The sequence below is a fragment of the Cynocephalus volans genome, chromosome 2, assembly GCF_027409185.1.
Source record: "Cynocephalus volans isolate mCynVol1 chromosome 2, mCynVol1.pri, whole genome shotgun sequence".
In the NCBI taxonomy this organism is placed as follows: Eukaryota; Metazoa; Chordata; class Mammalia; order Dermoptera; family Cynocephalidae; genus Cynocephalus; species Cynocephalus volans.
The window spans coordinates 175,105,191-175,176,107 of record NC_084461.1 but is presented as its reverse complement, the minus strand read 5'-3'; the positions used below and the strand labels follow the sequence as shown (position 1 = coordinate 175,176,107).

The 70,917-nt window shown below is 39.7% G+C and overlaps 1 protein-coding gene across 8 annotated transcripts; it reads left to right on the top strand.

The window, feature by feature from the left end:
* The first annotated feature begins 10,951 nt into the window (after window positions 1-10,951).
* On the top strand, window positions 10,952-42,481 carry INTS10 (integrator complex subunit 10). Of its 8 annotated transcripts, none has more exons than XM_063086372.1 (19): window positions 10,952-11,138; window positions 11,696-11,763; window positions 12,996-13,099; window positions 13,827-13,966; window positions 15,725-15,806; window positions 16,428-16,568; window positions 17,007-17,178; window positions 17,647-17,816; window positions 18,638-18,771; window positions 23,803-23,956; window positions 25,116-25,198; window positions 25,933-26,085; window positions 29,349-29,457; window positions 33,892-33,971; window positions 35,319-35,481; window positions 36,663-36,756; window positions 38,826-38,902; window positions 39,791-39,868; window positions 42,070-42,167. In XM_063086372.1, the coding sequence occupies exons 1-19, from the start codon at window positions 11,010-11,012 to the stop codon at window positions 42,081-42,083; spliced, it is 2,145 nt and encodes a 714-aa protein (XP_062942442.1). In that variant the 5' UTR covers window positions 10,952-11,009; the 3' UTR covers window positions 42,084-42,167. The 8 variants fall into 8 exon arrangements, with proteins under 8 accessions (XP_062942442.1, XP_062942440.1, XP_062942439.1 ...); XM_063086370.1 differs by having other exon boundaries at window positions 12,996-13,117; XM_063086369.1 differs by lacking the exon at window positions 38,826-38,902 and having other exon boundaries at window positions 42,070-42,481.
* The last annotated feature ends 28,436 nt before the right edge of the window (window positions 42,482-70,917 follow it).

Genomic DNA, 70,917 nt, shown 5'->3' with positions numbered 1-70,917 from the left:
TTGGCCACCAAACAAGTCTTCATACAATTCAAAGGACTTAGATCATAGAAAATAATAGAAAATATGTTCTCTGACCACAATAACAGAAGGAAATTTAGAAAATTCACAAATATGCGTAAATTAAACAACACTCTCCTAAATAAACAATGAGTAAAAAGAAAAATCACTGAGAAATTAAAGAATACCTTGAGATAAAAATCAAAGTGCAACATATCAAAATTTATAGGATGCAGGGCTCATTCAGTGCTTAGAGGAAAAATTTTACTTGTAAACACCTATATCAGAAATAAGAAAAATCTCAAATCAGTAATGTGAATTTCTACCTTAAGAAAATAGAAAAAGTAGAGCAAACTAAACCAAAAGTATATGTAAGTAGGAAATAACAAAGATTACAACAAAAATATATGAAATAGGTAATTAGAAAATAATAGAGAAAAACAACAAAACCAAAAGTTGATTCTTTACAAAGATCAACAAAATTTGCAAACCCTTATCTAGACTGACCAAGAAAAAAAGAGGGAAGACTGAAATTGCCAAAATCAGAAATAAAGCAGGGGCATTGGTTACATTGTTACTATGGTTTTCTGTGGTGGTAAGATTTAGTTTCTTTCTCTTTCTCATTCTCATTTTTGTTCTACCAGTGGGTTTTGTTCTTTCTTGTGTATTCATGGTGGTGATTATCATTTTTCAGATTCCAGATGCAGGACTCCCTTGAGGATTTCTTGCAGGGATGGTCATGTGGTGGTGAACTCCCACAGCTTTTGCTTGTCTATTTCTCCCTCATTTCTGAAGGATAGCCTTACTGGGTGTAGTATTCTTGGCTGCCAGTTTTTTTCTTTTTGTATTTTGAATATATCATCCCATTTTTTTTGGCCTGTAGAGTTTTTGTTGAGAAATCTGCATTAGTCTGATAGGGGCTCCCTTATTCATGACTTGACTCTTTTCTTTTGCTTCTTTTAAGATTCTCTCTTTGTCTTTGAGCTTTTTCTGTTTGATTTTAATGTGCCTTGGAGAGGAACTTTTTGTGTTGAACCTGTATGGGAATCTTTGAGCCTCCTGGATCTGGAGGTCCATGCGTCTCCCTATACCTGGGAAATTTTCCATTATTATTTTGTTGAATAGGTTTTCCATACCTTTTCATCTCTCCTCCGTTTCTGGAACACCCATGATTTGAATGTTTGTGCTCTTAAGGTTGTCTGCTAGCCGTCTTAGATTTTCTTCATTTTTTTCCTTTTTTGTTTGCTTGGATTATTTTGAAAAGACTATCTTCAACATCAGAAATGCTTTCATCTGTTTATTCTAGCCTGCTGTTTAAGCTATTGTTTGTGTTTTTTATTTTGTTGGGTAAATCTTTCAGTTCCATGAGTTCTGCTACGTTCTTTTTTAGTGTATTAATCTCTTTGTAAATTTCCTTCTTCATCTCCTAGATATTTTTTCTCATTTCATTATGTTGTCTAACTGAATCTTTCTGTATCTCAGTGAGTTTCCTTAAGATTGTTTCTCAGAATTCCTTCTCAGTTATTTCAAGGGTTTCCTGCTCTATAGGGTCTGGTACTTGAGAATTACTATTCTTATGGTGGTGTCATATTTTCTTGGGTTTTTGTATTTCTAGTATTTCTATGTTGATGTCTAGTCATGTGGTAGAGCAGTTGCTTCTGCTGTTACTTTGGAGTGGGCTTTGAGGAGAGAGATGTCCTTTTCTTTTTCCAGTCTCTGCTGGTGACTCTTTTTCTGTCAGTGCAGTCAAATGTCTGGCAGGCCATCTGCACAGTGGCTGTAGCTACTGCTGTGGCGTCAAGCCACTTTTTTGGCAGCCATGACTGTGGCAATGGCTGTGGTTGGCCACCTGTGAGAAAGTGTTGTTTTGGGTGTGATCTCTTATCTGCTTCCTGGCAGAGCGGGTAGCTGCCCTTGGCTCCTGCCTAGGACCCTGGGCATTGCTCTCTTGCCTGCTTCTGGGCAGAGAGGCAATGTAAGTTTTTTAATCTAAATTTATGCTACCTTCTGATTTTTACTATAGTGGCAAGTCAATCATTTTAGGATGATCTCAAAGCTTTGATTCCCCAGGTTCCCAATCCTTTCTGTACTGGTATGCTATGACCTACATCTTATCTACATACACAGACATGCCTTCTTTTATCCTTACATAACTTGAAGAAGCCCTTAGATTTTATTAAAAATTAATTTCCAGTTATGACTCTCAAAAATTGTTAATTCCACACAGCAACATGCATTCAGTTTTCAGAAATATTAAATTAGAATTTTAACACTGAGAATTTAAAATGAACCATACCAGAATGCAAGACTCAGCTTGGAATGTCAGGGAAGATGGCAGTGTAGGAAGTAACAGAAATCTGTCTCTCCACCAGGACAACAATTATACAGGCAGAATCTGTCTGATGTTACTATTTTGGAACTCTGTAATCTATTCAAAGGCTTTCAGCTTCCAGAGGTAGGTGTGGCCAGTAAATTGTGGTTAATTTTGATCAATTTCAGCCTAGTGAAGTAGCAACTACACATTCTCCCACCCCTAGCCCTGTAGCAGGCAGCCATACCAGTGTTCACAGAGTGGATGGCAGGAGCCAGAGAGGGCAATAAGGATATTGTCCTCCAAATGTCAGGGATCTGTGTTCTTAGCACTGATTGGTGCTTCTGATCACAGAGCAGCAGACACAGAGGCCGGTGGCCACTGTCACAACACCCACCACCGTTGTTTAATATCCCTCCAGCTGAAGTGGCTACCAAGGGATTTAAAGAGATACTAAAAGATAAAATTACAACAAATTTAGTATAAAGATCTAATTGGCTTTTATTGCTATTCTAGAATTGAGTTGCATTTCATTCTATAAAATAGAATAAATGCTCTGATGAGCAGAGCAGAGGGTTTGGCTTTATAGACAGCAAAGATGCTGAAGAAAGAAGAAATGGGGTTAAAATAGAAGGGAAATTCTTATCATGCTGGATCAGGTCAACTGGGCATTTTCTTATTGGTTGCTAGGATCTCATGGGGTGTTTTTGTTGTTGTTGTTGTTGTTTGTTTGTTTAAATGGCCCTATTCAAAGGTCAGTTTGATTATGTGGAACTTAGCACAAGTGACTTCATTCCGGTTTGGTCAGGTCTGCTAGGGCCTGGGGTAGGAACCTAGTCCAAAATAATAGTCTCCCATAAATTTTGTTTATTTTCCTTAGTCTCTCATCTAGGTGAAAATATGATCAAAATTTAGGGCTTTAGAGACACTCTGTTACCATCATTCTGGGGTTTCATCCTCAATACGTCATTCATAAGTTATAGTGCTCTTGTTATCATTTTTTTCTTTGAATTTTCATCATTCCAGCCAGAGAGAGATCATTGGAGGTTGGGCAGATGGTTGCATGAAGGCATGTAAAATTTTTTGAGAGAATACAATGCACCAGGGAGACTATTATTATGACTATCAGGAGCATAATACCAAGAGTTTGAAGTGTGCTCCTTAGCCAACAGCCCCATGAGCCAAACCCATTAAAATTGAATATATCAAAGAAAGAGCCAGATCAGGAGTCTATCCACTTTAACCAAGTAGCCTGTTGATTAATTTTTTGCAACCGAGTCTCTCCAGCACCTGATGTAGTTATCCATATGCAACAAGATGTGTTCATAATTCACAGATTCCTCGCTGTTCAGCTCGTAGGTGATCCATCATCCTTTGATGGGTTAAATTAAAACACAGAGAGAGAACAAGTGGGTCTAGAAGTCTGACTCTAAAAAAGGGACCATTAGTACAATTTGAATAACAGTTGTGTTAGGGTTGTTACTGAAGTTACCCACTGAGAGGACTAAAGGACCTCTTAGATTATATAAAGATTTGGATTTGGCATGGTAGATCCAATGCTGTGTCAAGTTATCCACGTAAGCTACTGATTGTAAAGTTCTAACTGCAACATTATCTTGCCAAGTGAAAGATGTAGGCACAAGCAAGGAAAAAGTTAAAGAGAGGTAAGAATCTCATTATGATGGGAGTCCTGTTCTGACTCTTGGGAAAGCTGTCCACAGTTTGAAGTCATCAACTTTTCATCCTGGTCTGCAGTTGGCATGTCTCTGGTTTTGGTATCTGGAGTTTTGGTGAACCCTCTGAGTGGCCCACACATCAGGCATGAGGTTTGTCTCTTGAAATTTACATTGAGTTGTCTAGTTTCAACTTACAAGGATTCAGGAACAGGAAAGTTCCTGTTCGTAGTTGGAGATCTATAGCCAGATATTGGAGGAAACTAAAAGAATTTAGATCCAGTCCAGTCTGCAGGTAGATAATAAAAACTCAAAAACAATGAATAGGGTAATAACCAGTAATAGGTGTTCTATAGATTTTTTCTGAAACATAATATTTTTTCTCTACAGTAACTCCTATTTCTGCCAAAGATAATCAAAGTAAAACTAATTTGTTCACAAGATAAGTTTAATCTCACCAAACTGTCTGATTATTTACATAGGTGCAACAAGAATAGTGATTGTCCCTATAGCTCTCTTTAAGTTTGCTTCACTGGAACTTTTTATAATGGAATTTCAGATTGGATTTTTAAAAGCCTGTTGAGGCTAGAAAGCCAAACCAAGCAGATCTCAGACTTCACCTGTGGTACATACAGATTTGGATGAATGCCTCTCTTCTCAAGTTCCCCCAAATATCCTGGGGTTCCTGGACCTGCCAGGAAATGACATTTTTTAATCTCTGTAAGGTTGGGAACCTTGAAGCCAAGTATTCTATGCATATTCTCAAATATGACATCCTAGTCAAAGCCTTGCTAATATAACCAGTATTTCCGATTGTATCCTGTTATAAAGAGAATAAATTTTTATTGTACTTATGCAAATAACTATATTGCCATAAAATAAAAGTATCCACAAGTAGCATTCTGAAATCTGGAATAAAGTAGAGAGGAAAGTACATATTTCATTCTGTTTACAAAACTGAACGTTACCAATTGCTGAAAGATATAGATAGATAGTGTTAAAAAAAAAAAAAGGAAAAGTCTGCTTATATCTGGAAATTAAGCACTAAAATAACCACAAAAATCTCAAAGAAAAAGTTATAAAAAACATTATTTTCATTAGTTCATTTAGTCCCATGTAATTAATTTTTATTCTTCTTGATTTGGGATAGCAGTATCATAAAGCCATTAGTTTTTTCATTAGAGTTCTGTAAATCCTTACTGAGTCTAATAGTACAATCTTAAAGTTATCAGAAACATATATTTTCCAGAGTTTTTTCCATGGCTCTACTTAAAGAGGAAACATTTTAGAATTACAGTAGTCCCCCCCCCTTTTCAATGGGGGATATGTTCCAAGACCCCCAGAGGATGAATGAAAGCATGAATAGTACCTATCCTATAAATACTACGTGTTTTTCTGTACATACATACCTAATTTATACATTAGTCACAGTAGATTAACAACAATAAAGAATAGTAAAATAGAGCTATTATGACATACTATAATAAAAGTTAAGTGCATGTGATTCTCTCTCTCAAAATATCTTAGTGTACTGTACTCACCCTTCTTACGCTGGTCATGGAAATGATAAAATGCCTGCAAAATGAGACAAAGGAGGTGAACGATATAGGCCTTGTGATGTGACATTAGGTTACTAATGACCCTCTGATGATAACGTCAGAAAGAAGAACATTTGCTTCAGGTGATCCTGGATCATTGAGCCGTGACCATGTGGGTGGTTGGATGTCTGCAGCAGACAGTGTATGTAAATCGTTAAGGAGCATCGATAGTTGTAGGGTTTTTTGCTGAAAACTTTTGGAAGAACATTATAATTGAAAATTGTTGCCTCTTTCTTTTAAACTCACTTTAGTGTTGCTGCAGAGGTTGTAATTCTTTGGTGATCATATGGGTGACTTTAATGCTGTATTCCATTCAAGGTGGTTGACTGCAGGTAACTGAAGCTGGGGGAATGAAACCACGAATAAGGGAGGACTACCACAGAGTTGCTTGCAAAAGCTTCCCAAAAAGCATGAGAGTTAAAACAATTAATTGTCTGTGGGTGACAAAACCAAAAATGGTCGTGCTTAAAAATCGGATGAGAGTTCAATGTAATGTAATTGACAGAGAAATTTTATTTCTGTGACATACAACATTTTGCATAATAACCACATTGTGACTGATAATATTGTATTAGGATATATGAGATTTTTAGGAATTCCATACAATTTTTGGAACATTAACATTATACCATAACATACCCATAAATATGACTTAAAGTGGTATTAGCATCACATTACTTGACAATGCTTCCCATATTCTTTAACATATCAAATAAGCCTTATTAGTTTAATATCTCTCTTTTACAAACCCTTTGAGATGTTTCAAGAGCCCTCTGGAAAATTCCAAAGTCAGTTTGAGGTCAAAAAGACTTCATTTAGAATTTGATTGTGGGAAGTTTGTCAAAAATATTAAGAGATTTAAAACACTTAATTAAACAGGATCACTGGTTATGATAAAACAATCAAAGAATAATACAGAAAGTTACATAGTTGTAAAATAAACCAACAACACTTTAGCTCTTCTATCATTGAGAAGACTCAATTTTCTTAGTAGTCAACAGACCTAATAAAACACAGTAAAAAGCACAAGAAATTATCTTCATAAAACACAGAATCTCTTTTTTTCCCTTAGGCAGATCACTTGAAGGGTAAAGAAAACATTTCATAGTCTCTTATCAACACTCCAAGGAAAACTTGTCATTTAAAAAAAGAACATGGAATTCTAGTCTTGCATCAGTGTACCTTTGATATTAAGACTTATTTTTAAAATTCTTGTAATAAATTCATTCATTTTTAACCCACGTGACCACACACAAAAAAATCTGCTTGACCGAGCAGGACGGGCTGGGTATGGGATTCTGAGCCCAGGTAAGGATTTTGGTCTTGAACGAAAAGGACCCTTTATCCTCTGAAACTAAAGAGAATAAAATTTGTGAAAAACTGGAGTTTTTAATGCAAATTTGTAACCAAAGCTTCAAGAAATTCCAAATTCATATAAACTTTAATGCTAGCCTTCTATTTATACATGGCTGGCATGCCTGGGGCTGGGGAAGTAACAGCCTAAAGATGGATAAGGTGCTGGTTCTAATGGAGCTTACCGTCTGGTCAACCATCAGTTATAAAACAGTAAAAGGACTGGGGGAACAGAGGAGTGGTGGGGCCAGAGAAGGTCTCCCTGATGAAGCGTTACCTGAAACTCAAAGCATTGGCCCTGTGAGGCTGGCAATGGGAGTACTCTAGGTAAAGAAGAGGTGATCGTGTGCATGAATGTGCAGCGATGACACAGAAAATTCCCCATTGAAGAACTGAGGGAAGTTCCGTGTGTGGGGCAGTGGCAGATGATGAGGCCGAGGGTTGCCTACGCACCAGACAACAGCACAACTGGAAACCATCTAAGCGTTCTAAGAATACGTACATGATCAGATGTATGGTCTTGAAAGATAAATAGGACCATGGTGTCCAAAACTGAAGGAGTTTAAGGGCTTGATGACCTCAGTCTTCTCAGTAAAATACAAAGTCATCTGCTCAAAGTGAAGACAGTAAGGGCACTTGGAAAAAATGACAAAGGCTTGATATAGTTATTGGAAGAATGGGAGGTGGAGTAGTTGAGAGCCCAAATTCATAGTAAAACCTGGAATTTGTTTCAGTATCAGTGTACACGTTTGTGTGCTATTCTCCAACAGAACCCAGCCTCCGTGATAGTCACAGAACACGTATTTATTGAAGCACCTATTTCCACCTGGTTTTGACATCCAGGAAGATGGTCCATAAGGTGGATCAAGGGTTGGTAATTTGAAGAGTGGACACACTGGTAGAATAAGAAGACGGACATCAAACATACTAAATGTCTTGGCACAGGCTTTAGCAGGAGTAGTGAAGGAGTTAGCCCAGGAGGAAGTAATACACTGGAGGGAAATGTAGGTGCCAAGGGAATAGAGATCTGTGAAGGTGAAATCAGTGAGAAGAGAACGGAATTACTGAAAAGAACGAAGGAGAGTGGAGGGCAGGAAAGTTAAGAGGATGTGTTCAAAAATTGAGTTTGAAGATTTTGAAGTGGGGAAAATAAAATATATATATATGTATATATGTATATATATATAAATTATTTTGAAGTGGAAGGGAAAAAAGCCATATGGAGTTTAATACAAATCACTGAACTGAATTCAAGGTACTTGAGTCCCGGTGCTGGATGCTGGGCATTTTACATGACTTAGAAGTTGTCATGGAAGAGAACATGGGTTCATTGCCCAGATTCTCAAGTGAAGCTTCAAGATCAGAGCAGGGAGGCCAAAAGAAATAAACTCACTTGGCAAGGTACCTCCCTTCCGTACCTTGAGATGCCAGCGTGACATTCTAGGAGAAATGTTCAGCTGGAGACCATTCAAAATTAAGAAGCTGAGTAGAAAATTGCCACAAGTTTTATGACGTATTCTGGCAAAAAGTCAGTCAATCTCAACTGGTTGGCATCTAAAATACATCCGGAGTTCCATTATTTAGCCCATAAATTTAAAATTTTAATTTACCATTGTTATTCAATAGAAACTAAAGACTCAAGAACAAGTGTGCAGGGTTTATTATTGGTGGTGTTTTCGTCATTTGTATTCAAGACCAAAACTAGAAAGTTTAATTACAAAATCACTCATTTTTGCCATTCGAAAATTCTTACATAACACTTCACACACATACACACACACACACACACACACACACACACACACACACGCAGCTGGCCAGTATAGGGACCCAAAACCCTGACCCACTTCATATATTAAAATCAATGAAATAATTAAAAAAAAAAATTAAGCTAGCAATCTGCTCTTATAACCTACACTTTATATGATAAAAATTATACTGATCTCTGTTTAAATACAATTTTCTACCTTCTATTCTACAAAGCCAAAAGAATTCCATCATTGAGTAATCCTGGCCTACAAAGTGATCACACAATTACGCTGTTCCTGTGCGTAATCAGGGAATATTTAACAGTGCCTTTGGAAATACGGAGTCCTATTACCACAACTGTTAAATAACAGAATAACCGAAATGAATGCAGTGAACCTTAGCCAAAAATATCATTGAGGATACCAATGAAACAATAACAAATTTTTAAAAACTGGAGTAAAGTAGGGGTTTTAAAAAATTATCATAACCTTTAAAGAAAAGCAAAATAAAAGAGCTTGGACATTAAAGGATTTGATTGGTGCTTTATGTGATATTCCTTTGTGCCTGCCCTTTTTGGTACTTATCTCTAAAACTAGTTCACTAATTCACCACAAACTTTAAGATTACTTATTGATGAATTATTTAATTAGTAAGCATATATTGTACTTTTTACTTGTATATAACCATAAATTGTAATGAAACCATCTAAAAGTAGCTGAAACTGGTTTTATTTCCCTATCTCTTTTTTTTTTTTGCTCCAAGTACTTTTTATTTTACATATTTATTTATTTATTTATTTTTGGTTATACATATTTAAGGGATACAGAGTTAACTATCAGTATCTCTCAAGTTGTTTCACAAGTTATCTGGCAAGGTGTAAGCTGAGCATGTGCAGAGAAGGACCTTGGCCTCCACATGACCTCGAGAACCAAAGGAACCTGAAAACCTTCCATCAGAACACTGGATACCGGCTCAAACCCACGAGCCCCTGTCTGCATCTGTATGGCTTGCCTTAGGCCAGCCAATCAGCTCTTGACTTATCAACCCATCAGCCCTTGCCTGAGTCACATGTTCTAACTTAGGCCTGGCCAATCATCCTCTGCCTAGTCACATGGTTTGAAAAGGAGCCAGCCAATCCCCAGTCCCTGATCTTTAACATCCTTTAAAAACGCCTCTAGGCCCTGGTTGGGGAGGCAGATTCGAGAACATTGCAGGTCACCTGGCGGTGAAGCCTTGTCTCACAAAAACTGCTGCCGTGGTATTGGCTTCTACGCACACTGGACAACGAGCCCTTTGCTCGATAACAGTAATGTGCACATATTCATATATATATTTAAAATGTTTGTAGTTTTTATGTGCATACATAGTAAGTTTTAAATAAACACTTAAGTCAGCTTTGAATCCTTAATCTCTTGGTTTTAAACTAAGATATCGGTGGCAACAGAGGTTGATAAAATGTTGGTCCTAGAACTTGGATTGAAAACCTAACGCACCCTCCAGAGCTCACTCTTGGGGGTAATGCACGCTGCTTTCTGCTCCTGCGTGCGACTCCCTGCCCGGAGCAGGGAGATCGCTTTGCTTTTCTGCTCCCGAATCATATCTGTGGAGTTTGGTGAAAATGACATTGACTTTGGTTGGAGATGATTAAGAAAGCGAAGTTACTTTTCTGTGTAGCACCCCTGCTGGCTCAGTGATGAGTCACCCCCGAAAGGCGTTTTCCAGGTATGGATCGCTCATCCGCGTTGGCGGGAGACACTAGAGAACGACGGCTGAGCGACAGCAAAACAGCGACAGGCTCAGGAAAGATAAAAAGCGCCGGACCCGATGCTCTGCACTACGGTGTCCACTTTCCCGCGATAGTGTCAGCCGGAGAGGGTCTCCACCCCGACGCCCCGGCAGAGCCGCTTCCCGCCGTCACCCGGCCGCCCTCCGCTCTTGCTCTCAGACGTCCTCCCAGCCCGGGCCCGGCCCCGGGGGATGCGTAGTGGCCCCAAGGTCCCAGGACCGCTTGTGGCGGACAGGATAGGGAGAGCGCATGCTCCCGGCTCCACCAGTGCGACGCCGGAGCCCGCGGGCACTGAAATCCACTTCTCCACATTTTGTAGGTGACCCGCAAGAGTCGGAGCAAAACCAGAAGGAGGAATGGAGCCGGCGACGGCCGCGGCCGGGCGGGAGGAGGCTGCTCGCAAAACCCGGAAAGCCCTTCCTGCTCCGCGCGCTACGTCCGCGCTCCCGGGCATGCGCAGTGGCGTCCCCGCGGCGGCGGCGACGTCTGCGGCGCCGGAAGGCCCGGGCCGCGTTCGGCTGGGGCTCAGCGGCGCTCGGGTCATGTCGGCCCAGGGGGACTGCGAGTTCCTGGTGCAGCGGGCCCGGGAGCTGGTGTCCCAGGACCTGTGGGCGGCCAAGGCGTGGCTGATCACGGCCCGCAGCCTCTACCCGGCGGACTTTAACATCCAGGTGAAGCCGGGGCCGCGCAGCGGGGAGGTGGGGCTTCTCCAGCGCCGGGGCTGCCGGGGCTCCCCGGCCGGGGCGGGGGGCTCTGCCCGGCCGCCCTCCGCCCTCTGTTGACATTTCTCTCCCGCGGCACTTTTCACTATCCGTCTCCACCAGCACCGAGTGAGGCGGCGGACCCAGTTGAAGTCGGGTCTGGTTGGATCCTTGGGGGGTAGGGGGAGTGTCATCTGGCCTGGATAGCACTTGGTGGCCACTAGGGAAAGGCTATGCGCCCCTTCGTTCATTAGTGGCAGCCATTTGTTCAGCGTCTGCTACTCCTGAGCCATCATCCCACTTAATCCTGGGAGCCGAGCGGTCGTAAGGCAGCCCGAGGTCCCACTCCTAGGCCGTGGCAAGGCACGTAGGTGGCCTTGTGTGGCCAGGTGATGCTTTACTCTCAGGCCCTCCATTCCGACGGGGAGAGTCCTCAGTGAAGGCGCAGTAACTAGCGAGGCTGGGGGTGAGCCAGGACCAGCCCCGGGCGGAGGTTGGTGACCCGCGGGGCCTGGTGTGTGTTGCAGTATGAGATGTACACCATCGAGCGGAACGCGGAGCGGACTGCCACCGCCGGGAGACTGCTGTACGACATGTGAGTGGGGATGCTGGACAGCAACTCTGACAGCGCCGGAGCTCCAGGAGGTGTTGTTTCTGTCTGTGGAGTGGGAGTCGGGGGAAGATTTTCAAGTTCATCTACATTTCTGGTTCCTAGAGCTTGCTTAGTAGTAATGGGTCTAAGCCTTCCGTTCATTGCTGACATGTCTTCTGCAGAGAAGCCACTTTATTCTTATGTTTTATTCTTGTTAAAACTTCTATACAGTAATTTATTTTATTTTGGAAGTAATATATGCTCATCGCAAAAGTTCAAACAATACTTAAGTTATAGAGATGAAAAAGAGAAAGTTCCTCCTAAACTCAGTCAGAGTTAACTTTTGTGTGTATGTCTATGCGTATGTACATAATACGTATAAGTAGGTTTTTTTGGGGGGGAGGAGTTACAGAAATGAGACCATATTGCTCTTATTCTGAGGCTTATCTTCTTCACCCACCGTAATGGACCCCTTTCCGTGTCAGTTTTGAGGGATCTTTTTTATGCTTAGACAGCATTTCATAACCACTCCTCTGGGTGGACATTTAGATAGTTTCTAATTATTTGAAATTATGCTCCTAGTGTCAGTAAGCAATTTCATACCCATAGTTTGGTGTTTCTTTGTGGAATCGATTCTAAGACATATATTTCCATAGTCAAAGGGTATGCACATCTTAAATTCTGATACACTGTCAAATCACTCTCTAAAAAGTACTATCCCAATTTCCATTTCCACTAATGTAGTGTATAAGAGTGCCAGTTTTTCTACACCCTTGCCGACACTGGATATAATTAGTCTGTTTTTAATTTTTGCTGGTGTGATAGAAGATGATATCTTGCTGTTTTTTCCTAATTTGTGCTACTTGTAGTACTAACAAGGTTGAGTATCATCATTTCAACAGTTCTTTGGCTGTTTGTACTGTGTTCTGTGATTTGCCTTTGCCCACTTTTCTTTTAGATAGTTTGTTTTATTCTTGTTGACATTTAGGAGTTCATTATATATTATGGTTGCTTGTCTTTTCACTTATAAAAACCTCTAAAGACTTTCGTGAGTACTCTCATTTTTCTAAACTGGTTTTCATTTTTGTATCTTTATTTTGGTTTGTTTTGGCACATCTAAGCATGCACTTGGAATAAAGGAAAATGTTTTTCTCCAAATGCTAGTGTTCTTATTTTCTTCTTCAGATACTGTATAGAATCTGGCATTTTATTTAATGCATTTATTTTAAAAATAGGTTTGTGAGTTTCCCAGATCAGCCGGTGGTGTGGAGAGAAATCAGCATTATTACATCAGCATTAAGGAATGATTCACAGGATAAACAAACACAGTTTCTGAGAAGTAAGAATGGAATAACAAGTTAGTGTTGTATAAATTACTGTTTATGGTAATTTATGGTAAACTGTATATAGTAATTTCACAAAAAAGTCAAACCTGTGGTATTAGTACCCATTTGTATGTTTTAATCTCAGCAAGTAAAGTATGTAATAATGTCACTCTGTCTCCTGAGCATTTGCTTAAAACCCTTTAAACTTCCTTAATAGATATGGATGTACTAGTGAGACCAGGGAATTGAATATATTTTTAACAGGTTTTGCAGAAACCAAAAAGCATCCATAGATTAATCAGATCACCACAAAACAGGAGAGAAACTTTTAGTAATTTATGACTTTTCTCTTTAAACTTGTGTTGCTTGCAGTAGCCAACCAAAGATTTAAAAATCTGGATAAAAAAGAAAGTAGATGGTTTAGGTCATTTCAACTTAAACAAGCACATGCTCTTTATTTCAACCTGAAGCAAGCACACGGTTGTGACCATTCACGTACATCATTCTTGTCTTCAGGATTCAGTAAGGCCTCCAAATGTCTTATAATTATTCAGCAGACATCTTGTCTGCTGAATTAATACCATTGGACCCAAGAGCCTTCCAGGTTGTAGGTGAAACCTGCCCACCGTGATTCTTCATGTAGTGTTTACCATTCTGTACGTGAACATGCCTTACTTAACACTTTTGTTTCAGTATTTTCTTTCTGAAAAAACTTTTAAAAGTAAAATGTGTTGTGTGCAGGTTTATTTGAAACTCTTCCTGGTCGGGTCCAGTGCGAAATGTTACTGAAGGTCACGGAACAGTGCTTCAACACACTGGAACGGTCAGAAATGTTGCTTTTACTTTTGAGGCGCTTCCCTGAAACCGTGGTGCAACATGGGGTAAGAGCTGATTCTTTTCTTACAAGAAAATAAAATTGATCATCAACATATTCATCAGTACAGTTAGGAGCTGTAGTATGTATTATATGATACTAAAGCAGAGATTCCAAGGAGCACTGGATAAGATTGAACTTAAATCAAGGATTCTTTTTCAATAAAGCTAAAAGAACATCACTGTTACCAAATTAGAAATTTCCAGTAGAAGTTGTCTTATTAGTGTAAGGAAACCATCAGCAAGCTTTGCCAGTACTATTCACGTGTAATCTGTACAGTAAAACATTATCTTTTTTGATGTAGTCAACAATGTGTTTGAATTTAATTGAAAGCCATAGTTTATAGTCTTAACAGATATGTTTTCCACATATTTCTGCCCTGTGGAGTCTGTTTTCCTCTGTTCCTGCCACTTTTCTACGTCTGTAATAATTATCGAGTGCTACTGGCAGGCATTGGTAAGTGCTAGGTATCTCCTTCTATCTTCCTGAATCCCCTGAATTAAATATTATTCCACATTACAGATGAGGAAACTGAATCTTAAATGTTTTAGTAACATCCCATAGCCAGTAAGTAGTCAGGATTCAAATTGTTACTTCTTTTCATTTAAACCCAATTGTTTATTCTTTCCTGTGCCATTTTTCTGGCTTCTGGCCCTGGTTAACCGTTGCTATGCCTCCTTGTATTAGGTTCCTAGGGCTGCTGTAACAAAGTGCCAGAAACTGGTGGTTTAAACAACAGAAATTTTCTCAATTCTGGAAGCTAGAAGTCCAAATGCAAGGTGCCTGCAGGGCCACTTTCCCTCTACAGCCTCTGGGGAAGGATGCTTCCTACCTCTACCTCTAGCTTCTGGTGGTTGTCAGCAATCTTCGTCATTCCTTGGTGGCAGCTGCATCACTCCAGTTTCTGTCTCCATCATCACAGGGTCTTCTTCCCTGTGTGTCCGTGTCTGTGTCTTTACATGGCTTTCCTAAAAGGATACCAGTCATTGAATTTAGCACCCATCCTAATCCATATAACCTTATCTTAACTAACTACATCTACAAAGACACTATTTGTTTTTTTGGGTTTTTTTAAAGGTAAAATATACATAAGGTCACATTCTGAGGTTCTGGATGGATATGAATTGGGGAGGACACTCCCTGATCATTACTCTGATTTTTAACCTTCTGTGTTATGTGATCTTTCTCATTGTTCCCCTCCTACCGTAGAGCATCCTGGTGGTGGTAAGAAAGATAATACGAACATCTTGGTGGGTGTTGATAAGGGACTTTCTGCTATGTTTGGGTGTCAGTAATGGAAAGGCGGCCTTAAAACTGAAATATTTCTGTCCAGTCTAGCCCTGACTGTATGACTGGCTATTCCCGAGAACTTTTGGAAATGATAAGTTTTGTCTGTATAATACACCTTGATGTAGAGAATAAAGTAGTTTCCATATTTTTTAGAAAATTTCTGCATCTGTGTTGTTCTAACTCCAGTTCCAATGCTTCCCTTAAGTTTCTGTAGATGTTTTGTTAGTGCTTTAATTTTGCTAGTTTGGAGGAGAATAACCACAACAGAGTGCTCAGGGGGTAGGTGAATGGGGCCTTCTGGGCTGTTGCTGATGTGTTCTTTTGTTTTCCGGTCTTTAAAATGGGATCGTTTGTTTCTCAGGGAAGTTTGAATATATAAACTGTTTGATAAATAAAAAAATTACCCTGTTTCTTCATGTAATTCTGACGTCTTAAACTGTAACACATTTAAATGACTAATGTTATCTTGAAACAGGTTGGCCTTGGGGAAGCACTGTTAGAGGCTGAAACTATTGAAGAGCAAGAATCTCCTGTTAACTGCTTTAGAAAATTATTTGGTAAGAAAACTTGTATTTTATATTAGTTCCTTATGGCAAGTAGAATATGCTGGGCTAAGTATCATTTCAGGGACAAAGTCATTTGTGGAAATCAAAGGAGCTCTTCATGTTAATGGAATTTAAATCCTTGCTTATTTTTTCAATCCACAAAGCGTTTTGTTAAGCAACTTCTAAACTTTTGTTATGCACTATCTGATACCTCTTAAAGAATATGTGTAACCATATATGTAATTATGAAACATAATAATAAACAAGCATCTGAATGTACCACCCAGTGTAAGAACCAGACCCCTAGCTCTAATGTAGAATCTGCCTGTGTGTTTCCTCACTGACTCCACCCGCTGGTGTCCCACTACACGGCAAATTTTTTTTTTTTTTTTTTTTTGCTGCTGGCCAGTACAGAGTTCCGAACCCTTGACCTTGGTGCTATAACACCGCTCTAACCAGCTGACCTAACTGGCCAGCCCTGCATGGCAATTTTTAAATAAATGTGCCATAAGGGATTTACCCCCCTACATATTTTAGGTACTACATTAAACTAACTCTGAAATAAATTTCTCTTATGCCAGAATCCTAGGGTAAACAACCTAATCAGTTTTTTCTTATTTTTCTCCTCAACAGTTTGTGATGTCCTTCCTCTAATAATTAACAACCATGATGTTCGGTTACCTGCCAATTTATTGTATAAATATTTGAACAAAGCAGCTGAATTTTATATCAATTACGTCACTAGGTCTGCTCAGACAGAAAATCAGCATCAGGGTAAGTGGTAATATCCTGTCATTTTATTGAGACTGGCTTTAGCAAAATTGCAAATTCAGAAATCCCTCATCATTCTGATTATTCTTCTCTAGATGTATACCAGTTTGATAGTGTTTTTAAAAGATGGTGCTTAGAAAAAATACTGTAGTTAAGAGATGAGACTTTTCTGGAACCAGTTCCACCCCTAGATCAAAACAGTCTGCGTGCTGACTTGCGGCATTAGTGCACTGAACTTCATGCGTGCACCACAACTCAAAATCACCTCCTGCTTATACCGAAGGCCAGTTGTATGTCCTTGAGCAAAACGTATACATAAGGTGCTGGGATTCTGTACTCTTTTCTTTTGAATGGGGAGTCAGACTTTTCTCTCTCTGTCAAGTACCATGTACATAGTAACTAGTAATGTTAATCGTAGGCTAATTTTTTCTCACATCTCAGGTGCCCAAGATACATCTGATTTAATGTCGCCTAGCAAACGTAGCTCTCAGAAGTACGTAATAGAAGGACTGACTGAAAAATCATCCCAGATCGTGGACCCTTGGGAGAGGTTGTTTAAGATTTTGAATGTTGTTGGAATGAGATGTGAGTGGCAGATGGATAAAGGAAGACGGTAATAAATACTTTATTTGTAGAATTGCCTGTTAAATCTTTTGACTGCATAATCTCAGGATCCTTGTTAAAAAAACAAAAATTTTTCAAACCGTATAATGCATAGGTACACTTCTCTTTGGGCAAATTTTGTAACACAATGTTTAATGCAAAAGAGGGTGGTTTTTCACTTTATCAAAAGATTTCTAACTGAAGTATGAACTCTTAACATAATGTTGAGTTTGAAGCTCTCCTTGGTACTTCAGAGAATAGAGAAGCTACTTGGCATGTTGTGTCATTAAATCTTGGTCTGATCACTGCCCCAGTTCAGAGGTGGAAATTTGCCATTCATATGCAGACAATAGAGAATAGTTTTACATACCTAGAGCTACCTTTGGTAAATGTGATGGTTCCAGCAGAGTTTTTCTTCAGACCTTTTGCTGACAAGCCCAGAGTAGTTGAGTAAGTTTTGTCATCCTTTATCTTTCAGAAGCTATGGTGATATTTTGCACAGAATGAAGGATCTCTGCAGATACATGAACAACTTTGATAATGAATCACATGCGAAGTATAAAAACCAAGTGGTTTATTCCACTATGTTGGTCTTTTTTAAAAATGCATTCCAGTATGTCAACAGCATACAGCCATCTCTCTTCCAAGGTTTGTTTACAAATTTTAGAGTATCCCAAAATACCAGTTCAGTTGGAATGGTGAGGAGGATGAAAAGTTTACTTTGACCATTGTTTTCGATCCAAATAACTGTGGGGTGGTACTGTTGCTTTTTGTAGTTACTGATTTAATTTGGTTTAGTTTGTTGTAGTTGGTAGTTTTTGTAAGTACGTTTTCATTAAACATTTCTATATCAAAGCATGTAGTGGTACTGTGAAATAAATACAGATATCAAATGCCTCTTTTGAAAAAAGAGTAAGTACAGCAAAGTATTGAAGTGGATTTCATGAAGACATCACAATAGACAAAGATTTCTTAAGTAAAATATGTTTTTATGTATATAATATATACATATATATTCTAGAAAGCTTGAAAAATAGAAATGAGGATGAAATCACATGTAATCTTTCCAATATAGTGTACCTCTCATGTGTGTGTATTGTCTTATAGTCTTTCATATATTTAGATTTTGTTTGGAGCCTGTAACCATAATGTATGTGTAATTTTGTAGTCTTTTTATGGTAATGTTATTTGTGATCATTGTAAAAATTTGCAGATACACAACAAGTACAGAGAAGGAACTATCACTTGTATTCTAGCACTGAGAGAGAACCTTTAACGATTTGTTGTATATCTGTACAGTCTTTTTTTTCTATACATGTGTACATATTTGTTTACCTAATCGAGATCACACTGAACAGGTTTTTAATGACCTTTATTTTCAGGTGCCTGTTAAGTAAACCTCCCCCTAATGTTAAGTATTCTTTTCCTTGCTGCATTTTTAAGTGGTGGTGTTTTCCCCCCATCCGTAGGTCCTAATGCCCCAAGCCAAGTTCCACTGGTTCTTCTTGAGGATGTATCGAATGTGTATGGTGATGTAGAAATTGATCGTAATAAACACATACATAAAAAGAGGAAACTAGCTGAGGGAAGAGAAAAAACCATGGTAATCCTTTCAGATATAATTCTTAACAGATTATACATTTATGGTTTGCTAGAGATGAATCTGTAAAATATGGCTGTGGAGCTAAATTGATAAAGCTTAGGTTTTTAACTTATACAAAATAATTACTGTATAAGTCAGTGGTTCTCAATTGGAGGCGATTTTGCCCCCCCAGTGGACGTTTGGCAATGTTTGGAGACATTTTTCATTGTGACAGTTTGGTTGGGAGGGGTTGCTATTAGCATCTGGTGGTAGAGGCCCGGGGTACTGCTAAACATTCTGCAGTCCACAGGACAGCCCAAAAGGAAAATAGCACCAATATTGAGAAACCCTAGTATAAGTTATTTACACATGTTTTGAGTGGGTGGCATTGATTTCATTTAAAAAAACAAAACCGGAACTATGTTGGATATGAAGAGCAGGGTACTGTCGTGGTGCTGGCCTCAGAATGGAAAGTACCGAGGTGTTCAGGGACAACCCATGGGGAAAGGCAGGAAAGGTTTCATGAAGGTGATCAGCATTTGAAATTGGCCTTGAAGGATGCTTAGGGTTTTATCAGTTGGAATTGGAATGTAGATTTTGTTAAGGGAACAGTTTGCCCAAAGATGCAGGAGACCAGAGAATGTGAAGAACCATCAATCTTCTAACTCGGCCAGGTATCAAGCATGTGCAGGACAGTGATTTCCAAACTTTTATTTAGGCAGAGAAATCCTTTCTTTCGATAAAATCTTTATTTTTTTTATAAGCTGTAAATTGATTAAAAGGGGTCAGTTTACTAAGAGGGATAATGAACAGGGGTGCAGGGAAAAAGGTCAACACAGTTCTGTTCAGAATGTAATTGGCACAGTCATGTGACTGTGCATTCCTAGAGGTTGAGATCTTTCCCTATAGCTTAAGAGATGTGTTGGACTGGTAGTCCATACCTGGTTTATAGTTTAGCCTTTACCACTGGGCAGGTACAAGAATGGTATGTCTTTGCTATTGGAAAAAAAAAGCCCTCCCCCCTTTCTTCCTTTAGAATCTGAGCCCTTTCAAATATAAATCTCAATGGCTGAGCCTGTCCCCAGCCTCAACACATTTCCAGTGCCATCTTTGGTGCCCGATGATAGTCATTGGAATATTTATTGGAATGACATGGGGGGTTAAGAGTTACTAAGAATATGGCATTGGGAGAATTCCAGGTGACTCTTGCCCAAACCAACCCTAGTCAGCAGGGCTCCGAAATAATTCCCCCTAAGGAATTACTCCCCTTACACCCCAATTTTCTTTCCTGTTTGGGCGTAAGCAGACTAGGGCTCACTCATGCTCAGGATCCTGCCATTTTTCCTTGTCCGTCAGTTCTCACTCTAGAATTTTTTGAAGTGTAAATTAAGGAATTGGCTCACACACATTGCAGGGGCTGGCAGCCTGAAATCCAGGAAATCCAGTTGATGTTGCAGAGTCCAAAATCTACAGGGTAGCAGCAGGCTGTCTTGAGGCTGGATGGCTAGTGAATTCCTGTTTGTCAAGATTGAAACAGGTTCCTAGAATGCCTTCCTCAAAGAGTGTTGATAAGATCTTTAGTGGAAGTCCAATGTATAACAAGAAAGTGGAGATGCTCTAGTTCAGGAGTCAGCAAGTTTTCTTTGTAAATGGCCAAGTAATAAATACTTTTGGCTTTGCAGGCTCTACAGTGTCTGTTGCAGCTACTCAGTTCTGCTGTTAGAGTGGGCAAACATCTATAGACAGTATGTAAACAATGATATGGCCATGTTCTAATAAAACTTTATTTATAAAACAGGGTTTGGCCTGCAGGTCATAGTTTACTAATCCCTGCTTTAGTTGAAATGCCCAAAGAGAGCCAGGAGCCTCACCCACTTTTTGTCCTTTTTCCTATCCTACTTTCAGTCCCTTAGTCCTGCTTCTTCAGTCCTTGAGAAATATTTTGTTGGAACCTGGGCACAATAAGAGATGTGCTTTAAGATCAGATTAATTTGATGTCTCTGTATTCTCTGTAGTACAGGATGGGTTGGAGCAGGGAAGACATAAAGCTATTCTGAATGTTTGTAAGGTTATTAGCCCTTTTGATAAACTTACGTATTTCCTTCCACAGAAAAACACACACATGCACAACTTTGCAAGTTATTTCAGGGGTTGACAGATGCTTTGCATCCCAACTGTGAACCCCAGGTTGAGAGCTCTGTGCTTCCCAGGCTCTGCCAGATGCCTACCATCTACTCTTTTCTTCCTGCTTGACATTCCCAGGTGGAACAGATCTCGTTAGCTCTCCTTTCTGGTTTCTGAGTGTGCTTGGTTTATCCAGGGACTTCAAATGAAGACCACAGACACCTCTTTCTTCCATGTAAATAACAGGGTGTATGTTACTAGTTTTAAATAAAAGTAATGACACATCCCCATATAATTCAGTCTACATAACATAGCCCCAATCCACCAATTTCTCTCCATCCCACCCTGCCTCCCTGGTTCAAGCCGTCACCATCTCTTTCTAGACAGCCAAAGTAGTCAGATTGTCTCCCTGCTTTGACCTTTCTTCCCTACAGTCTCTTTTCTGTCCTGCAGCCAGAACGATCTTTTTGAAACATGCATCCGACATCACTGTGGATAACCTCTAATGGCTTGCCGTCCACTTAGACTAGAACCCGACTCTTCGGCTTACAAAGTGCTTCCTGCATAGGCCCTGCCATGCTGTAGCCTTGCTGGCCTCTCTGTGCTCCTCTAATACTCTAGCTTCTTTGGCCTCCTGGCCTCTGCCCCTGTCAGAGCCATTCTGTGGTTGGATTGCTTTTCCCTCAGATCTCTGCCAGGCTAGGTCCTTGTCCTTTAGATCCCAGCCCAAATGTTTCTCCCTTGGAGGCCTTCGCTGCACACCCATCTTAAGTAGCTGTCCAGTTTTCTCTTTGTATTACTCTGTTTTAATTCTCTGAATAACCCTTACTGCTGTCTATTTTTTCTTCTTTATTTGTTTGCTAGTTTTCTGTCTGTGTCCCTTCACTAGAGTACAAGCTCTTTGGGACTAAGAACTTTGTCTGTCTACCCCAGCCTGAGAACAGCGCCTGAGCCAAACATTTGGGGAAGGAGTGAATTCCCATATATCCCTCAAGTTCAGCATCCTGGCTGAGGGGTAGCTATTGAGACCTCCTGGGCCATCTCTTTTTCCTTTTGGTTTTTTCCCTGTCATGTGCTCATCTATAGCAGGCCCTGATCTAATACTCTGGCCTTCCAACCCATCTGGGATTTCCATCCATCTTAGTTTTTACTCTCTTAACTGATCTTATCCTGGTTTGTATTCCATCCCACAGTCTGCCCCCACATGATGTAGGTCCAGCCAAGTCTGTTTTTCCTGTCACAGCAGAGGACACTCCCGATGGCCCATGAGCTCAGCTCACAGCCGTATCTTGCTTTGCTCCTAGATTTTTTTTTTTTCTCAAATATCCTAGCATTCAAAAATTAGAAACCTAGCATTTCTCTAACAACCCAGATTTCCAATTTCCTTTTTATAATTGGAATATCTGATAACGCTGTCCCCTCATGGTGGCCAACTGGAGGTGGGTGGTGGCTGTCCATGTTAGGTAGGTGTACATTTTCCACCCAGCCCAATTCACCGGCTCTTGTGACATGCCAGATGGCTGGCGCTGTGTGGCCGTCCTTTCTGGGGCACAGTTTGTCCCCCAGCCTGGCACACACTTGTGTATGTTCCCTGCAGCTAGATCTCTTGCTTCGGATCATCCCCTCAGAGCTTCAGAGTGTACGTTTGCATCCAAAATTATTTCTCTAAATTTTACAAACTGTTTGGAACTCAACACTGTTCCCACCACACCCGGGGGCCTTCTATAAAGTCCTGATCTCATTTTGAGGCAGGAATGTTTTCCACAGCTGCAATACTAACAAACATACCATGTTAGTATGTGATATTGCCACTGCTTGTCGAGGAGCAGAATGCTGATGAAGTAGGATACCTGACAGATAGGTTTCGATTATGAAAAGACAGAATAAGGGGACTGAACGGTGGGGTAGGCAGAGTCCCCAAACACAAAGAATAGCAGGAGGACACTAAGCTCTGATAGTGGGGAGAGAGGTGCTGACTGCCTGTTTTATCTGAGGTTAGCCTGGGGAATGGAGCTTTTAGCTAAAATATTTGTACATATTTTAAAATGATCTGAGTAAAAATCTGTGGGAAGAATTTAATGTGGGTCATTGAATGAATAAAATGATGTAGGTGGAATAAAAGTCCAGAAATTCTCAGCAAACTAAATTTAAGTAGAGCTGTTCCACCTGTACTATTTTTTGGCAAAATGTCTGACCATACCCAGTGGCATTTATAATAGTTGCCTTTCTCTGCAGTCCTCTCTTTTCTTTGGTTATATTATTTGAGATGAAGAACAAGAAAAGTGGAAATCGTTATTGTAAAGTACAGAGGGCTTTACTAGATAAGTGCAGAAAAATGTATTCCTGACCTTGCATCAGGGGACAGAGCTAAAGATAGATGTAGCCAGTGGAGGGGAATCATGTGCAGTGAACAAAAGATAACCATTGTTTCTCTAACATTATTTCATAGGGGCACAGCCTTTAAATTTATTCCAGCACATGAAAAACTATTATTTGGAAGCAAATTAAATAATGCCACATATTGAGGGAAATAATAAACTATTCTAACAGGTGCTACTTAAGCTGTATCTCTAAGTATAAAGATTTAAGTTTGGGTTTTTATAAAATTGATATGTTTTTAAATTATTGGAAAATTTAACTCTGTAACTTTGTTCCAAAGCCAATATAAGCCAACGTAAGAATTCATCATCAGAAAAAAATAAACTTAATTTTAAAAGGAAAAATTGAATGCAGAAGATTGTAATGATGAAAAATTTATATTAATTTTTGAAGTTAAATTGTTCAAAAAAATTTTATTATACTCATGTAGTATCTGTTGATATAAAATCCATCTAACAGGCAGAATTAGTAGCAGTAAATATAATAGTGTTCCAGTATATGACTGTATTTATAACTGAATTACTCATGTTCTTTACATTCTTTAAGCAGAGTTCAGATGATGAAGACTATTCTGCAAAAGGAAGAAATCGTCACATTGTAGTCAATAAAGCAGAACTTTCTAACTCTATTGAGGTGTTAGAAAGCTTTAAACTGGCCAGGGAGAGCTGGGAGTTGCTCTGTTCCCTAGAATTCCTCGATAAAGGTAAAAATGTGCTGGTTGTATTGGTGCTGCTTAATTTTTAATATCCTTATGCTACTTGAAATGTCAAGTGGCTTATGGCTAATTAAAGTGATTACAGTAGTTCACACATTTTATAGGATGCTTTTCTGAGCAAGATACCTAATCAGTTATTAATATTCAAATAACTGTTCATTTCTTAGCTCCTAGTCTGAGAGTATATTATAATCAGGGTGGGGATGGAGATTCAGGGAGAATTTTTGGTCTTTTAAAGATTTGTATTGCTGGCCTTTTGTTTCTTTCTTGCCTTTTTTTGTGCTTTTAGTTGTTCTATTCTTTTGCTTTGTATCTTGAGCTGCGTGTGATTAAAAATACAAAAGGCATTGCTGTTTTTATCTGCATTAACTCTGTTGCCTGAAAAAACTCAAAATCCGAAAGATATAGAAAGCCTGTTTTCTTTTGAGTATGGGCATAAAACTAGAGGGGCTTTATCCGCATAATATTTAAACTATTAAGTATTTCAGCATTGCTTAGAAATCACTAGCTCTTTGCTAACCAACATATTTTTACTACACTTTGGAATCAAGGCCATGACTTTCCTTTTAGCCAGTGGACATTCATCCCCTGGCCTCCTGTCCCATGCCAATACAGAGCCCTCGGTCAGATGTATCATGTCATATTTTCTAAGTAAATATAGCGTCGTTCAGTTTTTCTTTGTCGCATGTAGAATTATAATCACATATGTGACTGTTTTGGAGGGGATTTTTCCTGTAGTTATAAATTGACTTTTTTTTAAAAAAGAAAAGAATAAAACCTCTTTGTATCATTGTATGTTTATTATTTTAAGTGGGTAAAAATAAAATGGGTCTTTTTCTGAGGAAGGCAAAGTTGTTTAAATGATAAATGAAGTATTACATGAATTTAAACAGTTCTTGGCACGTGGTATGTGCTTAGTCAGTGTTGGTGTCTATACTAAAAATATTGCTTGTGTAACACTGATAAGAGTTATGTTCTAACTTTACTATCTAATTGAAATTCTAGAACATTGTTTTAGAACTCAAATTCTAAAGTTATACATTTTGGGAGGGAATTTGTCTCTGTGGTTTTCTCTTGCTGGGTTTGTTCATTTTGTTTTCTGCTTCTCTGTTACCTATTTTTGGTCAATTTGCTTTTGAATTATTAGAATTTACAAGAATTTGCTTGGCATGGAAGACGGATACTTGGCTTTGGTTAAGAATCTTCCTCGCTGATATGATCATCTATCAGGTAGAGTAATATATATCTCAAGCACCTGTGTCTGTACAGGGTAATTATTGCTGCAAAGCAGCTTTAGTGGCCAGGATGTGTTAGGTTCCCTCTGTGGGCAAGTCCGTCTCTCACTCACAAATGCTGTCTTCAGTGGCTGAGGGATTATTGTCCACTTCCATCTGAAAATTACTCCAAAATGACAAGGCCATAGCTTGTGTGTTACTGGCTGTGTCCAGTCATACTCCTCTGTAAAGGTGAGGTTTTTACTCTTCAATAGAATATGAGTACTTCTCCTGCCTCCGCTGGAGTCCTGTCTTGCTGCACTGTTTTCCAGCTACTTAGGCCTAGAATGGAGAGAGTAGATCATTCACTACCGAGATGATGTTGAAATAGATGGGCTGCTGCTTCCATCCTTCATAAAGGAGAAGTGGTATTAGTAGTAAACTATTTCTAAAGAAATGGTATATACAAAATGTACTTTATCAAAGGGCTTGTTTTATTTAGTCTTAAGACTTAATACCACAAAGAAAGATCTTTGTATTTAACAAAATACCTCCATAAGGGACTTCCATCCAGCTTTCAGTCAGTAAATTTGATTCTGTTGCTAAGCCTCCTTTTTCTTCCTCAGACGATCAAGCAAAGTTATCTTATTTGTAGTTGCTTGCTAGTTGCTTATTTAACTCTGGAGGTTTTTTTTTTTTTTTCAAATGGCAGTGTTTTTTTTCCTCTCCTTGTTATTCTGTCTTTTTAAGGGTCAATATAAAAAGGCAATAGTCAGCCTGCATCATTTAGCAGCTCTCCAGGGGTCACTTTCTCAGCCACAGATCACGGGACAGGGGACCTTGGAGCATCAGAGGGCACTCATCCAGCTGGCGACTTGTCACTTTGCTCTAGGAGAGTACAGAGTAAGTACTGTGCACCTTGCATGGAGCCCTCAGATGCACTAGACCACCCTGGGCTTTCTCTTTTTCCTAGAGTGGCTTTTCAATACAGTGCATGTCTGTTTGAGTTTGATCTTCCTGCCTAAATTTATTACTTAATCTGCTGGTGAAAGTCATGATGATTTTATTTTACTTAATTTTCTCTTCATTATAGCTTCCTTGAAATTCAGCTTCTGTACTTACATTTTCTGTTCATTGTTCCGTTTTGTTGGAGGGTGATTTTTTTTTTCTTTCTGGCTTGACTGGAATTTCTTTAAAGTGTAATCAGTTCTGTTGTGCTTGGGAAGAAGAGGTCATTACTAAGTGGGAAATGAAGGAGTTACATTTAGCTTATTCAGACCTCAAGTTCCTTCTTTCAATGATGACACCGGATAGGGGTGCTGCCGGTGCAGATTTATCAGTGTGTCTGTTTCCCTAATGAGATCGTGAGCCCCTCCCACTATAGGGTGAGCATCGTGTTTTTAACTCTGAATCTCTCACAGCACCTGCCACAGTGGTTTGCATGGCGTGGATACACAATAAATGTTTGAATTCAATGAAAATGTTAAGCATGTTTTTGATATATGTAGGTACTATGTAAGTTCAAGACCACGCCTTAACACACAATGTCTGATTGATTCTCATCTCTCTGGATGTTGTTGATTACTTTGTGGTCAAAAATCCTAATTTTTTTTTTTTTGGCGGCTGACCAGTATGGGAATCCGAACCCTTGATCTTGGTATTAACAACAGCATGCTCTAACCAACTGAGCTGACAAGCTAGCCGTAAAAACTCTAAGTTTGGTTTAAAATTTGAACTCTGAAATATGATTTATAATTTGCCATGATGATTTTTAGAAAGAAACAATTGGAGAATACATAGAGTATATGAATTGAAAATTGAAAATGCTTTTCCACCTTCATTGATGTAATTATCAGGTGCCTAATTCTAAGTTTCAATTAATTCCTTCTGAGAACTTAAAAGAGCTCATGTTTACTTATACATATCATCCATGTCTCGTGAAGCATTACGTAGACAGGGAACTGCTGTTCTGCACTGTAGCAGGGAATATAAGATAAACTTGTAGCTTTAGTTACACTGAGAAACTCATTCTCTTTGAGGGCTTCACTTCCCATATCTGAGTTGGTCACTATTAGGCCTACATTGCAGTGTCTAACTTACCTATTTTCCGAATCTCTGTCTGTCTTCAGCCCAGAATCAGTATGTCCCCATGTGAGCTTCTTTAGTTCTCTGGCTGTCTTAGTCTGTTCAAACTGCTATAACAGGATACCACACTGGCTGGCTTATAAAAAACAGAAATTTATTTCTCACTGTTCTAGAGACTAGGAAGCCCAACATCAAGGCTCCAGTAGATTTGGTGTCTTATGAGGGCCCACTATGGTTTCACAGAAGGTGCCTTCTCACTGTGTTCTCACATGATGGAAGGGAAAAGGGAGCTCCCTGGGGCCCGTTTTATAAGGACACTAATCCCATTTGTGAGGGCTCCATCCTCATGACCTAATCCCCTTCCAAAGGCCCCAAGACCTAATACTCTTATGTTGGGGTTATGTTTCAACCTATTAATTTTGGAGGGGGGCACATACATTGAGACTATAGCATTGGCCCTTAGACACAACACTTGCAACTCATGGTTGACTCTTACTCAAGCTAATCCTTTTGATTCTAACAGTATGATATTAACCTCTTTGGTATATTGCCTTTTATTTTCGTTGTTACTGCCCTAATCCATGCTTTTTAACTGAGTTTTTTTGCCTATAGCCTTTCTTCCAACCCTATACAATTATGGTCGTTGCTTTCTAAACATTGCTCTCATCATCCACTTAGTTGAAGTAGTGACTTTCTAAGTGCTTAGTGCTGAACCAGGCTTTGAGGTGGGGAGTGCAAGCCAGGTGTGGGGAATATGCGATCTCTGCATTCAGGGGTGTATAATTTGAGTTGGAGAGAAAAGTACAAGTGTTTATAGAAAACAGTTAAAAATCAAGTATTAATTGGTATGCTTCAGATATCTACATGATAGGCATTTGGGGAAAGGTGGCTTCACTAGGGTCCACATAGTCAAGGAAAGATTTACAGAAAAGATTGGCTGGAGGTGGGCATTGAAGGATGGCCGCACATAGCTCTGGAGTACAAGTTCTGGCCCCAGCACTTACTAGCTCTGTGACATTGGGCAAGTTGCTTCACTAAGACTGTGCAGCACCAGAGCTAAGTTCTTAACTGCCAAGCTTCCAGTCTAACCTGGAGCTTTACAACCCTGTGACTGTGGATGGGTTCTAGATGTGCCAAGATGTGGATCCCTCCATCCTTGGGGCAGTTAGCTATGAGCCAGGGAAGCCAGAGCTGCCCAGGATCAGTTGCTGCCAGCTCCAAGCAGCCATACAAATATTATTTTCTGGGCATGAAAATGATTGGGAAGCATGAGCTTAAAGCTTTTCTTCCTCATCTGTGGAATGGAGATAATGAAAGGGTTGTGCCTGGCACGTAGGAAGTGCTCACTGTGTGGGCTCTGATTGTTGTTGTTAGAATTTGAATAGACAGAAGGTAAGCAGATGCCAGACTCTGCATCAAAAGCAGCCTGCTCAGTGTGGCATTCAGGCTTCTCTTGTCCTCCAGCACTGTGTCTGTCCAGTTTCTCATCTGTAGCTCCTTCTGCCACCTCAAGAAAAACACCTAAACCGATACCCAGCTTTTTCTCACATCTTTATCTCCTGCATTAAGAGCCCTTTTTTCCTCTTTTCTGCGTTCTTACTTCTTTTAAGACTTAGGTCCAGATAACCTTCCTGTCTGATGCTTTTCCTGCGAGTTTAGCCTGTTTTTATTTCTACTGCATTTTAAATTATGCTCTTTGTCATACCATTCAGTCCTCTGCATTATGTCTTATTTCTTAATTTTTCTATTCATTGAGTTAATAAATGCAGGGACATCCTCTTTTGGATGCTACTATGCTGCTAGAAACCTTGGTAGTTTAGTTAATACTTGATTAAATTTTAAGGGTTTTTTTTCCCCTTAATGGTCTGGCACATAGATTTAATCTTACTGTTGTGTTTTCTTTATTTACTGTTGCACAAACAGTAATGATTACGTAAATACGGTATAGTCTTAGGACAGAGCTACCGACCTCCACGTACATGTGTTACCTGATTGTATGCTGCAGATATCTTGGTGTTATGTTTGTTTGATTACAGAGCAGAAAGCTTCAGATTAGTTCCTTTTGATCTTACCTTCTCTAGATGACATGTGAGAAAGTCCTTGACTTGATGTGCTACATGGTACTACCCATTCAAGATGGAGGCAAGTCGCAGGATGAACCCTCAAAAATAAAGCCCAAATTTAGAAAAGGTACAGTGACAAGTTTTGTTATTTTATAAAAATAGCTTTAGGTCCTAAGGCTAAGAAATGTTCAATTCCAACTGCAATAATACTGTTGTGATCTGCAGAGCTTGACAAACTGTATAAAAAGTTTATCTTTTTCCAAGTTTTTCCTTGGCTCTGATTTCAAAAGTAGCTGTAAATCTTTCTTCCAAGGTTGTCTTCACTCCCTGAGTTTGTTACCTCTCTGAAGAATATCAGTGAACTCTTTTTCCTATCTATACCAATTCTAGGAAAACTTATAGATGATTAATTAGGAAGTATCTCACAGCATATCTTGAGCCATTTTGAGCTTCACCTCAAGTACTACATGACTTGAAAAACTAAATCTATCCCTGATCTAAGTTCTTACCATAGAGAAAGATAAGCACATTAAACCTGAAGAAAGTAGAAGACAGGAAATAATAATGCTGTGAATATAAATCCATGAAATCAAAAATATAGACAAAATTAATCAAGCCAAAAGTTGTGGTATTTTGGGGAAAAAAAATTATAAAATTGATAAACCGCTAACAAGATTGATCAGGAAGAAGGTGAACACAAATTACCAATATCAGGAATGAAAGAGGGAATGTCAGTATAGATCCTACTGAAATTAAAAGGTTAATAAGAGGATAAGTTATAAATAACTTTATGCCAATAAATTCAACAACTTAGATGAAATGGAAAAGTTCTTCGAAGAACACTACTTACCAAAACCAACATAAAATGAAATGGAAAATCTGAATGTTATTGTAGCTATCAGAAAAATTAGATTTATTATCAAAAACCTTTCCATAAAGAAAACTCTAGCTCCAGATGGCTTCACTGGTGAATTCTGTCAAGGATATAGGAAAAAGTAGCACCAATCCTACACAAACCCTTTCAGAAAATATAGGGAGATTTCCAGTTCATTTTTTAAAGGCCAATGTAACCCTGATAGCAAAGCCAAATAATAGCATTACAAGAAAAGAACATTAAAGGCCAGTATCCATCATGAGTGCCAAGTCTTTAAAATATTAGCATCAAATACAGCAGAATATAAGAAAGATAATACATTGTGACCAAGTATACCAGGAATACAAAGGTGGTTTAACATATGAAAGTCAATGTAGTTCACCACATTAGCAGATTAAAGGACAAAAATCATGATCATCTTAATAGATGCAGACAAAATTCAATACCAATTCATGATTAAAAAAAATTAGCAAACTAGAAATAGAAGGAAACTTCCTCAACATCGTATTTCACTATGAGATATTGAATGCTTTCCCCCACTGAGATCAGAAACAAGAATGTCTATTCTCACCACTTCTGTTCAAATACTGGAAATTCTAGCCAATACTGTAAGGCAAGAAAAAGGAATAAAGGCATAAAGACTTAAAAAGACTACTCACAGATGTAACTGCCTTTATTTACAGCCACATATTTGGTTATATAGAAAAGCCTAGAGAATCTCCAAAAAGCTGCTAAAACTAATAGGTCAATTTTCCAAGACATTTTGATTTACAAAAAGATTCATATATGCCAGCAATAAGCAATTGGAAAATGAAAATATTTAGGTACTATTTATAATAACATCAAAAAAACATAAAATACTCAGGGATAAATTTAATGAGAGATACGTAAAATCTCTGCATCAAATATTACAAAACCTTTCTTAGAGAAAGTAAAAAAGATCTTTGAAAATGGATAGATCATGATTATGAATCAGAGGATTCAATCTTGTTGAGCCAATTCTCCCTAAATGTATCTATAGATTCAATGCAATCCCAACCAAAATCTCAGCAGACTTTTTTCGGAGGGGAGGGTGTAGAAATTGACAAGCCCCAATCCCTTCAAAAATTAAGTATCTGTGTGAGATAGAAATAGATCAATTGAGTAAGACTTGACCTAGCTGACATCAAGACTTATTTTAAAGGTATAGTAATTAAGGTAGTGTAGTGTTGGCATAGGGATAGACCAATGGAACAAAATAGAAAACCAAGAAACAGGTGACCTTGCAATTCAATCAGGGGAAAATGAGTTTATCCAATAAATGGTACTGGTACAATTGATGATCTAGATGTAAAAAACAACAACAAAAAAATGAGATCCCTCCTTCATACTACACAGAAATCTTCTAAATTTTAAAATTTAAATGTGAAAACTAAAACTCTTAGAAGAAAATTTTTGTGCCTTCTACAAAGAGCACACAGCATAAAGGAAAAGATTAGTAAATTTGGTCACATTAAGACTGTAATACTAACAAAAGATATTATGATCAAAGTGAAAAGATAAGCCATAGACTGCCAGAAAATTGTCTAGCACATAAAATCAACAAAAACTTAGTATCCAGAATTTCAAAAGAGCTCCTTCAGACCAATAAAAAATAACCAACTCCCCACAGAAAGATAGGCAAAGGATGTGAACGATAGATTCACAGAAGCAGAAATCCAAATGGTCAAAAACTATTTGAAAAGATTCTCAACCTATTAGTAATACTAGAAATTCAGATTAAATCAGTAAGCTACCATTTTACATATACCATAATGCAAAAATTAAAGAGTGGCAACAGTGATTGTCAGGATGTAGAGGAACACATTGCCCATATGTTTCTGGAAGGTATATAAATTCGTATGACCAGTTTGGAAACCAACTTAGCATTACCAAGTAAATATATCATTACTTAGTTACATACCTCATCACCTAGTTATATACCTTAGATCAGTGTCTTTCAAACTGTGGGTCTTCACCCACTGGGTCATGAGTTTCAACCCGAAATTTTCTTTTTTAATGAGATAGAATGTAATACTGTTTTTTAAATGATTTCATCTCAGGTAGAAAGGGTAAATATATCATGAACCTTTTGTTTTGTATAGATAAGTATGTGTATGCAGAATCCCCATTTAAAAATTTTATTTATTTTTTGCTGCTTTTTGCCTCTGGGTAGAGAAGAATTTAGAATATGAAGAGCACAGATCATAAAGGAAAGGACTGGGATCTTGCCTTGAAAGCCATTGCTTAAAGTTTTTGCCACAAGTGCACAAGAAAATATATTTAAGAATGTATATTTCATCATTGTTTGTAATAGTGAAAAATTGATGAAGTTGATATCCACCATAAAGAGAATGGACAAGTCAATTGTGGTATAAGTAAACAACAGAATATTATATAACACTCAGAATTAATGAATGAGAGCTACATCTGTTAGTATCGATAAATCAACACATAAGGCTGAGTAAAAAAAGCAATTTGCAGGATATGTACAATATGACACCATTTATATAGTAGACTGAACCCATGCAAAACATTCGTCTGTTTACAAAAACAAACTTATATGGTGAAAGTATGTAATATGCATAGGAACGATAATCACCACATTCAGAGTTATGTCTGTCTCTGGGGAGGAAGGAGGCAATCACAGAAGGAAATACAAGAGGCTTCAACTGATTTTGTGATAATTTATATTCAAATCTTTAAAAACTAAAGCAAAATGTTAACATTTTGTAAAGCCAAGTGGAGAGCACAATGGTGTTCGTGATATTCTCTCTATATATTGCACTCTCTTTGTCACCTCTCTCCCCTGGGTGATGGGAGATGCAAAGGATTACTCAAAGCCCATTACTTCTGAGCAGTGAGAAGCCCCGAAGGGGTTAATTTCCTGGAACCCTCAAGAGAGAGGCATTCCTCCTTGGGAAATTAACCCTGAACTGGGGTTCTGTCTCAGTATTTATTCTCCAGGCCAGAAAGTTACAGAAAAGGAACATAGGTGGAGTTATGGCTAAGTATAATTTAACAATAGAAGCTGGTAACATCAGTGAAATAACAAAGTGACATTCTTTAATGAAATTTGCAAATGGTTAAGTTGATCCACCAACAAAAGCTTGTTCTTAGCAAATACTGTCTTTTCCTACAGCAGTTTCCGCAGTATTTTTACATAACAATAAAGCAACTTTCTTAACATATTATTAATCAGTAGGTTAACCTGCTCCAAGGACGTCTGTCCTTGAGCCAATAATTTTACTGTGTTACAATTCTTTATCTATAGCAGAGATGTTAGAATTAACATTTCTATATGTAATTTTAGAAAGTTAGGCTAAACCTGACACTATAGGGGTTTGGAAACTAGGCCCTGTGAAATACATTTGCTTTATAAATGTTAGTATACTCCACATCTATATAATTTTCTGTATATTTGAAATGTTTTATAATAAAAAGAATTTAAGCAAGGTTAAGAAAGATATTGATAAATGAAATGTAGAGACCTTGAAAAACCAATTTTGCCATCACAAAGTATAATTGTGTTTTAATTAGATTTGAAATCATGTGACTGTTGCTTATCTTTTTTTTTTATTTTAAGGGAAGCATCTTAAACATTTGCTTTTCAAAGCTGTTTTCTTTGACAGTAACATGCATTAACATTACATTGTGGACTTTTGTTAGGTTCAGATCTGAAGCTTCTGCCTTGTACCAGTAAGGCTATTATGCCATACTGCCTGCATTTAATGTTAGCCTGTTTTAAGGTAAGCTTAAAGTTGATTAGCCTGAAAAAAATTTATCTTGAAATATTGTTCTGATGACCCAAAATGACTTGAGAGTCTTTTTAATGATTATTAGTTTGGTACTTTTAAAGGGCAGGTTACTGTAGTGGGGATAGCCCATGGGCTAGGAATTAACAAATATTTATTAAATAATCACTGCACTAGGCAAAGATGAGCAGGAAATTATCCCTGTCCTCAAGAAGTTTACATAGAATAGTGGGACAAGGGCCGGCCCCGTGGCACACTCGGGAGAGTGCAGCGCTGGGAGTGCAGCAGTGCTCCCGCCGCGGGTTCGGATCCTATATAAGGATGGCCAGTGCGCTCACTGGCTGAGCGCGGTGCAGCTGGTCACAAAAAGACAAAAAAAAAAAAAAAAAAAGAATAGTGGGACAAGCATGCACATAACTTTGCCTATAGTAGTGTTCAATAAATATACAAATCAGAATAGATTAGCTACAGAAGAAAGGAATACAGATGCTGTTGGGTTCATAGAGTGATGATGAGTGTTTTCATAATGACGCGGTGGGCAGAAAGCATTTTAGGCATTAGGATCAACACCAGTAAAGGCCCAACAGTGTTGGGAAAGTTCAAGGACTCTTGAAAGGGCACCAAGGCCCTTGGCTGCAGGTAGAGCAGAGCTTTAGAGTAGAGAGGCTTAACTGTTTCAGGAAGGCTTATGTGCAAGAGAATAACAATACAGGGTCTCCACTTCAATGCAGAAATTCCCAAACTGAACTAATCATTGGAGTCCCTTGGGTCACCAGAAACAGTGTAAAGTGTGATTTTATACATAGCTGCATAAAATTTCAAACATTTAAAACAAAAGTCCTTGGGCCATTTCTCCAGTTCACACCCCCTTCCTTCCTTGTGACTCACTGCCTTTCCTTCTCCCCAGTCCCACATTCTCCTCAAACTCTTCTCCCCTAGGGGGCCTCTTGCCCATTCCACTCCCAACTGCTCCCTTACAAGAAATTTCTAATTTTTTTTTCTCTTTTGTACAGAATGACTCAACTTTCTCTAGCCCTGATTCCCAAATTCAAAAGCTTCAGGCCCACAGCGCATGCCCAGCTCCCATTGCCACACACTCCCAGCACAGAGGGAGCCTGAGGCTGCTTTGATTAGGATCCACTCTCCTTAGAAGGCAGTTGTGATGTTACCAGCAATTTTGTTTCTGCTCTGCCCCTTTCTTGCTCTACTAGCCTTTATCACACATTTGTGTGTGTGTCTATAGAGAGAGCACTTTTTTTTAGGAAGTGATATTGGCTGTGTTTTAGTTTAACCTGTGATTTCCTTTTCCTTCTGTGTCTTGCATAAATCCTTGTCTTGCAGCTTAGGGCTTTCACAGACAACAGAGATGACATGGCACTGGGGCATGTGATCGTACTGCTTCAGCAAGAGTGGCCACGAGGAGAGAATCTTTTCCTGAAAGCTGTCAATAAGATTTGCCAACAAGGAAACTTCCAATATGAGAATTTTTTCAATTATGTTACAAGTATCCTTTTTCTTGTTTAAGGAACAAATTGTGATTTTTTAGAATGAATGCCTGATATAAAAATGAATGAACCATTCTAGATAGAAATAATGGTTTTTACTATTTTGAGGAGAACGATAAGGGGATGGTAGTTAAAAAAAAATGGGGCTGTGGCAATGGGTCTTGTGAATATCATAAAAGTCTTCAAAGACATAATTGAAAAATCAGGAGTATCAAGAACTCTGTTCCATTTTCCACTTCTAGCTGACATCTAAGGAGGTACCCAAGATGCCTGAAGTAATAGCCTACAGGTTCCTATTAGACACCGGAGTGGCTTGTTTAGCCATGGAATATAATAATTCCTCAGCCTTCATCTATCAAAAGAGTCCCTCCTCTGGCTTCTGGAACATTGGCTGTCCCTTGGGATCAGATGTTAGAGCACCATGCCATAGCTGTCATGGCTACCAGTGAGCCACCCACCAAAGATGCTCCCCAACACCATAGCTGCTTATCAGGAAAAGACCTTCTTTGAATTGAAGACTATGTATCAGTTTGGATGTTTCTACTTGATTGCTTATCTGAATCCATTATTTCTGAGTTGTAAGGAATAGGATATCTTTGTCCAAGGGCCCAGAGCAATAGCTTTCATCCTTTTTGGGGACAGACGCCTTCAGAATCTGAAGAAAGTTATATCACCTTTCACCAGAAAAATGTATATATGAATGTCATCAACATTTGCATTAAATTTGGGGGACTCACAGAAGCCTCCTTTCCTGAAGCGTCTACAAATCCTTGTACCTTAGGTATGAAGAAATAATCACTTTATTTTTATGAATGTCATCTTCTATAACTCAAAATAATCTTCCCCACTTCAACTGCTTCTTTTCATTTCTTATTAAGAAAACAAAAAAAATTGATCTTACAACCATGCAGAGTCTGTTTAATTATCCTCTATATGAAAAACATGCTGTCCTTATGTCCATTAACCTGGCACATTTTATGCCAAGATTTATCTTTGTGGGCAGTTTGGTTGGTATAAGAATGATAAGTTTTGGAATCAGGCAGACCTGGGTTCCAATACTGACTCTGCAGGTGTCAGTGGAGTGGTGATGGGCAGGTTACTAAAACGCCGAGAGCCTGTTTTTCCAGCAAGGACAGGGCACCTTGCTTTCATGTGAGATTAACCTGAATGTGGCCTGCAGATATTGATATGCTGGAGGAATTTGCCTACTTAAGAACTCAGGAAGGTGGAAAAATTCATCTGGAATTACTGCCCAATCAAGGAATGCTGATCAAGTAAGCATGCTGTCTTTTGTTCTCCTGTGCTGAGTGCTCACCTTTTGTGTGCTTGTATGAAATGTTTGTAAATTTCTATACCTTTCGAAAATTTAATAGAAAAGAATTCAAACCTGGTCTCTGTTTTTGAAAGTCAGTTTGATTCTGGTACCTTTTGAAAGACTTGGATTTCCTTCACTGCACTTCTGAAAAACATTGTTTAAATTGGACTATTTCTGTCACTTTTAAATCTTTTTCACTAGATAAAAGTCTCATTCATATCTTTTTTTTTTTTTTTCAAAAATTTACAGACTGATTCTATAAATTTCTGATTAGACATAGAGTGATTTTAGTTAAGAGGAGCCATGTTTAACTAAAGTCGTACTGGATTAGGAAAATTTGTTAGGAAAAACTACAGATTTTATTCATAAGCTGTATTTGAAGCCCTCCTAAGAAATCCTCATTGCCTATATAACACAAAGTAAAATAGCTGGGTCTAGTGCCTCTAGGAAATCATGGTGGGACTGCTCAGTCTCAGGCATGTCCCCGGTACCCAAAGATGTTACATTTCAGGTTGGCTCAGATGAAAATACCAAGTTAGTGACGATTTATGATTTTTAAATAGCTCATGAAACTTGCTTCTATCTTTCAATCCTTGTGGTAGTTTGGATAATACACCCTCTCTGCTGTAACTGCCACATATAGTTTTATTTCCATACCTCCTTTGCGGCTGCATATTTAGTGTGTCTATAAGTCAGTGTTGGAGTTACTGCAAGGGACTGAACCCTTAGTGAGAAGACAGTACTGCTAAAACTGAAAACATTTTTCTTTTTCCCTCAACTGTGGAATCAACAAGTTTTCAGTTGTTAAAAGCAAATATTCCCATCTTGTTCTGTCACTGTAGTGTCTTAGAAATGTTGAGGGAGGGAAGTAAGAAATGTTCATTCTGGATTTCCATAACCTCAGTGATTTGGTGCATAGCAAACATTTCTTTTTATGTCCTAGCAAGAATGGGGTCTTGTGGAATCCATTCTACAGAATGGAAAGTTTAAGTGTTTTTTTTTTTTCTTCTTCATCTTGTAAATGTTATTGAATATTCTGAACATTTAAAATGAAAGAACAGATGCTGTTTTTTAAAAACACGAGAGCCTTTATACATTAGGCATGCTCATCTTCCCATCCGCATTTACTTTCCTAAAATCATGAATCAGAACTATGGGAGAAATAACTACATGGTTCCAAATATTCTTAACAGTGTTTGAGAATAAAGATTACTTTTTGCTGTCAGAGCCCAGGGAACCCCTTTTGTTTTGGAATTTCTTTTCTAGATTTTGAAACTGGATGTATAAACATGCCTTAAGTGAAGCTTTTTAATTAATTTCTATCAACAATCACCATACTAATTATATAATACAGAGACAGCCTTAGAACCAAACTCTGTCTACATAGGATTAAACCTACAGATGATTGTCACCTTACTTACATAATGCTTAATTGTCTGTGGAAGTGCGAGAGAACAGATTGTCAAGGAATTAACAGTTGGCCCTCAAATTTTATTGTTTGAACCTTTCTTCTTTTACCAGTTTTTATTAAGCTGAACGGTGACATGGATACATGCAGACAATCCCTAGGACAAGGAATTAAAGTGAGGTAGTGTTGGATTCCCAAATAGTATTACTGGAAAGGGTTGTTTGAGGTTGTTTGTGTAAGGGATACCCATCATGCATTTTTAGGTTTTTGAGGGATAATTCCAGGCTGTCCCTTCTTGATCAATATAACCCTTAATTTCTTCTAACTTCCTCTAGAAGACAAGCCTCCTAGCTTCGTAGGAAACCTGCAGTTTCATCAGTTTGGAAGCAGGAATATGTATTGTTACCTAGTGATCTGACCTTGTAGGAATTTACCCAGTTCACTGTGTGAGTCTCAAAGTTAATTTGAAGCCTGTATTTCAAATCACTTATGCCTAAATTACAGTAGTAGCAGCAAACTGCATAAGACAGAGAGCTCTTACTAATTGAGGCATGATTAGAATCTTAAATAAAACTATCTATATTCCTTTTCCCTTTGGGTTCCAAACAAATTCTCTGAAGCCATTGCAGACCTTTTGGGTGGCCTCCCCAGATGAGTGGCAGAGATGTTGTGAGCAGTGTACAGCTCCTCCCCTTGGGTAAGGTGACCTGTCCTAGTTGTGGCATGTCGGATGCAAGCAGGTACAGTACAAACACCAAGGGCACCTGGAACCTGACCAAAAGGAGGGAAGACGCTCTTAACTTGTTAGGTAGACATTTTGCTTTTAACTATTTTAAAATAGAGAAATGTTTCTATGCTGGTATTTTTAGTATCTTAGTTGCATTAGACTGGATTAAAATGGGAAATGATGTCTTCCGTCTCCTCTGAATAGGGTGGATGACGATGTTCTATGGGGTGATCACCAGCTAATGTACTGAATCTTTGTTGTTACAGAATTCTGCAAAGCCATGGATCCCAGACTCTTTTCTCTCCCATCTGTTCCTTTTCTCAATACTTTTTTGAAATCCATACTTACCCTTTCTTTATCAAAGTCATTGCCAGCCACTCTCATCCTCTTGGAAGGGCCTCTCCAGATTGAGGCTTCAGTCCTGTCGTAGGTGGTTGCAAAGAGTCCAGGGTTATTTCTGGGATTGGCATGGGCATGAGAAGAGTGGAGAGTAAAGGATGCTGGGTCTGAAAAGGTGTCTTCTCAAATGTTAACCCCACTCCCTGGTGCCATTCAATTGCATCTCATCGTCCTCTTCCTCACTGGTTGCTTTTTATACTGAATCTCAAGTGGGCTGAGCTCTGGCACCAGGAACCAAGATGCCTGTGGACATGCACCAGCAGCAAGCAGGTGCAGTGAGGGCTCGCTAGCTTCTCCCACTCTCCTTAAAATCACAGCTGCGGCCAGTGGCTTGTGGAGGTTAAAGAGTTTCTTGTACAGTCTGCTCCCAGTCTTGTGTATTTTCTCTGGAGTGTTGTTTTGCAGTGCAGGGTGAGTCGGTGTGGGTGTTTGAATGCTGCTGTTTGCTGTTTTTTAAAGGCCTTCTAGCCCTCCCATGGGGTTGCTGCAGCAGGAATTCTTACCTGTGCTTCAGCCCAGCATACAGACTGCTGACAGGTACCAAGTGGAAAAAACACCTGCTCATAGTGTGCTGTTTTGTCAACATGTTTTACTGCCCATGGTTTTCAGCTCTTTGTTCCTCAGTGCTCTTTTTCATGCTTTATTTATTTTTTGATTTGTTCTGCATTCCTTGGCAAACCATCTGGTTGTAATATTGTAACATTTCTTATTTTTTTCCATAAGTTGCTAGTGTGTTTGTGTTCGATTTAAAAATCATTACGGATCTGGAAAAAAATGAAAGTAATATAAAACTGTATCAGATTAAGTGCACATTAGATTAGGTGCTCAACTATGGTTCTCTTTTGATAAAACATCAGGCTTTCAGTCATAAATATTTAAAGAGGCTGAATTTTTATTTTAAGTAAATTTTTATTGGTGGATTTTCATATTAGTGACCAGTGGTGTTTGGATCTAAATAAGCATTAGCACAGTTTTTTTCTGTCACTGATGCTTTTTTTTCGGACCTTACCTTTCTGAATTGAAAATATTTGGTAGGCTAAAATGCCACATTTATTAGCTGGTTTATCTTGTTCTTTAACCACAAAAGCTAATTAATTTTCTTCATCCAAACTCACCAGATGAATAGAGGCTGTAATAGAAATATAAATGAGTTGTGCTGCTCTTTATATTTGGAAACAGTACGATTAGGCCATGATCAGCGGGATCACATTCAGTTATATTTTTAGCAATATTGAGAGTTTGCCCTTTAGCTTACTGTCTGCAAATACCAGTAACTTCCTCTTAGTTGAAAGGTTGACTCCAATTTGGATTTACAGCCTGGGACCCAGAAAAGCATATCTCAGAGCAGTCTAAATGGTCTACATCTATTCCCAGTGGGACTCATAGCCTCGGCCTCACTGGCACTGTGTCCTAATTACTGAGTTAACCAGACTAGACTAGAAATGTGCATAAAGAAAGGAGCATTTTCTCCATGGCCTTGCTGTCTTACTACGTAGTTCTTTAAAAGGTCCATGGACATTGTAGAGTGTTTTGTAATATCTTTACTAGTCTAACAAAGCCTGTTTGTTTTTTTTTCCTTTTGCATTGCAACTTTATCACTTCTGTTGTACTTATTTTATATAATTAACACAAGTTTAGAAAAACAGAAACATTTTAGAGTGATTTCGCCAGTTTTATTTTGCTCAATACGTAAAAATCTTAATTTTAAATCCCTGTTACTTGGAGGGAAGTTAGGCAGTAGTGGTGGGGAATGCAGGTGGTTTCTGTCTGCCTGAACCTACCAAATTACTCAACTAGTAGTTAAAACCCCTTTCCTCTTAACTGAGCTAAAGATTTTTGCTAGATTTTTCTTTTCTTTTCTTTATTTTGTTGTCTTCAGATTTCTGGGATTTCATTTGTGGTTTCCTGTTCTAAAGCATGGCTTTTGGGGCCTAGTTAGAGACCTCTTTGCTTGCACTCCCATGGACCCTTCCCCAGATGTGCAGGTGTCCTCTCAGTGCCTGGACAGATCTGGTCTCCAGTAGGGCTCTGCAGGCCACTGACTCTGTCCTTCAGTGCTCCTGCTTCTCCCAACCTGTGCCAAATTCTTGTCTCAGGGCCCCAGCTTCCCCTGCTTTTCCCTAAACACATGAGAGTCTGGGTTGCATGGCACTTAGAGGTGTTGCCCTGATCTGGTGACATGGGCGGGGGGGTGGGGGTGGAGACATGCTATAACCCCAGTGATGGCTGTGCAGAAGCCCCTGCCTTCCTGAGCCTCTTGGAGTGCCAGCCACAGGGGCCACGGCAGGATTCATTCTGGTGACTGGCTCATTCTGGTTCCCCCCTCGCTGCTGCTGCCTCCGGAGAGTCTGTTGGCCTAGCTGGACACGAGTGTTTTGTGGCCAGTGTGGCCTAGACCCATTCAGCCTAAAGTAACTGGACTGTGTCTGAGTCAGCAGTAGGGATGTATGACACCAGAGCTTCAAGACTTCAAAAGCAAAGCAGGTGGCATTTTACTGAACATTTAGATGTTTGAGGTAACCTTTTACAGAGTAGGAAAAGTGTTTCTCTAGTTTTAAGTTTTTCTGAGAAGGAATGGGCAGGAGTGGTTGTTGGTTGTGGCTTGTCTTTTTATTTTTTTTATTTTTTACCTATCTATACTTAGATACGAGGCAGACTTTATTCCTACCCAGGTAACAGTGATCAGTGATGCTGGTGCTAACGCCTGGTCTCCTCTGTTTCCCTGTTGCTGACCTCAGGCACCACACAGTAACTCGGGGCATCACCAAAGGCGTGAAGGAGGACTTCCGTCTGGCCATGGAGCGCCAGGTCTCCCGCTGTGGTGAGAACTTGACGGTGGTGCTACACAGGTTCTGCATTAATGAGAAGATCTTGCTCCTGCAGACTCTGACTTGACTGGAGACCTTTCTGCCAGAGCCAGTGTGTAGCTCTGTAATTTGGGGGAAGACATACAGCAGTGACAAATGTCCCTCTAACAGCTCTTAAAAAGAAGAAAAAAAGCCGCCACCTGAATTCTAACTCCTTGGTTGCTTAAAAGTAGTTCCCAGGAGCCTGAAAACCAATTTCTATTTTTAAAAGTTGTTTTTTGTAATCTTTCTAAGACAAAAGAATCAACCCGTTTTGTAAATAAAAATTATCCTAAAATTTGAAGTTTTTATAAATTTATTTTATTCTTATGAGTTTCTGAACACGGTTGCATTTTTCTTCTACTTTTCCAAGCATATAGCAAGGGGAAATGTCCAACACAACTGAATTGAGTAATGACTTTTGTTAATGTAGATACTTAAAAAGACTATTCCTTCCATGATCTCAAGATTTTATTTTTCATAGTTAAGATTATCATATCAACAAAATGTTAGACCTTTTCATTCAAAAAGTTTTAATAACAAAAACCTTTATGCAAAAACAAACCCGAGCCTGTCCTCTTCCCCCATAGCCACTGAAGGGGCAGTACTCAGGGTTTTGCTGAAAAGCCCAGGACAGAAATTGCAGGGCAGAGGAGGGGTGGGGCAGAGGACCCGCTGCTCTGCCCAGGGGCTTTGGTGCCAGATGGCCTGGCTTGACTTCCAACCGTGGAGCCCTGCCCTTTACTTGCTGTGTGACTGTGGACAACTTAACTTCCGTGTGCCTCATGCTCTTTGTCTGAAAAGTGGAAATATCATGGCTCTGTGCTCGCAGGTCATTGCGAGGATCAAATGTCACTTTGTGTGAAGTGCTTAGAACAGTGCCTTGCACGTGGTAAGTGCCTGGCCAGTGATCGCTGTCGGCTTTGTTTTTTTTCCTTTTGCTGTTCATGAAATATATCAGGCAAACATGAAAAAACACATTTGTTCCTAGGGGCTATTTAAGAATGAAAGAGCTAAGAAGTTTTTCAGTTACTTTGCATAAAAAGTCTTAGAAAATCTTCTAGATAAGATCCTTTTTATAGGTATGTTAAAATCAATAAGGTAGTTTAAATAATAGACATCAGGTCTCAAGAATATCTTTCAGTTAGCTCATTTAAAAGTGTTTATCAATGTGGTACGGGTTTATTACAAATATATTCACTATCTCTTGTTTTTATCATATACTGTGTTGTCCCCTAACAGCTTTCAAACCGAAAGCTCTTAGCTTTTGGCTTTATAACACCTTCCTCAGACCAGTGTTTGGGGGCAGGGTACATCAGAACAAGACTTTCTAATACCCCAAAATGTAGGCAGCAGATAAAAAAGGACCAGTCGTCTTTTAAGAAATTCAGTGTTGTCACTTCTGTGTGTAGAAGTTGCAGAGGAAAGGCCACAGAACAAAACAGAAGCTCAGACTGAGTCTGAAGGCGAGGAAAGGGCTGCGTGAGAACCACAGACCTCCTGGCCCATAACGTCCCCCACCCACCTGCACTCAGAGACTGGACTGAATGCTAGCATGGCTTCTAGCAGCTTAAGGCCGTGTCATGGACAGCCTGGGTGTCCAGGTGGAGACTTGAAGCAGCAGAATCACTGCAGAGCGTCCTCACTAGAGCAATGCCTAGTGGAGCTGTGGAGAGTGGGGCCCTCCAGAGTCCCCAGAACTGTAGAGCATCAGCCTGGGAGAACTACATGCATAAAATGCCAACTCATGATTGCTGCTGGGTGGGCTAAACCAGCAAAGCCATAGGACAGGGCTGCCTGAAGACTAAAGGCCCAGCTCCCACCCCAGTGTCCTTAGGATACAGGACATGAGTCAAAGGAGATTATTCTGGAGTTTAAGATTTTATGTTTTCCTTGTTGGGTTTTGGATTTCCTTGGGAGTAGTTACCCCTTTCTTGTCTATTCCTCTCTTTTATAATGGGAATGTCTATGCTGCGCCTGTCCCATCACTGTATTTTGGAAATAGCTAACTTGTTTTGATTTCACGGGCTCACAGCTGGAGAGAATTTGCCTCTGGATAAATTGTGCCTTGAGTCACGCTCATACCTGATTTAGATGAGAGTTTGAGCTCTGAACTTTTGACTTGATGCTGGAACAAGTTAAGACTTTTGGGGCTATTGGGATGAAATGAATGTACTTTGTATTGTGAGAAGAACATGACTTTTGGGGGACAGAGCCTGAATGCCGTGGTTTGAATGTGTTTCCCCAGGTTCATGTGTTGGAAATTTAATCTCTAATGCAACAGTGTTGAGAGGTAGGACCTTTAAGAGATGATTCCATCATGAGAGCTCTGCCCTCATGAATGGATTAATGTTGTTATTACAAGTGTCGGTTAGTTACCTTGAGAGTGGCCTTGCTATAAAAGCGAGTTCAACCCCCTCTTTCTTGCTCTCTTGTGTTCTGTCGCTCTTCCACCTTGCGCCACGAGATGGCACAGCAAGAAGACCCTGACCTGATGCCCACACCTTAATCTTGGACTTCCCCGCCTGAGAAACTGGAAAACAAACCTCTGTTCTTTATAAATGACCCCATCTGTGGTATTCTGTTACAGCAGCACAGAATGGACTAAGACAGTCTGTATTACCAATGAAATGAAGACGTTCTTTAAATGATCACAGTTAGAACCACAAAAATAATAACCCCATACCCAAAGCAAATGAATTAAATAGTCTCTGGTCTGGAAGGCATTTTAGAAGCCTTATGGCTGGTGCAAGTTCTTCATCCAATGTTTAGATCTACAACTGTGCTGTCCAACACAGTAGTTGCTAGTCAAAAGTGACTACCGAGCACTTGAAATGAAGCTAGTCCCAACTGAGATGCACTCTTAAGTGTAAAGTATATACCAGACTTCAAAGTCTTAGTATGGAGAAAAGAACACAAAGTATCTCAATTATTTTTATATTAATTATATGCAGAAATGATAGCATTTTAGATATATTGGGTTAAAGAAAATGTATTGCTAAAATTAGTTTTACCTATTTCTTTGTTTTTAATGTGGCTACTAGAAAGTTCAAAGTTACATAAATGGCTTGTATTTGTGATTCACTTTATAGTTCTAGTCGACTGTCTGTCTACCACGTTTCCCCTAGTGATTATTGGTTTATACTAGGACACCTCTGAAGACAGGGACTTTGTGCTTAGCTCAGGCAAACAGTAGCAACTTAAGGCTGGAGAGGGGAGGGGAAGATAGTGTTCACACTTTGTCAAATGCTCGTGATAATGGAGTGTTTATTTGTTTGTGGATTTACCCTCCCCCATCACCTGGACAAAACTGGTTTCATGGGCGTGCAATCTGTGTTGCAGGGTCCCAAGTTCGGAAGGGCCCAGCACTTGGTTTACTATTGTCACCATCTTGAAATTCTTAATAATTTTATCTTTGAGCTTGTATTTTGTAAGTGAGGTCCTCCAATGGGACAATGGAGTCTGTGCTAACAGACAAGATGCCCACAACACAAGTGTCCTCTGTTCCTTGTCACCCCATTTGCATATAGCATGTGCAGTGCCCTATGAGTGTAGAATTCCAGTGGACCCACAATGCAGGGGTGTTCAGCAGGACTCAAAGTGAGCACAGGAAAAGCATATCATACCTCTGACTAAGGGAGAGTGCTGACAGCGTCAGGAGACCACACATGCCATTTACACTAGAAAGAAGGCAACGGCGTTCTAAGAAAAACAAATGACCAAGGAACCCTATCATACTAGTGTCATACTAGTGTCACTTCCATTCACGGGCTAATCACTGAGGTTAGAAATGAGGACATACAACGGAAGGCGAAGACTGAGCAAACCATAGTTCCTTCTCATTCTGTTCTTCCTCACTCAGCAGGTTGAGGGTAAAGAGTGTTGGTAGAATGTGCACGTATCGATGAGAGAAATAAAAACAGTTGAGTTAGTTTTGTGCAGCATTTCCACTCTTCTGTTAAGAATAAAATACATATTTGAGTTATGAAAATACAACATGCATTATTTCAGTGATTCTGCATTTGAGTTGAATGTTCTTACATTTGCACTTAAGACTGGCATTGCACAATACGAAAAGGAATGATAAAATTCAAGTTAATAATTTAAATGTTTAATTTTTCTTTATCTAGAACAATATTAAATAACAAATAAAAGATGCGATTTCAAGTCAAGAGAGAGACCATGGAAGAAAAGAAAAGGCTTTGTATTTTAGTACCTTTAGCGGCACTTTCCCCCGCTGCTTTTCCAGTAAAGGATCCCATATTTTTATTTTGCACTGCAAATTATGTAGCCAGCTCTGTACCTGAGCCACTCCTACTACCTTCCTTTATTAAAACAAAAATAGGAACAGAAAAAGTAGTTTTCAGGTGCAGTGTAGCACAATGACATTGAAAACTTACATTGTTATATTTTAGAGGCTAAGAGTTTGGCCAACAAAGAATTTAGCTTACGTTTTAGCAAGGAGTAATCCCTGTGCCCCTGGGTGGGGTGACTCACCCAGAAGGAAAGAATATCCCTTAACTTCAAGTCAACAGACCTTTGTGTTTCTATAGTCTGGACTGTCCTAGGGCAGACAGACAGGATTTTTCTTATTTCTATTTTCCATTTCTAAAGTTAGGGATTTCTGATAGGAAAACAAGTTCTGATTGGAAAAAAAAAACTGGGTAAGCCATTTGTATTTGGGGTCTTTTATCAATCAGGATGGCTTTGGCTAAAAGTCTGATAATGCCCAACTGACAAAATCAGAACAATAAAGATGCTTCATTGCTCCTCTAACAATTAATCTGAGGTTAGATTGTTCCAGGAATGGCAGAAGCTCAAAAACCTTAAGCACCCAGACCCAGAAGCCTTCCTCTCTGCTGGCCTCAGTACATTGCCTTTTTATGCCAGGTCTTGTTGTTTTGTGAGCATGATATGGCAGGCCCAGCTCCTGGCAGCAGGTGCTCCAATGATATCACAGGCAGGCAGCAACAGGGATCCAGGGAGGAGAGCGCTCTCTTTTAATTAGGAAGAAAAGTCTCCCAGAAGTTTACCGGCAGACTTGCTCTTGTGAATCACCTATTGGAGTAGGGTCACTGGGTACCTTGCTGCAAAGGAGACTGGGAAACCCCATCCTCCATTTTCATCCTCCGGTGTGGGAGGATGGTTCTACCAACATAGAAAAAGGAAGGAAAACACTTACATGGCACCCAATGCATCTGCTACAGAGGTTGAAAAAGCAACTGCCCCAGGAACAGACGTAGGAAATGGACAATAATTACAGCCTAAGGAGAGGCAGATCTTGGAGCAGCTGTGCAGGTGATTGAAAGGACTGGGTGGCGGGTACCCATGGACCAGCTCCACAGGGAGGAAGGGAAGATGCTCCTGGCTGCCTGCCTTTGAACAGAGAAGGGGGACATAGAAGGGGAAGCAAGACCAAAACAACATGGTGTTCAGTGTGGGGCAGCAGCAGCTCACAGCCACAAGGAGCCCAAAGGACATTGTGGGCAGGGAACAGGGAGGTCACAGGCTCTCTCCTGCCTGGAGGAGGAGTCTAGCAGACCTCTGGGATTTCCAGAATTGCTGGAAGACTGAAGAGTGAGGTAGCCAGCAGAATATAATGCTGGACTCCTTGCCAAACTCATAGTAAGAGTTTGATCCTGTTCCAATTTGATTTGAGACCTAAAGAAACATAACATTACTTGGATCCTAAGCACTAAAAAACAATGAATACCTGTTTCACCAGCAAATGTAGGTAAATGCTGAGTAACAGAAGAAATGTTTCCTGTAGAGAAAGGAGCAGCAGTTTCAAGGTGAGAGGAAAATGGAGACAGTTTGGTCAGGCTCCCTCACCTCATATCTGGCAGGACATGACTCAGCATGTCCGCTGTAAACAATGTTATGTAACTGTAGTATAACTGTGCATGTGCGCCCATGTATTCCTCGGCTTGTTGCCACTGTTGTGTACTTTAGTATAAAAGACAATGGCTCTGATCTGCTGGCTGGTGGAGCTTGCGTCTAAATAAAGCATGTCAGCCTTGCCATCAGCTGCCAGAATCTTTTTCCAACTACCTAACTCGTGACCTGCACATGACGAGGTTGAGGGGTCTGTGATCCAGCCTGACACAAGGCAACATGAGTAGATCAGTTTTATTACTCTATGTGTTCCAACCTTTTGTGGACTTGAGTTTGGCAATATTATTATAATCATCACCTGCGTCTCCATAATTGCTTCTGAAATATTTCTGGGTTTTTTCCCCCACACAAACTACCCTATTCTGGAGCCTCTAAAGGAAATTCCAAAGAGTTGTTCCAAGAATGTACATTGACACGTGAAGTAAAGTCAGATTGCCAAAGTTACTTCTCTGAAATGAGCAGCTCTTGTTTGGTTTTGTAAGTTACATCATGCTATTCATTTAAAAATCCAATAACCTTAATTAGTTAATTAATTTTTTTTTTGCCAGCTGGCCAGTATGGGGATCCAAACACTTGACCTTGGTGTGAAAGCACTGTGCTCTAACCAACTGAACAAATGGCCAGCCCCACAATGACCTTAATTTATAATAAAGGAAAGGTAAAGAAATAAATATTTATTGAGAACCTGCTATGTACCTACTGTTAACCAATATCTCACCTAGTCACTTAAGGATTAAGTAATGAGTAGGATATTATCTTCCTCTTTTTACAGATGAAGAAACTGAGGCTGAGCAGTTAAATAATTTACCCAGATTTGCCACAGCTAAGAAGTAGCAGAGCTGGGATTTTGGGATTTGTCTGATTCTCAAGCCCAGGCTATTTCTGCCATAGCATACTGACTCCCAGACCATGTATAAAGAATTCTTAAAGTAGACTATAAAGTAAACCTCATGATTCACACACTATATTAAAATTTTTTAGACCCATTTTCTAGGCAAGCATTTATTATAGTAAACATAAATGATGTATTTCAGAGCTTGCTAAGATAATTGCTACCTTCTGTGCCCTGAGATAGAATAATAAATCATCTATGGAAATAAACACACAATGCTGTCAAACTGTGGAGGCACACTGTGGTTCCCCACTCACCATTGTGACATAGGGAGCTTCTAAGGCCCAAAACTCCAGGTGTCATTCTGAGTTTGGTGACTCATATCCATTAAGCTGCTTGCTGATAAACAGCATAGTTAGTGTGCCACGTGTTTTCAATGGCATTTATCTCGTGTGTAAAGTGCGTTTAACACACGAGTATGGTTGTGCTGTTCTACATGTAGACAGAAATCACTTTTCATAGGGTCCTTGTGGAAATCTAAACTTCTGCCTTCCGCTGCTGCTACTAGATTCATAACCTACCTTTCCCGCCTTCCTCCTTATGATTCCTCTGTTCTCCTGCCCCACCCCTCTGACCACAATCTCTCCAGAAAAGTTCCTCCAAATCCACACCCCTCAGCAAGCTGTTCTCTCCCTGAAAGGCCCTGCTGTAATCCGTTGACTGTTGAAATCCTGTCCATTTTCCAAGATCAAGTCTTACCTCTTCTAGGAAAGGTATCTCACCTTCCCCCAAATGATCCATCTCTGCCTATCCAAACATAAAAACAGTTTAGAGATGGCACAGCTTGAAGAAAACTCAGGATTTTTCTTAATAGGTCTTTGGGCAGTGTCCTTCAGCATGAGACACTCGTGCACAGAAATGACTTCAATCATTGTTAGTTTTCAGCTCCTTCTAGATACCACAATTTCAGAGGGTAAGATTGTGTTTCATTCATCTCTGTATATCTCAGAGAGACAGGTGTGGTCCTGACTTGTAGCATCCACTTGGTGAATACATAGTGGAGTGCAGGCCCCTTACAGTAAAATGTCCTGTGGGTTGTTTCCATAACCTAGTTAGCCTGATTCCAGTGCTTTTCTGATTTGAAAAAAGCAAACTCCCTTTCATCTCTCATTTGTAAATGGGTATTTAATAAAAATTCTTAATGAAGACTTACCTAGCCTAAAACGTGGCAGGTGCTCAGAAAATATTTGTTTAATACATGAAACAAAACCAAAAGAACTTAATAGGCAAGTGGAGGAGGGGCCAAGTTATACACATGACACCTTGATGTTTCTTTCTGCTGTGTGCAAAATGATCTCCACACTTGCTCACCCACAAGCAATATTAAACAGGATCCCATTGAACTTCTGTACCACAGAAAGCCAAAGCAACATGGAAATTACAATAAAATTTCACTGAGGTGAGAAATCACTGAAATCACCTGAAACTCATCTACTGGGGAGTTTTACCTGTGATGACTTGTAAGACTCACCCTCCTAATTTGCAGTCTTTATTCCTCTGAAGTAATTGGCATGACCTGTTCTGTTTACTCTGTGTGGAGCTCTGATACCTTCTCACCTGTACCAAACTTTACAGGGGAGCTTGTCAACTTCTCTGCCAGAGGCCAGGGCAAGACTGGAGCAGGTGAAGACTATCTTCTCTGTGCTTCTATCTATGAAGGAAGTGAGATGAAGATGAACAATTCATTTTAATGAATGGATTAGAGAGCTACTTCCAGCTCTGGGGTACTTTTACCTTAAAAAGGTTAAAACTACATTCATTTATGGGACAAGACAAATATTTGCTGAGCAACTTCTATGAGCCTGTCAGATTAAAAGGTGTTGGAAAAGAAACAGAAAGAGCCCAGAGAATTCTCAGAATACTCAATAATAAAATAAAAGAAGAGGGAGGGAGGGAAAGAGAGAGGGGTAGAGAGAGAGAGAAAGAGATATATATGGGGGGGAGACAGAGAGAGAGAGAACATATAGTTGGAAATAGGGACAACACAGCAAGAGATATTTTATAGGGAAATTTCTAAGTAACGACAGGTGGTTGCTTCAGGCTGGTGCTTTCATGGGTGTTCTTTGGAAAAAGTGTAGCTAATTCTAACCTAGCAGGGCTATGGGATGGAAGCAAGGCAGGACATAGCAGAGAGATAGATGGAATGTGAGGTTGGAATGCTCCATTGGCCCTACACTAATAGATCCAAGATGCTAAGATATTTCAAGATACACCTTATGTCTCCCCAGATGACTTAACCTTTGTCAGACCATGACCCCGTTCTTGGATAGGATGCTTCTTTTTATATTTCTAGGACTTATTTAGACCTGACTTCCCTTAGATTTGAAACTGAAATAGAAAACGGTGATGAGGCCACATCCACATGTGGAAGCCCCAGTCATGTCCACTGTCACTACCACGTTGATCCAAGTTTAGCAAAAGGAAAGGTTTTCTTTAGCATTGGTCACTGTTACCCAACAGCCTCTCCCAGTCTAATAACTTAACAGAACTTCTGAAGAATTCCTGCATCACCTCAAAAAGGATAATGTAAGCTGCTTAGATGTAACCAATCAAAATTTTGGTTCCTCATTATTTGCCAGAAAAGCAAAGAAATCGTGGTATTTGGAGTCAGAGAGACTGCAATAAATCCTGGCTCTGGTAGCGATCACAGAAGAGGTCATTTATCGCGCACTCACTGTGAGCAGTTTGCACATTATTACCGATCTTAATCCTCTTATTTCACAGATGAGGGACCTGAAGCACAAAGTACCTTGTGGTCCGACAATGGTAAGTGGTGCAATTGGGACTCGAGCCCAGGCGACCGTGCCCCAAGGACTCAGTCTTGCAACCACCTCACTATGCAGCTGGCAAGTTACTGAACCTTTGTCAACCTCAGTTTCCACACCTGTGAAATTATAGGGCTGTTACATTAAAAATTTTTTTAAAAACACATAATATAAGGCATGTATGACAGTACCTGACATATTATAGGCATCAAAAATAAGTATTCTGAAAGTTGAAGATTATAATCCATTTATTCCAGTTGTCACAAAAGTGTAATCACTGCATGTTGTCAGGACTGTCTGTATAAGTGATTAGAATTTATCTATGTGACAACTGTTATTATTTCTTATTTAGTATACATTATAAAAGATATAAGATAAATTTCTCATTGTGGAGGAATGGCGTATCCCAAAGCTTTAGCCTCTTTCTCCTTGAATAAGTGATTGAATCCTAATCATGAAATGCAGGACAATATAGTATGAAAAATATTTTTATTTTCAAGAAAAGTGTTATGCACATAAATGAAACCATACTGTGAAAATGTAAAGACTGTGGAACAGTTAAGAGACAGGCTCAGAAGAAAACTTAATGACAGGAGAAACATTTTAAAGAGAAGAGAATAGTTAGGGAAGACTGAGTGGAAGCAAGGGGGGAAAGCTACAAAAAATTAGAAGGCCGAATCTTCCTTTTGCTAATGATTTGGGAAAATCATTTGCCAAGCTTAGCTAAGACGTTAAACCACTTCCTTAATGCTCTAACCATGGGAAGCATCTAATTCTTAATTTTATATAGCTTTAACCTCCCAAAGTGTACAAATCCAGTTGTGTAGGCATATAAAGTCTGGCTTGGCAGCTCCAGGGCTCACCGTTTCTTCTGCAGAAAAGAGAGATTACATTTTTATAGATGTGCTGAGGTTTTCCATAAAAACAACTCAGGGAGTTTTAGAAGCTGCAGTACTCTTTATATTACAATACAAGTGCGTTTGGCTGTTAATTTATTTCACGTTATTTTAATAGCCTCCAAGAATTACAGAGCTTCCTGAAATATTAATTTTTTTCTTTCTCATAATAGATTTATTACCTAATACCCCAACTACAAGAAAGAAACAAATAGTATAGAGGAAAGAAAAATGCTTCTTCTGGGAAACCTATTTCTTGATATTTAATTATAGCCCTTTTATGCAACTTATTTCCTCCCATTTTCTTTTAAAAATTTATTTAAAATATTTAAATTTAGTATTAGCATATTCATTCTTGCAAATTGTGACATTTCTTTATGGCCTTTGCCCAACCTATCAGTTCCCAAACCCCCTCCCTCCCTCCCCTGCATCTCTAGAATCCTTAGGTTTGTTCTCTTCTTCTGAAAGTTCAACTTATTATTGTGGTCTTTGTTTTCTTTCCTTCATCCCTTTCTTCTTCCTTCCCTCCCTCCCTACCTCCCTCCTTCCCTTCCTAGCAGCCAGTTATGAGTGAGAACATGCAGTATTTCTGTTTCTTTGTCTGGCTTATTTCATTTAACTTAATTTTCTTCAGACTCATCCATGTTGCTGCAAATGGTAGAATTCCATTCTTTTTTATGGCTGAGTAGTATTCCATTGTGTACATATACCACATTTTCTTTATTTGATTGTCTGTCAATGGACGCTTAGTCTGGTTCCATATTCTGGCTATTGTAAATAGAGCTGCAATGAACATGTGAGTGCAGGTACACCTTCGGCATTTGGATATATAGCCAGTAGTGGGGTTGCTGGATCGTACAGCAGTTCTGTCTGTAGTTGTTTGAGAGACCTCCATACTGTTTTCCATAATGGCTGTGCTAATTTCCAGTCCCACCAACATTGTAGAAAAGTTCCCTTTTCCCTGCATCCTTGCCAGCATTTGTTATTCCTCAGAAAAGATTTTATAACTCTATTTTAACAAATGAGTTTTTAAAATAAACTTAAAACATAATACTGAAAAGTGCACAAATCATAAGTGTATGGAACAATGAATTTTCAAATTTAACCCAAGTGTGTAACCAGCATTCACATAAAAAATGGAGCAGTTATCAGGTCCTTGGAAGCCCTCTGCCTGCCCCATAAAATCACAATCTTACTCCAAAGGTATCCACTATTCCAACTGCTAACACCATAGCTTGGTTTTAGTTGTTCCTGAATTTTACATTAGTGCTCCTCTTTCATTCAACATTTTGTTTCATGAGGTTCATTCATGTTGTGCTTGTAGTGAACCTTTCTTGTAAATAGCCAGCTAGTAAATATTTTAGGTTTTGAGGGCCTTAATTTCAGTCTTTGTTACAGCTACTTAATTCTGCCATTATAGTGCAAAAGCAGCCATAGACAATGAGTAAATGAATGAGCAGGTCTGCGTTCCATTAAAACTTTATTTGCAAAAAGAGGCAGTGAGCCAGATTTGGTCCATTGACAAGACCTGTGTAATGTGCATTTGGATGAGCATACCACAGTTTATTCAATTTGGGGCTGTTATGAATAGTATTGTTCATGGATTTTCATGTACATGTAGATGCATGGGTGTAGGGTATCCATATGTCATTTTAATAGAAACAGCTGAGCAGTTTTCCAAAGCTGTGCTGTTTTATATTCTCACCAGCAGGGCATGAGAGTGCAGTTGTGCATTCTGGTGGGTGGGTTGTGGAATCATAGTGTGGTTTTAGTTTACGTATCTCAGATAACTGGAAGATTTGTATGTTTGTTAGCCACTTGGATATCCTATTTTGTGAAATTCTTGTTTGAGGTTTTTTCTCTTTTTTGGTTGGGTTGTCTGATTCTTGTTTGCTTGTCGAAATTCTTTAGGCAGTCTAGGAAAAAACACTTTGTCAGTTGTATGTATTATAAGTACCTTTCCCCAAACTATGATGATTTTTTTTTCTATTTATTCTATTCTATATATTTTATTCTATGCAGTCTATTAATGGTATTTTTTAGAAACAGGAATTAAGTTTAATGTCTCCCCCCCAAAATAACTTTTTTTTCTTTTTGATAGGGATTTTATTGTTGTTTTTTAAGGCATCTTTTTCTATGCCAAAGTCATGAAGATACTCTCCTATGTTTTCTTCTGGAAAAATTATGGTTTTACCTTTTTCCTTTAAACGTATAATCCATTTAAGAATTGATTTTTGTATATGGAAAAAGGAAAGGGATCATTTGTCCACTTCTGTAATCTCCCTCCAACCCAACCCACACACACACACTTCAGCACCAAGTCTGGCACCTCTATGACATCTCTGGATTTCTGAGGGAATGAGTTTAAAAACAACTGGACTGGCTAATCTTTAAGACCACTTTCAGCTCTAAAGTTCTAGTAGCAGATTTTAAAAAGGGAGTAGCATAAAATGAGTCCAAAGAGTTAGGCAAGGAGAGAGCTGTGGGCCAACTGAATGAAAAACCACTGAAATATTCTGATCAGGGAAGTGACATAATCTGATTTAGTTTTAGGAAATGGTTCTGGTTAAACTTGGTAGGTAGAAACATGCATTAATGCCTCATTACTAACATGCCTTTAAAATGACAAAGAATAGAAAGATAGAGGCACAGCATAGATAGAGATAGAGAGATAGAGTCAGATACAGAGATGGACAGAGAGATAGAGATAGAGATATAACCCCACAAGAGCAAAGACAAAGGGAGAAAATGCATGACAATGGACACAAGGTTATAATAGATATATTGAAGATAGATGCAGATAGAAATGTGGTGGTAATTGACTTAGCTGAGCAAAACAGTTTGCAACTTACATATATATATGAATGGAGACACAGAAATTTATATGTTTTATACACCCATGAAAATCTCAGGACTAGGAGACCCCAGGTACCAAGAAGATAGGATGAGGCTCTGGACAAACATGAAGGATTGATTGAAAGTTTGTTTATAAACAGTTGGATCCCAGGTGACTTCCAAACCCCATCTCTACCTTGCAGGAGGCAGGAAGTGATTGCAAAGATTGACCTTGAGAGGCTCCCAAATGGGGGAAACCAAATATACTAAGAGGAAAAGTGAGACAAAGCTCTCAAAACAGTAGGATTAAATGAGAGTCTTCTTATTGCATTGGTGAGATTTCTAAATGTCTCTTTCTGTCCTGACCCGGCAATGACAACTGGCTGCCACATGTCAGAAACTGATGAGTTTGTCTCTAGAGAAATTGAATGGCCAAGAGAAAAGACAGAGAAGTTAATATTTAGGAGTTCTCCAATAAAACAGCCTCTCACTGCCTAGTGACCCTAAAGTGAAATCCAAAAGTTAACAAGCCCGACTAATGCAAAACTCAAAAGAAAACATACAAAACACACCCTGATATCCTCAAAGAAATGTGAGAGACTACTGTAGCTATTAAGTATAAACAGCATGCATTAAAAGAGGAACTGGGGGAGAATAAATAGAGCTCTTGGAAATTAAAAATATCTATGGTAGGCAAAGTAAAGAAAAAACAAGGTAGAAGAATTAAAAGATAAAGACATAGAACATTCCCAGAAAAATAAACAACAGGATAAAGAAATGGAAAAATAGGACAGAGAAGAAAAGAACATTAGAAGATCTATATAGGAGGTCTAACATTCAAAAAGAAAATGCCAGGAAACCGTAGGGAGAAAATGAATAAAAGAAGAATACAAGAACATTTTTTAGAATTGAAGAGAGTGTGTCTTCAGAGCAATGAACCCACCAACTGCTCAGCATGGTCCATAACAAAAGACTCAAACCGAAGAAAACCAAGCTCATATCTTAGAACAAGAGAATGGAGATGCTAACAACATCCAGAGAAGAAAGATCACTTTTGAAGGAGAAAAAATAGAAAGCCATTGAATATACTGTCACAGATAGAAGAGAAAGGTGTAAATCCTTTAAAATCCTGGGAAGTTTTTCTTCAGCCAATAATTGTATGCCCAGCAAAATAATCAGTCAAGTATGATGGTGGAATAAATACATATTCATTCTTGCAAGGACTCAGAAAATTCCCATCTTACACCCATTTTCTTAAGAAGCTACTAGAGGATATGCTCCAGAGAGGAGAAAAATGTGGTTCAGGAAGAAACTACTGGAGGGTGGTCAAGAAGGATCCCAGGATGACAGATGTTGAGTTGGCCCCAGAGTAACAGGTCCCAATTTGAGCTTGCAGAGAGAAGGTTCCAGAAGGAGGAAGGTCTTCGGGAAAGAATGGAATTGATAGCATGTGTAATATGTGGGAGCCTTTAGAGATAAACTAACAGAAATATGATAGAGCCAGCAGGAGAAATTGAATGTGAAGTTAACCGAGAACTATACAAATGAAAACAAAGGCAATCCAGGAAAAACAAAGGGCACAAGAAAGGTAATAAAGTGATGTTCCATGAGGAGCCTCACAAGGAAAAAGTAACGCAATACTTCAGTATTGTCATGTAACAATGTATGCCCCAGCCTGATTTAAACAAAAATTACAAAGTGAGTATTATAGTATGACAGAGGTAGGGGAGAAGGAAAGCCAAATAGTCATTTATAATAAAATGACGTCAACAGATAGTGTCTCAAACTGATAGATAAAAAGCAGCAGTTTAAGACTTTCATCAAAATGATGTATGTAGATAAATACAAGAAGACATAGCTAAAGAGGTTGAAGGAGCTTACCTCTGGGGAGCTGGAGATGGGAAGGAAAATGGAAGAGTGAGGCTAGTGACTGTGATTTTTTTGTTATGTGTTAATTATAATTATACTTGATTTTAAAAACACGCGCTGAGTCATATCTTTTTAAAATTAAAATGCAAGAAGTTTTTAAAAACATTCCATATGTCTTCCCTTAAAGAAAATGAAAAAAAAAAAAAGTGTTATATAATTACCAGCAGGGGGCACTCTTTTCCCTCTGTCAGAATGAGAGTTTCCTAAATGCTGCCTCCTGTGCTTTTTCCAAACTCACTTGATTATACTGAATCATGGAGTATTTTTCTCAAAAGAAAAGAGAAGCTCAAGCTGATTGATCTTTACTGAAGAAATTGTTTGTTTCTGTAGATTTTAGAGAATCACGAACATTTCTGTAGTGTCTACACTAAACTGAAACTATCAAGCCATCTAGTACAGTAAAGTTTTCCTGGTATTTTTCTCTTGTAAAGCACAGATGCATTCATGAAGCTCCTCTCTCTTTCATAAATATTTGCCTTCAAGGAAAACCAGAAAATTTTCATGGAGCCAGCTTAGTTATTTACCTGCTTGACCTGAGATATTTCATTAAAAAGTATCGAGTTTTCTTCGTTTTGTGTTTTTACAAAAACTTTGCCAGAAAATATACATATATATTTTAATGCAACTAGTCTCACATACTATTTTGCAATTTATTTTATACTCAGCATAATGTCATGAAAACTTTTCACATTAGATAGATAGGTAGGTCTAATACTCTAATGACTTAATAAGTTTTTAAAATTTTTTTATTTTATCATTACACAATGTAAAGATATTTTTGGCCCTTTACCAATTTCTCCCTAACCCTCCCCCACTTCTTCCCTCTTTCCTACCTCTGGTGGCCTCAGTTCCATTCTCTCCTTTTGAAGGTTCGAGGAATGATTGTGATTGTTGTATCTTTCTTTCAAACTGTATCAAATTTTGAAAGCACAAATACTATTGGTTATGACAATACAAGTTGAATCTAAATAGATACTGATTCTAAAGAGTAAGGTAAGGAATTGAACAGATTTTACCTAAATCCCTCTCTACTAGTTCTGCATGGTACAGGAAACCAGATCTTGAAGCAACAGACAAGCTTGATTTATCGAGCAGTGGTTCCTGAGCTCGTTCACCTGCACTCACCAGGTCAGTGCCTGTCCTGTCTGACACCTGGAATTGCTGCCTCGCCCTGCTCCCTCCTCCCTTGCTCTCTCTGCAGTCTTGCATCCCTCTCTGCTCCTCTCACCTGTCGACCCATCTATCCACCCACTCCCTGTCATCTTTCTCTCAATGCCTCCAATGAACCCCCCAACCCCCCATTTAGCAAACAGTATTTTTCCAGCATTTTGTATTTCTGCTGGGACTCGTCCAATGCTTTTTCTTCTAGTCCATGTTTCCTCTATGTTGTTATTCATGTGCTGTGTGAAAACAAAATATTATAGCCCCCAAAGATATTTCTTTGGCATCTTTCAAGATGGCTATTTTGGAGAGACTGGAAAAACAAGATTGGCTAGAAGGCAGTTGCTTTGTAGCCGGAAATTTACCTCTGTAAATGCAAATAACCAGGCTCAAATTCTGGGAGCTTCAGAGTAACCTGGTCTCAGGCCACTGTTCTGGGACTGGTACCTCCCCCCACCTTCTCTTGCTTATGAACACTGGCACATAACCTTCTGTATTCCCACTGGAATTTGAGACATTACTCTCTTGTGATTCCCCTGTGCTTTGCCTTCTCCCAGCATGTTGCATAATAAAATTTGTTATGCCTTTTCTTCCCATCGATGTAAATTTGTCAGTGATTTTTATTAATGAAGCTTTATGGGTGAAGACACTTTCCTTTGTCCCCTACAGTGTCTTGGTCTCTTTCCATGAGTTAGGGTCAGGGTCAGGGTCTTCCATATTTCTCCTACTTGGTTATCCCTCTGAGCCAAATTGTGCATGCTTGCTTTCTTTGCTTGGGGTATTGTCATGGGTTCAGTGACAACATTTCAACTCCCACATGAAAAGAGATAACATGCACAGAGTATTGTGAAAACGGTAAAGGCTAGACAAATTAAAGTACCCGCAGTGTTCGCAACGAGCATCTGATGACTATAGAAAGCAAAGAAAAACACAATTGTTTTCCCTCCAATATTGAATAACTTGGTATTATTGGTCAATAGCAGAGGTATTTTCGCCACAGTTTAAAAATGAGATGTATATGATGAGACCCAGGCTGAAAATGGGCCAGCTGGGATTAGAATGATAAGAACAGGGAGGTGTGAGATGGGTAACTTCACTCCACTCCTCACCAGTGGGTGATCTCAAACGAGGCTCTTTTAACCTCAGTTTCTCAGGACTCAGTTCCTTCATCAATAGAAGGGACATGATACTATTCAGGCCTGAAGCCACAGCCCCTGGACCAGAAGAAATCTTGATTTCTATCTATTTTTAAGATCCATAACTTAAAACACAGTTCTCACAATTCCCTTAAATTGGCACACAGGAAGGAGCTTCTGTAAAGAAAGGGACTTGATAAAATATTTATTCAGTGATTTAAGGGTTATTATTTATAAATATAAGGACATCATTTGTATTAGTAGAGGAAATTGGGGGAATTTGGCTCCATGACATGGTGATAAGAAATAGAATTTGTACTACCCTAGACAATGGTCACTGCCTCCAATCTGTACCTGGAGCTCACCTGCTTCTATAGTGGGTCTGGTCTGTAGAATTGTTCCAAATGTGGGGAAATAGCCTAAGTGATTCTTTTCAAGAATAGCTTAACGAGGGTTGCTTGACTAACTTGTGGTGTGATAACCCCTGAAAGTACAACTTTCCCGAGGGTGACTTCTCAAGATGGTGGCTGGTCACCTTGTTCTTTTTACCTCCTGGCTCTTCTTCCTCCTCAGGACTTCAGGTGGGCCTTTTCCATGGGCTTGCCCTGAGCCCACCCCTTTCCACCAGAGAGAAGGAGACAATAAATGCCTTATAAGGAAGTAATAAAACTTAGGCAATGTTCAGGAAGATTGTACACCCCATAGTACTCAGCCAATGAGGAACTGGGGGAGGGACTTGTGCACTAGGGAATAAATTGCTTGACGTAACTGAAAGGAAGTAAGCTGAAATGCCAGGTACTGATCAAGCTTTATTAAAGGAAAAGAATCTTCTGGGCTGTGTTTGGTGCTGATGTGGAGGAGTTTCTATTCTCAGAAACCACGAGTTTTCTCATAAGGGAAAGGCTGGTGGCCATTTTGTGCTGAGTGTGTATAAAATGGTGCCAGTCACTTCCAAGATGGCACCTGCCATGTCCAAGATCCATCAGTAACCATTTCTGGTGTGCCTGTCCAACAGACACCCAATCTTGCAAGACTGCCATTAGTCTCACTTTGCCATACCATGTGTCTCCATGTCCATCCTTTGGCATTGGACAGATGAGGGCATTTGTCACACTGAATCATTGTGTTTCTCTCACAGTCATTGAGTGGGATTATTAAGTCACTCCCTTAGCATGTATACATACATTTATTCATTCAAAAAACATTAGTACTCCTACTGTGTGTAGGTACTTTGCTGACTTTTGATAATTTCTTGAGACATAAAGCTGAGAAAGAAACTGTCATTGAGTTAGAGCCCTAAAAATTGGAAATGAGGAGGGATAATGGCCTGGAATTTCTACCATTAACATCTAACACACATGCAACTGCTGCACCAGCCAGGTCTGCCCAAGTAGTATTTCCTTCTTTTTGTTTCTTTTGTTCAAGAAAATTAAATATTTAAGAAAAAACCAAAAAACTTGGCAATACCAGTATTATATATTACGTAAGTAAAATCAAATTGACATGTATTCTTTCTTTCCACATATGTTTATTGAGCATCTACATGTGTGAGGTGTTGTTCTGGTTGCAAGAGATGTGTAGTAAAGCAGGCAGGCAGGTGGATTGGGCTGGAGCCTATATTCTGGAGAGGGAGACTCCAATCAATCAATAGGCAAATGAGAGAAATTTCAGATAGTGGTGAATGAGCGCAGATACACAATAACTGCTTCTTTAGGTGTTTAAGTAGGCATTTTAGGCTGAGAATTGAATGAGAAGAGGAATGATAATCATGAGACTGGGGGAAAGTGCATTCCAGGCATACAAACTGATGGTACAAATGTTCTACTACACACCCAAACCCAGAACCCCAGACAGGCCCCCGGATATGGAGCAAGCTCAAGAAAGAGGAGAGAGGTAGGAGCAAGTGGTGGGAAGCAGGTAGAAACCAGGCCATGTAAGACTTGGGAAGCCACTCTCTAAGGTTCAGTGCTGGTCTTTTTGATGTGAGAGCATGTGCGGATGTGCTCTCTGCTTTCAAGAAGCATGCTGATTTGTTTTGTTTTTTAAGAGCTTTGTTGAGATATAATTTACTGTTGGGAAAATAGAATAGTTTGGTCAGGGCCCTCGCCTTGGGTCCCACTGGGCGTGGTTTAGCACATCTATTGTAAGCAAATTGTGTGTGTGTGTGTGTGTGTGTGTGTGTGTGTGTGTGTAGCTAGTGCACATGCACACCAATGTATCTTTTTAGTTTTGTTGCTATTCTTGTGTCCTTCAGGGAGAGAGGGGGGGGGGGGAGAGAGAGAGAGAGAGAGAGGAGAGAGGAGTTTTAGTGAAGCAGGCGGGCAGGCGTTTGCCTTGGGTGTCCACCCTGCGAGGCCATGCTTTCCAACCTACGGTTCCAAGGACATTTTGGCCAGTTACCTAGCTCATAGACCTGCGTGAACAGGTCTGGTGACCCAGCCTGGCATGTGTGGGGTCTGGTGACCCAGCCTGGCATATGAAGGGTTTGTGACCCAGTCTGTGAATGGGTTTGAGGAATCTGGGAGCTCTAGACCCAGCCCTAGCTCAGCAATTGGCCCAGTTGGTGCAGGATTACTGGCAGGTAAAAGAGCCCGACAACTAGTGTGGTTGCCTAGCTTTACAATTGGTGTCATGAACAGGATTAAGAGTGCTACAATTGGTGATGTCAACAGGATTCGAGACATTAGCCTTACCTGTACCTTCACAGAATAGTTGCTTCCCAGCTCATTATCTATCACGGGATAGGGGAGGGGGGAGTGCACCCACGCCTGAATGCCTGAACGCCTGAACGGACCTCCCTGCAATTTCACGTCTGTCTCTCAGGCTCATTTAAACTCCCATGAAAATCATTCACAAGCTGATTTTTATTTCTTTGACCCATCATTCTCCCTACTAATCACTTGTTGCCCCTCAAAAGAATTACCCACATTCCACAGGCCCCCTCCCCTCCGTCTCCCAGTCCTCTGTCACTCTCCAAAGCACAGGACAAAGCTGTTCCCTTATCTGCAGGAAGTCTGGACCAATAAGAAAAAAGGCAGTTACCTCTGGTCCTTTCCCTGAGTGTTCATGTGACTTACCTCACAGGAAGGAAGACTCGGGTCTGTCAGCAACCCTCAGCAAGATTTGTCACAGACCGTTGTCTTCTGTTTTGGTCCCATTCAGTATTTTGGAGAAAATCATTTAGCAGTCATTGTCTGCTCTGTGGGCCACCAGACTTTGTCCCAGGCCATTGCATGTCCCCCATTGAGAGCCCTCCCTAGGAATCATTTCTCCTACTTTCCCACCCCCCCTTCCCCTATGAAGATGGGTATATGAGTCTCTGTCCCCACTGGAAGTTGGGTAATCACTTGCCTGTGATTTTTTTTCATGCACATTAAATAAAACTCGTTATCCTCATTCTCTTATTAATCTGTCTTATTAAAACTTATTATCAGTTGATTTTTCAGCAAACCTTCAGAGGCCAAAAGGGAAGTTTATCCCATGGCCCCAACACATCCCAACTTCAGAGTTGTTAAAACATTTTTTTTTTTTTTTTTTTTTTTTGTCGTTTTTTCGTGACCGGCACTCAGCCAGTGAGTGCACTGGTCATTCCTATATAGGATCCGAACCCGCGGCGGGAGCATCGCCGCGCTCCCAGCGCAGCACTCTACCGAGTGCGCCACGGGCTCGGCCCTAAAACATTTTTAAAAAAGAGATGTGCCTTCATATTAATAAAATATAGTGCTTTAGATGTATTGCAGAAAGTTCTTTGTAAGTAGAATGTTTTAAGTCATTTAAACTGCCTTTCAATCTTTCAGTCTTTTGTGTTGTGAACTATCTTTTCCTTGTTTTTCTTTGTTATAAATCCAGGTGTGAAGAATGAAACTCAAATATAATGAGGATAATTGCCTGGCATGGTGAACAGGTTATTTTAAGAGTAGTTGGAGAACCTAAAAAACAAGTAAATTGTTGAAACTGAAATTAAAATCAAATAAGATGAGATGCATCTTACCAAGCTCACTTTAGGGTGCAAAGGTAAGACTTTGTCAATTACCGTATCAAGTCTTTATCAGTTCCTATGTAAATTCAGTTGCTCAAAAGAAGATTAGACTTGTTTCTTCAAAAACAGGTGTAAATTAGGATGACTGGTCTGCAACAAGGAAAAGATTTTGTCAAATGTTTTGTTCATTCCTTTCCAATTCCACTCTCTCTCCAGAAGCCAGAGAGAAAAAATATGCCACAAGTCAGGAGAAACTGAAGCATTTCTAGATGACTCAAAAGAATTGTAGAGAATTGACCAACTTGAAAATATAGGTAATAAGCTCATTACCAACTTTTTCCAGTTACCCTGGTATTTAATTCTTTGCAAGCAATACTAAGCTGGGTATAACTATTTTGTTTTTGTTAGTACACTAAAACACAAAAATATAATTGATAGTACAAAGCACTACATGTTTAAATGTGAAATGAACTTGCAGGTAGAAGTAGCCTTGTAGTCTAGTTTGGTACATAGACAAAGGAGGCCAAAAAAGTGGGTAGGAATTTGATAAGCAGCTTAGGGATTCTTGAGTTCCTGGGTTTAACACTGCTTCACCACCAGAGTGGACGGTCTAGTAGCAGCGGAGAGAGGCTGCACTGGAGGTCATGAGACTTGACTTGCTGCTCTGACCCTACTGTGCACAGACTGTGAGTGAGACCCCTCTCCTACAGGAGCCTCAGATCTGGCATTCTAGGATTTTTATTTATTATTTTATTTTAAATACTCCTCATATCAGGTTGGCCTATTTCTGTTTTCAGCTGCTGCTTTCTAGGACATTCTGTGCAAGCTCAGACTTATTTTGTACAGCCAGCCTTCCGCCTCAAAAAGCTTATGTCATTCTGCATTTTGCTGCAGGGATTCCCCTGCTCCACTGTGGACACTCTCAGACTATGTACAAACACAGCGTGGATGTGCAGGTAGTTAAGGCCCTCTTAACTGAGTGGGGGTGGGGGCTGAGCTAGACTGAACCAGTAGGCAGATGGTCTGCTGGTTTTAGATGCATAATTCTGGATGACATTCTGCACACTCCTCAGGAGCTGGCAGGAGGATCAAGCCTCATTGCACCCAGCCACACCCTCCCATGGGGAACACTTACATTGGCTTTCTCTTTCTCTCTTCGTTTGCCTCTCCTGTACTCCTACCTCCTGAGATCACCTTCTCTGTTAGAGTTCTAGTGCTGCATTGCAAATTACCACAAACAAGTCACCACACATTTATTACCTGTAATAAGTGTATTACCTATTCTGTGGGTCAGAGGTCTGGGCTGGATTGACAGTTCTCTGTGTCAAGCAGGTTGGTGTGCATCTGGAGGTTATGGGTAGGAATCTGCTTTCAAACTCGTTCAGGGTGTTGGCAGAATCCAGTTCCCTACAGGGTAGGACTGAGGTCCCTGATTCCTGACCGGCAACTGGGGGTCATTCTCAGCTCCTTGAGGCTGCTCTCATGTCCTTCCCATCTGTCTCCCTCCATTTTCAAAGCCTATGATGGCACGTCAGCTCCTTCCTGGATTTTGAATCTCTCTGACTTCCCCTTCTGCAACCAGCCAGAGAAAACTCTCTGCTTTTAAAGGGCTCTTGTGTTATTAGATTAAGCCCACCTGGATAATCTCACTTTTGATGAACTCAAAGCCAACTGGTTAGTTGCTCAATCACATCTGAAAAATCCCTTTTGCCATGTAACATTAACATAATTTCAACTATGAGAGCTCATCATATTTACAGTCCCAGGAATTAGGGTGGGAAATCTTGTGAGACCATCTTTAGAATTCTGTCTACTAAACCTCCCAATTAAACTATTTGTACCCAAATCCTTGCCTTAGGCTCTACTTTCAGGGAAACTCAAAGTAAGATATTCCATTGTGTTAGTCCATTTCTGTTGCTTATAACAAAATATACAAAACTGGGTAATTTGTAAGGAAATGCAATTTATTGCTTACAGTTTTGGAGGCTGGGAGGTCCAAAGTCCAGGGAACACATCTGTTGAGGATCTTTGTGGTGGCAAAGTGACCTAGAGGTCTCACATGGCAGAAAATGGTGGAGCAAAGAGACAGAGCTTCTCACGTGCTCTCCTTTTAAAGCCCTCAGACCCACACTCCTGATGACCATTATTAATCCATTCACTACAGCATGGGCCTAAAATCTAATCACCTCTTCAAGACCCCTTATCAGTGACCATAATAGGATTTCCCACCCTCAACAGTTAACAGTGGGGATTAAGCCTCCATGAGGTTGGGGGGCCTCTAATCTACTGCAACCATAAATAACAAATGACTCTTTTTAAAATTTTTAGTTGAGCTTTTTACCATTCCAACTAAATTCAAGATTTTAGATACATTTCCTAATTTAGCTGTGATTTTCATGGCTAAAAACTCATAAGAGAAATAAGTATAATAATAATTTCTCAAACTTTCTTAAGAATGTCTGAGCTATTTAAACTGAAGGCTGACAGCTCCTTGCCTTTTGATCACCTAATTGTATAGTACATCCCACTTCATGTTTTATATTCTTCCTTTTCTTCTCTAATCTAGGAGATGTACTGCATTTATCTCATTTACTCTTCACAAGAAGCCTGAGAGACTTTATTACTCTGACTTTATAGACAGAAACTGGGGATCAGACAGTTTCAGGAAATTTCTCAAGGTCACACATCTAGTCAAGACAGAAATTGGGTGAAAATGCAAGTCTGCCTGATGCCAGGGGCCTTCTGCTTCTGCTTCTGCTTTACCTTGCTGGCCTCCACAAGAGAGAAAATAAGCAGGTAGATGAGAGAAGGAGGTTTTGCATGCCCTAGGGAGAGATACACTTTAAGTGGTTGAATTAGAGCACATAATGACATTCAATACACATAGGTTTTATAGAAATTACAGGGCATAGTATTGATTTCAGATCATAGTCCTGATTTTCTCTGACACTCCTCCTCCTTCTAGAAAATTTGACTCACCTCAGAGAACATAATCCTAGACCCATAAGCATTTCCAGGGTTTTATTTCAGTGAAACTGCTCATTAAACAGCAATCTATTATCTTTAGAATAAAAATAACTTATCATCAGACTTATGAACAAATATTTCCCCAGAGATGTCTCTTTCTAGAAAATTGTAAATGCTTTTCCTTTTGAAGGACATTTAGAAAGTATTAATGACACAAAAGTCAAAGCAAAATCTTTGAAATCTTATTGACTTCAAATAACAGCATGGGAACCTGAGCAGGATGCTTACTTTTGAAAAAGAACATCTCTAAAAAGCAGAAAGTAGATTGGATTTGAAAATTAATAGCTGTTTTGAAAATTATTTCTGCTTAGTGAATTTTATTTTCTATGTGAGACTTATCCTATCGGGGTTCAAGGTCATTCTTGATAGGAGTGGGATTTTCTCTAAACTCCAAATAAATAAAAGAAGAAAGAAGGAAGGAAGAAAGCAAAAGAGGAGAAGGGAAAGGGAGAGAAAGAGGGAGGTAGGATAAGGAGGATGTAGATTCTAGTTTATGAATAAAACAGAATGATGAATGACTTACTTTAAAATGGGTGATGGCTTTAATTTTGTTATTATTTTTGTTTTGGAAGTACGTGCATACACAGGTAGATGATAGAAATATGCAGTGCTTTTGATACTGGAGGGCACTCAGCTCCTGGCTGAGGTGCCAAAATCTTGCTACCTATCCTAAGTCTGGCTGGCTGCCCCCTTTCAAAAGCAAAGCACTCAAAAGTCAAATGCTGGTGAAAACAGAAGTCAGCTTTTATCCAAGAATACTGGTGACCTGAGGAGAGGTGTTAGGCTAACTCATCTCTCCAGTAAACCTGAAGGAGAATGGCTGGATTACAGGCATCTCAAAGACTCAGATTTACTGAGGGGTTTTTAAAGAGGACACCCAGGGAATGGAAGGTGGGAAATGAAAAGCAGGAGGAAGGGGCTGTGAACTGCAGGGACTCCGTGCAAGGAGTCAGGTGCGAGGTCTCACCAAGGCTCCATCTGATTTCTGCTACCGTCCATGCTGTTATCTCAGGGTCCTTCTGGAGGAGTGGAATCAGCACAGCTTTACTGATGTCTCCTTGGTTTCCCAGAGTCTGCATAGTATGTGCAGGTCTGCAGCTCCAGTCTGACTGGAAAACAACTTTACATTCATGTAAATAATGTCATCTTGCCCTGTAACAAAGGCTCAAAACATCAAATAACCATGGGGAACAGAGAGAGCTCAGAGAAATGCATGCCAGGAGAAAAAAATGTGTCCTTTAAAAATCTTTTAGTGTCCAGGAGGTTTTAGGTCCCAAGATGGCTTCAGTCCTGCTCACCCAACACTTTCAGATGTAAAATATTCTTATAAAAACAGAACACCTTGATTTGTTATCCTCATTTCACAGTCGAGGAGAATGTGGGGGACATGTTATAGCATGGCACCATCTGAGATTTGACTGTAAATTTCATGGTGAACATTCCAGGGCCTTGAGGCTTGGAAGCTGGAGTGTTCACACAAAGAGCAGAACAAGAATCCACAGGGGGACACAAGTTCCTGTCTCTAATTTTTCTTTGGCTTAGACTCTTCTTGAGTGTCTTCTTTTCTTCTCTGGGGTTCCTTACACCCAGGTGAACCTATGGCAGGTGAATGGGGGTGTGGTCCATCCTTAGCGAAAGCTTCCTGCTGCCTTCAGCACCTTTCCCTGTCTCTCATCTCAGCTCTGCAGCTTCCCTCTCTGACCCCTACCCCTACCTAAGCTGCCTGTCCTTCTGAAATAAGTATGTTTTAAATGTATTTGCAGAACAATAAAGACTTACATATGAAATTTCTCGGTAGTTGCAATAGACTGAATGTTTGTGTCCCACCACCAAATTCCTTTCTTGAAGTACTAACCCCCAATGTGGTGATATTAGGAGATGAGGCCTTTGGGAGGTGATTAGGTCATAAGAATGGAGCCTCCATGAATGGGACTAGTGCTCTTATGAAGGGAACCCCAGAAAGCTCTCTTGCCCTCGTTCTGCACATGAGGACAGAGAAAATCTGGCCCTCTACAAGCCAGAGAACGGGCCCTCACTAGACATCAAATCTGCTGGCAACTTGATCTTGGACTTCCACCCTCCAGAACTGTGAGAAATAAATGTTTGTCACTGAAGCCACCCAGTCTGTGGTGTTCTGTGATAGCAGCTGGACTGACTAACACAGGAGTGTTTCACTGAGAAGGACCCGACTATAAGAGAGCTGCGCATACCGAGAAAGAGCACATTGCTAATGGAAATTAGAAATGGATGGAGGGCAAGGGGAGGTTCCAGAAGATTTGAGAGAGCCCCTCCCCCCTTTTTTTATTGTGACAGTCTTTTGACATCAGTTGGAAGAATGTTTTGGGGCAGGATCTTGCCAACATCCCTAATTCCAATCACTCAAAGAATTCCGGGTGCCTCAAGCCGTGCAACCAGACTGCTCTTCCTCCTTTCTCTTGTCACCTTTCTCTCTGGATGCTGCTTCTCCCCGTCAATTCCTTTTTATATTTTTCCTCTACCTCCTTCTTCAGTTCCAGGGCCCTGTGTCTTTCAGTGTTTTTCAGACACATCTATTATGAGGTAGATGACGTGGTGACCTGGAAAGTCATGCCTGGGAAACCAAGGGGCCTGGGTTCTGGGTCCCAGCACTGTCTTCACTCACTAGGGGTGGGACTTGAGAAAAGGCAGTTCTTTGGCCTCCATTCGTTGGATGCTCCCTATGTCCCTTTAGCACTAACACTATGGAGTTCAGCACTTGGTTTATTTTATAATTATCTATTCCCTTTCCTCTCAAGATTCCTGGCTAATTCAGCTGGAGTTGAAATAATCTAAGACACTGCTACTCAAAGAGTGGCCTGTGGGCAATGCACATGGGCATCACCAAGAAGCTTGTTAGAAATCCAGATCCACCCCAGACCTGTTGAGACAGAATCTGCATTTCAGTGAGATGATTTGTGTGCACACTGAAGTGTAGACACACTTATTGAAAAAAATGTTTGCACACTGAGTTCAGAGCGTGGGAGCACAGTCCCTGGCAGCATAGTCCCTGGCAGCTTGCATGGTGGGGGTGTCCAACAGATTCATGGAAGGCTAGCTTTTACGGTTGCAGTTTATACCATTGATGTCAGTGACCCAGAACTTCCTCCTGATGGTGCCACTGTGTGAGATCCAGACACATGTCTCTGACCAGCAACAAAGAGCCAAATGTACTTCCTGGGATAAAGGAGAAGCTGTTGACAAACGAGACCAAAGAAAAATGGGCCTAGTCCTTCCTGCCTCTTGGAGATTTTATTCTTCCACAAAAAGCCTTCTGTTCTTTCTCTGGCCTTACATTTCTCCACTCCATCTTTCCAGATGGAGATATTGCTGGGATAGATTCTCTCCTCTGCTTTCTTTCTGACTTCTTGGAATTTAGCCTTCTTCTTTCTCTGAAATAATATTCACCAAACGAGATAATTATCAAAAACTAATAAAGGTGGCCAAGATATCTGGCATCAGAAACATACTCTGGGCTGGGCCCTGTCTTGATGCCGCTCTCTACCTACCTGTCGGGGGCCCTGCAGCGACAGTACATGCTGCTGCAGATACAGCTGCCATTGCTAATCCTGAATATGAAGACAGAGATTGAATTTGATTAATAACAGAGAAATAAATTCTATATTTCATATTATCTCAGGTACTCACAGCCTCAACCTCCTCTTTACGAAATAAGAGAACAAGAAGTTAATTCTGAAAGTACTCTGAACTATAAAAGTAAATATTATATAGTACCATGCATGAGACTAGATGACTTTTATATGTTAGTCCCTCACTCAGAACTTATGTGGGGCTCGCTGGTTAGCTCAGTTGGTGAGAGCACAGTGTTATCACACCAAGTCAAGGGTTTGGATGCCCATACTAGCCAGCCAAAGGGAAAAAAAAAAAAAGAAGAAGAATTTATATACTCCTGCTTGACTCTTTGATTTAATAAACTTAGATATCTAGTTTCCAAACCATAATAAATTAGGAAAAAAAGAAAGATTTGCTATAGATAGGTAAGTGCATCATGACCACTATTTGGGATGGAGGATGCAGCAAAAAAGCAGAAATACACACACATGCACGCATACACACACACACACACATACACACATATGCACACACACATGCCAGCAGTAGTTTGGGACCATTTTATGCAGGGGCAAAGATCCATCCCTATACTTGTCTTCTGGCCCAGAGAACATTATTGTATTACAACTCAGTATCC

Excerpts from the sequence above, each read along its gene's own strand:
- INTS10 (XM_063086368.1), top strand. The coding sequence starts at position 11,010 with ATGTCGGCCCAGGGGGACTGCGAGTTCCTGGTGCAGCGGGCCCGGGAG. Across the intron at positions 17,179-17,646 it reads CAGATGGATAAAGGAAGACG|AAGCTATGGTGATATTTTGC; the intron begins GTAATAAATACT and ends TTTATCTTTCAG. Across the intron at positions 33,972-35,318 it reads TAATGTTAGCCTGTTTTAAG|CTTAGGGCTTTCACAGACAA; the intron begins GTAAGCTTAAAG and ends CTTGTCTTGCAG.